General features: G+C 47.3%; 3 protein-coding genes and 1 pseudogene across 4 annotated transcripts; 3 read left to right on the top strand and 1 right to left on the bottom strand.

The window, feature by feature from the left end:
• Window positions 1-25,180: 25,180 nt before the first annotated feature.
• LOC142840881 (putative PWWP domain-containing DNA repair factor 4) lies at window positions 25,181-30,263 on the bottom strand. The gene is made up of 2 exons (XM_075957531.1): window positions 30,070-30,263; window positions 25,181-27,591 (listed from the first exon to the last, which is right to left on the bottom strand). The coding sequence occupies exon 2, from the start codon at window positions 27,407-27,409 to the stop codon at window positions 25,358-25,360; it is 2,052 nt and encodes a 683-aa protein (XP_075813646.1). The 5' UTR covers window positions 27,410-27,591; window positions 30,070-30,263; the 3' UTR covers window positions 25,181-25,357.
• Window positions 30,264-34,561: 4,298 nt separating this feature from the next.
• Window positions 34,562-45,782, top strand: LOC142840685 (X-linked lymphocyte-regulated protein 5C-like). 2 transcript variants are annotated; one of them, XM_075957261.1, is made up of 9 exons: window positions 34,562-34,649; window positions 37,694-37,815; window positions 38,330-38,399; window positions 39,280-39,314; window positions 40,420-40,537; window positions 41,280-41,379; window positions 42,688-42,786; window positions 45,197-45,301; window positions 45,395-45,782. In XM_075957261.1, exons 2-9 carry the CDS (start codon window positions 37,725-37,727, stop codon window positions 45,467-45,469), a joined length of 693 nt encoding a protein of 230 aa, XP_075813376.1. In that variant the 5' UTR covers window positions 34,562-34,649; window positions 37,694-37,724; the 3' UTR covers window positions 45,470-45,782. The 2 variants fall into 2 exon arrangements, with proteins under 2 accessions (XP_075813376.1, XP_075813375.1); XM_075957260.1 differs by having other exon boundaries at window positions 37,694-37,830.
• An 8,079-nt stretch (window positions 45,783-53,861) lies between these two features.
• On the top strand, window positions 53,862-62,094 carry LOC142840257 (X-linked lymphocyte-regulated protein 3C-like). Its single transcript, XM_075956862.1, has 8 exons — window positions 53,862-53,952; window positions 55,506-55,575; window positions 56,225-56,257; window positions 57,713-57,832; window positions 58,869-58,968; window positions 60,350-60,448; window positions 61,853-61,948; window positions 62,038-62,094. Exons 1-8 carry the CDS (start codon window positions 53,862-53,864, stop codon window positions 62,092-62,094), a joined length of 666 nt encoding a protein of 221 aa, XP_075812977.1.
• Window positions 62,095-66,317: 4,223 nt separating this feature from the next.
• Window positions 66,318-66,493, top strand: LOC142841871 (small nucleolar RNA SNORA70; annotated as a pseudogene).
• The last annotated feature ends 1,354 nt before the right edge of the window (window positions 66,494-67,847 follow it).

Below are 67,847 nucleotides of genomic sequence, written 5' to 3'. Positions count from 1 at the left end.
CCTTTTTTCTCTTCCACTCTCCGTGTTTTCCCAGGGCCACCCGGGAGTATTGCCATTTATTAAACTTGAGCGTCTTTTAATTTGGTCTGATTGGGATTATTTTCATTAGCAGAGACGTTTGTCAGCCAGAAAATATTTAACAGGCTCCACAGTCTTCCCCAGCCATATAACTGTCACCCACATCCAGAGGGCCTCGTTTGGTCCTATGCTAATTCTCTCGCTGTCAGGCCCGAGTTGGTGGGCTCCCATTAGTTCAGGTAAGCTGTTTCAGTGGTTATCCCAATCATGGTCTTTACCTCATGGTTCATCTGGACTTTGGGAACTCAGCCCAGTGCTCCACTGTGGATACCTGCATCTGCTTCCATCAGTTGCTAGATGAAGGTTCTATGATGACATTTAAGATAGTCATCAACCTACAGGGCAAGGCCAGTTCAGCCACCCTCTCCACTATAGCTTTGGATCTTAGCTGGAGTCATCCTTGTGGATTCCCGAGAATTTCTCTAGAACCAGGTTTCTTACTAGCCCCATAATAACTCCCACAATCAAGATATCTCCTTTCTCTTTGTCTCTGTTCTTCCCCCATCTCAACTATCCCATTCTCTCAAGTTCTCCTCCCCCTCTCTCTTTCCTCTCCTTCTCCCCTTCTGCTCTCCCTCCCACTCCCAATTTTCTCAGGAGATCTTGTCCATTTCTCCTTCCCAGGGGGATCTATGTATGTGTTTCTCTTAGGGTTCTCCTTGTTACTTAGCTTCTCTGGGGTTGTGGACTATAGGCTCACTGTCCTTTGCTTTACAGCTAGTGCCACTTATGAGTGAGTTACATACCATGTTTGTCTTTCTGGGTCTGGATTACCTCACTCAGGATGTTTTTCTTATAGCTCCATCCATTTGCATGCAAATTTCAAGATGTCATTGTTTTTTACAGCTGAGTAGTACTCTATTGTGTAAATGTACCACATTTTCTTTATCCATTTTTCTGTGGAGGGGCATCTAGGTTGTTTCCAGGCTCTGGCTGTTACAAATAATGCTGCTATGAACATAGTTGAACAAATGTCCTTGTTTGATCATCCTTTGGGTATATGTTCAAGGGTGGTATTGCTGGGTCCTGAGGTAGGTTGACTCCTAATTTTCTGAGAAACCGCCATACTGATTTCCAAAGTGGTAGTACAAGTTTGCATTCCCACCAGAAATAGAGGAGTGCTCCCCTTACTCCACATCCTCTCCAGCATAAGCTATCATTGGTGTTTTTGATCTTAGCCATTCTGACTGGTGTAAGGGTATCTTAGAGTCATTTTGATTGGCATTTCCCTGATGGGTAATGATGTTGAATATTTCCTTAAGTGTCTTTTAGCCGTTTGAGATTCTTCTATTGATAATTCTCTGTTTAGTTCTTGTAACACCCGATTTTGTGTTACACCCTCGGTACAGTTTGCGTGCTCCTGTACCGTACGCTAGTCGAGCAAGAGCCTGGAGATTGAAAGAACACACAGAGAGACCAGGGTCATTCGAAGGGAGACCAACCGAATGCCAGTTTATTCAGACTTGGGAAAATCCTTATGTATCTAACTGCTGCTCAAGGATCTCCGCCCAGGCAGGTGGGAAATTACCACATTAACAATGGAGTAAATGCCCTGCAGCTAACCACCAGGTGGGGCAGGGAGAGCACAGAAACACACAGGAAGCTTAGTTAGCTGATCATAAACTGTCCCTGCGAATGCACCCCAGGAATAAGGGAGACCAGGGCCCTACAAGTTCTGTACCCCACTTTTTAATTGGATTATTTGCTATTTTGATGTCTAATTTCTTGAGTTCTTTATATATTTTGGAGATCAATCCATTGTCTAATGTGGGGTTGGTGAAGATCTTTTCCCATTCAGTAGGCTGCCTTTTTGTCTTCTTGACTGTGTCCTTTGCTTTACAGAAGCTTCTCAGTTCCATGAGGTTCCATTTGTTTATTGTTGCTCTCAGTGTCTGTGGTACTGGTATTATAGTTAGGAAGTGGGGTCCCATGCCCATGTTTTGAAGGCTACTTCCCACTTTCTCTTCTATTAGGTTCAGTGTGGCCGGATTTATATTGAAGTCTTTAATCCCTTTGGAACCTTCATCAGGCGATGAAAGGAGACAGAGACAGAGACCCACACTGGAGCACCGGACAGAAATCTCAAGGTCCAAATCAGGAGCAGAAGGAGAGGGAGCACGAGCAAGGAACTCAGGACTGCGAGGGGTGCACCCACACACTGAGACAATGGGGATGTTCTATCAGGAACTCACCAAGGCCAGCTGGCCTGGGTCTGAAAAAGCATGGGATAAAACCGGACTTGCTGAACATAGCGGACAATGAGGACTACTGAGAACTCAAGAACAATAGCAATGGGTTTTTGATCCTGCTGCATGTACTGGCTTTGGGGGAGCCTAGGCAGTTTGGACGCTCACCTTACTAGACCTGGATGGAGGTGAGCGGTCCTTGGACTTCCCACAGGTCAGGGAACCCTGATTGCTCTTCGAGCTGATGAGGGAGGGGGACTTGATTGGGGGAGGGGGAGGGAAATGGGAGGCGGTGGCGGGAAGGAGGCAGAAATCCTTAATAAATAAATAAATTTTTTTAAAAAATTAATCCCTTTGGACTTGAGTTTGTGAATGGGGATAGATATGGATCTATTTGCATTTTTCTACAGGTTGACATCCAGTTATGCCAGTACTATTTGTTGAAGATGCTTTCTTTTCCCATTGTATAATTTTAGTTTCTTTGTCAAAAATCATGTGTTCATAGGTGTGTGGATTAATATCCGGGTCTTGGATTCGATTCCATTGGTTAACCTGTCTGTTTTTATGTAGATTGCTTTGGTAGGATTGCCATTTTTATTATGCTGATCCTACCTATCCAAGAGCATGGGAGATCTTTCCATTTTCTGATATCTTCTTCAATTTCTTTCATCAAAGACTTAAAGTTCTTGTCGAACGGGTCTTTCACTTCTTTGGTTAGTGTTACCCCAAGATATTTTATGTTATTTGTGGTTATTGTGAAGGGTGGTGTTTCTCTAATTTCTTTCTCAGCTTCTTTATTATTTGTATATAGGACGGTTACTGATTGTGATTTTTTTCTTAATTAAGTCATTTGAAGTGGAAAGAGCCACTTCTAATCCATATCATTGAGGTGGGAAGATCCACCTTTAATTGATGCCACACCTGCTGTCAGCCTATATAAAGGCCAGGAAAGAAAGAGGCTTTTGCTCTTTGCCTGCTTGCCATCACTTTGCTAGCACATCCATTCCTTCACTGGATTGGAGCCTACTTCTTCAGGATTCCAGCACATACCAAAGACCATCTTATCCAGTATCATGAACGGAACAACTGCTGGACTCTTGGACCTTCCATTGATAGACAGCCATTGTTGGGCTAGCTGGACTATAGCCTGTAAGCCATTCTGGCAGATTTCTTCTGTAAGTTCTGTTCCTTTAGAGAACTCTGACTAATACACTATCCAAGGGTGAGACTTGAGTTCATGATTCAGTACTTACATAAAAGCCTACCCAGTAGCATGAACATATGTAATCTCAGCATATCTAGGGGAAAGATGGGAAGCTGGAGAATTTCTGGAAGCTTGTGAACTAGTTAACCTGGCTGTCTTCTGTGGTCTAGAGAATGATGTTCAATTAGCATACTTTCAGTTTTTAATAAACGTATTTATTAAGTCTATAACAACTAAAATTAAAAAGGATAAATAGGTACTAGCAGATAGAAAGAAGCAGAAGTGTTGTAGGATGCCACTTGTTCATTTCCTGGCTTCCCAGACTCACGAAATCACCACACAGAAACTGTATTAATTAAATCACTGCTTGGCCAACTACCTAAGTGTACTGCTTACTAGCTCTTACATCTAGAATTAACCCATCTCCATTATTTTATATTTTACCGCAAGGCTCACGGCCTACCACCAAGGTTTCAGCATGTCTGTCTCTGGCAGTAGCTCCATGGCTTCTCTGTAACTCCACCCTTCTTTCTCCCAGCATTCAGCTAAGTTTTCCCTGCCTAGAAAAGGCCTGAAAACCTCCTGGACTGTGGTAGCATTCTGAGATCTTTTCCAGAGCCTTGAAGTCCCAGAGCAGACAATCTCCTGGTTGCTTTCACAGTATTATCAAAGTTAGAGAAAATGAGTGGATACCTGGGAACTTTGCTTAGGTGGGGACCCTAATAACTGAAGACAGGCTAGGATGAAATGAAGTCATTATAGGAGGGATTCTCAGCCCAAGGCCTGAGGAGAAGAGAGATGTGGGACACCAGATACAGGGATCTGTGTGAAGGTGTTCTGGTTGCAGAGCCACTGATGATTGGGGAGAATGAGGAGCTCCTCTTTGTGAAAGCTAGGATACTCTAGACTGGTGTGGGTGGACACACTCAGCTTGTGGAAATGATAATAAAGACAGTAAATATCCTGCTCCAGAAGAGAGAAGACGAGAGTTTTTGGAGAGCTTGTATGGAAGGATTCTGGATTTGGAGTTTAGCCCATTAGCTCTAGCTTCTTATTGGCTGACTCTTACATCTTAATTTAACCCATTTCTATTAATCTGTGTATCGCCATGTGGCCGGAGATTACCAGCTAAAGTTCTGGGCATCTGCCTCTGGTGGGGCTCCATGGCTTCTCCCTAACCCCACCTTCTTTCTCTCTTAGTTGTTCCCCACTTAGCTCTGTTCCCATATAGCTCTGCTATAGGCCCAAAGCAGTTCCTTTATTTATCGATGGTAATCACAGCAGACAGAGGGAAAGCACACATCATTTTGCTGCCATATCTGTAGGGCCCTAAGCATCCATGGGAGGTTGTATTCCTGTGGCCCAGCTCACATAACCTATTTCCTGTTCTTGCCTTACATCTGCTCCTGGACATCCCTGGTGGTGAGTGCTGTGCTGGCTTCCTTCTGTCCTCTGCAAGGCACTCACACAATTTCTCAGATGGGAGGTCTGACTCAAGTGTGGACCCCCTTTAACACTGAATGTTAATTAAGATGTCCAGCTTCTGCTGAAAATGGAGATAAAAAGAGAGGTGGAGATCCCATGTGTTCGGCTCAGCTGTCCTGATTCCTGTTCCTGAAATCCCACCATTCGGAAGGTACTATCTTTACATAACTGACCTTGGGGCACCCTATGATATCCTTAGCCCACGTTCTATATCATAGAGACTCATTCCCTTTGAGCTCAGCTTTTCAGTGGAGTCTGAGGAAGAAGCCAGAGGAGGCCCCACACAGTATTGTAGTTAGTAAGAGGATGTGGAGAGAAGACGTGAGATAAAGCTGCACAAGAAAGCAAAAACATCACTGCCCCATGAGGGGTCAGTGGAGTCCGACCTTGGCCCAGTATGGATCTGACCATATCCACCCAGAGTTTTCAGTATTCTCTTTTGGGCATGTATCTGGGGAATGTACCACAAAGTAGCAGAAAACCTCTCCAGGTGACTTTCATGTCCATGTGACCCTATCAGGCAGTGGTGTTCCACTACCCACTCTCAGTCAATAGCAACTATCTGCTCTGCTATATGGATCCCTTTCATCAGCTTCACTTGGTGTTCCAAGGATGATGATTCCTGGGCCCAAAGTCAACTTTCCCCTGCTACTGAAGGCCTTCAGCCTTTTTTGGGTGTTTGCCCCCAGCACATGCCTATGCTCCTCCTATGGCTCCTCCCTTTCCTGAAGCTCTAGCTTTATAGCTCCCACTGAGGCTCTGCAGTCCAGGCTCTCTTCTTTGAGGGACTTTGGGATTGAATAGCTGACCTATGACCCTTGCTTAGCTTTCATTGCCTGCTGGGTCATCCCTCTGCGCACTTTAGTGCTTCCTTTTCCCTTTGGTGGGGCAGGTATTAGGTACTTTAGAGTGCATGGACTAGGCCTGGGACAGTGTATTAGTTTGGTTTCTGTAGCTGTGATAAAACACACTTGGGGAGGAAAAGATTTATTTGACTTATAGGTTATAGTCCATCACGAAGGGAAGTCAGGGCAGGAAAACTAAATGAAAGAACCTTGAGACAGGAACTAAAGCAGAGGCCATGGAGGAGTGCTGCTTACTGGCTAACTCTTTATGATTCATTCAGCTTGACTTTTAAATACAACCCAGGACCATCTGCTCAGTGTGGCACCTCTCACAGTGGGCTGGGCCCTCCCACATCAAACAGTAACAAAATCCCCCACAGACTTGCCTACAGGTGAATTTGATGGTGACATTTTGCAATTCTGGTTCTTTCTTCCCAGATGACTTTAGCTTGTTTCAAGTTGATAAAAAAAAATAACCATCACAGGTGGGGATGGGCACTGGACCAGACTGAGAGCCACATTAATGGCACAAAACTCGGTTTAGAGGATCCAAAGGGTAATTGAGAAGACTGCTTTGAGGTTGGCCAAAACAGAGATTCAGCCAACCTGAAAGTGTGGATCAGGAGAGGAAACAAGTGGGGTGCAAAGAGGTAAAGAAAGCATGACAATGAGGCACCGGGCTGGAAATGTACACAGGCAAACAAGAGGGAAAGGTATTCCACGGCAGGCGAGGGGCTGCCTTTAAATATACTGTGCAAACACATTCAGTGGAAAAATACGCTAGAGTGGTCTGCATCAGAAAAGAGGTCACCAGCTCCAGCTGTTGCTAAGGGAACCGCTGCAATCATAAGCTGGATGAAATATGTAGTCTCCAGATAGGGACTTTCCAGAGACACAGCATTGCCTGCTGTTAAAGCCATGCATGGCAAAGTGGATTGGGCAGATGTAATGGAGGTTACCAGCTACCTTTAAACTATGGAGATGATCTTGGGTTTCCTGTTACATAGTAGGGCTGAGGAGGACACCATAGTGGGAGAAGACTCAGCTCCCAATTGCTGACTGAGAATGGGAAGAGACCCATGGAAAGTGTGGCACTTTCCATGAAATGAAGGCAACAGCTGACAAAGAAGTGGGGGCTGCAGATTCCCTACAAGGCCTTCAGATCAGAGTCCAGCCAGCAATTCCCTGACTGTAGTTTTGTGAGCTCAGAACACAAGGAACCATTTAAGCCAGGCTTGCCCTCCTGATTTGGGGCAAGTGGGAATTAATAACTAGGTGCTGTGTTAACCTTCAAAGTCTATAGTGATTGCTTACGCTAGACTGGATGAGGTAGGTGGCATGATGTTCCTTTAAAAGTGAGGCCTCTTCCAATGCATGTGATTTTTTTTTTCATTACTGCCAAGGTCATGAGTTATAGAATTTAGCTGGGTTCCTTGCTGAACTCTCTAGGATGGCTACAACAATGCAATTCCAGCAGTGTTTTTTGTCTTGCTTTGTCTTTCTGAATTTACAAACCAAACTCAGTTTTCCACAGCAACATTTCTTGTCACTGGACTAGAGTCATAGAAGATTTAAAAGTGTTAGAACCCCCTTTCATCCTCTCTCATAGGATTTCTAAATCTATAGCACAAAGATGTTTGACTGGTTCTAAAATTTTCAGGCCTACATTGTTCCCCGTATCCCATGTCCTGTGAGCAGAGCTATCTTCAAAGAACATGAAGTTCCTGCTCAGCACAGCACGCTTTATTCAGCCAGCCTTAAGCTAACCAAAGAGCTTCAGACCATGACGTGGGTCTCGGAATACTCTTATGCATCTACTGGAAAAACAGCACAGCATGCATTTGTAAGGTTTTCCTCTGGGAATCACCCTTGGTTCTTCATGATGGAAGTGTGAAATTAGCTTCCTCCATTCAAGCCCATAATTCTCTCCTTCTTTTTCCTTTATAAGCTCTATTATCCCATCCAATTTTCTTTTTTTTCCAAAAGAGATCTCTGAACCTACATAATTTCCCGCCAAGCCCCAACCCTATACCAGTTATAATCAGCCCTAATAGATGTCCTTAACCCTGAGGACAAACTTTGTTGGGAGAGGGGATGTCGTCTTCTAGAATTACTTCCAGCTGTCATGGGGGCAATGTTCTTTCTATGGGATTTTGTGAAAAACTAAAATGATGGTTAAGTTTTAAGATTACTGTCTGATATAACTGCAAATAGTCTCTGAGTATTCAGTAGGTTTTTTCTGAGCTTTCTATTTGGAGGTCTGGCAAGAATGTTGTAAAAAGGTGCACCATTTCAGCTAACCAAGTTGGAACCATCTTGTGCAGCTAGTACTCAAAACAGGTCTTATAGTAGTGCTATCGGCATCATGACATCATATCAACCAGGTAGAGTTATTGTGGGCCCCCATCTTCTTCCTGGAAACTTCAAAGATTACTGCAGGAAAATTCATTGTTTATTGTGGAAAACTTAAAGTTTATTTATTTATTTATTTTTTGACTTTTCGAGACAGGGTTTCTCCGTAGCTTTTGGTTCCTGTCCTGGAACTAGCTCTTGTAGACCAGGCTGGCCTCAAACTCACAGAGATCCGCCTGCCTCTGCCTCCCGAGTGCTGGGATTAAAGGCGTGCGCCACCACCACCCGGCCTAAAGTTTGTTTATGTAGACATATTTAATGAAAGGTATGATAGAGACAGAAACATGTATGGAGAGAAGTAAATTTTTTTAAAATTTTTTTGTCTCATACCAGATGGCTCCTGATATGAGACATAAAGTTTGAATTTTTTTAACAACATATTTGGATTTAGAAAAAGATAGCCATTGTTCAACTTCAAAGCCAGTTTTAATTTTTAAGTAAGTCTCAAATTTTACTATAGTGAGAAATATATATATATGTGTGTGTGTGTGTGTGTGTGTGTGTGTGTGTGTGTGTAATGAAATTTTACCCTGCAGATTTTTTTGTTGGTGATTTCTTTTGGATAGTTATTTTTTTAGGCATCTGGATATCCAAGGTTTTTGACTTTTTGAAGATGGGTACTCCCACAGCAGAATCCTTTTTCACTTTTTGCATGTGTATACATGTTTAATGTACATATGTGTGTGTTCACATGTATATGGACATATGTGTAGAAGGTGCCGGTCGAAGCCCATAGTTGCTATTTGGAGTCTTCGCCAATCCCTTTTAACCTTATTCACTGAGGCACATTCTCTCAGCTCTACCCTTTATATTTTTTGTGATTCCTTTCGATGTCTGAAAAGATAGTTGAATTTTCATTGCGATTTCTGACTTCAGACTACCATGATATCACATTGGATAACCTCCAGAACATTCTTTCATACTCTTGAGAAAGAAGGAGAAAGCAAAGGCAAACAATCTTAGTCTCACTATGAGGAGATAATTGATTTTCAGGACCCTCCCTCAAAAGGGCACAAGACTGCCCAGGACTCTCTCAAATCCCCTATGAAGCGCAGTGTTATTCCATTCTCCTAGGTTTTGTGCATATTGTACATTTGTGCATATTTGTCCCCTGTAGCCATTATCAGTAACTGCATGGTTTGCATTTGTGGATGCTCACTGCCCTATATGTCCTATATGATGCTGATTTGTGAACAGCAGGCAGGAGCATGTGGGAGACATCATAATGCTGAAGGCTCACAGTTAAGCAGGAATTAGTTCAAGGGTGTGGAGGAATATGGCATTTCTTCTACTTGTTATTGGACATAAAACAATAAATAGAACAAGGTCACTTCCCATGGAAATGTAAGAATCCAGCACAGAGACAGATAAAAAGAAAACTAAGTATTCACAAAAATGGAGATTATTGCCACTATAGTAGTAACAGAATGTCAAGGTTGCCAGGGAGGATAGACCATGGGAAGACTATCTTGTAGGAGGATATGTGGAGGGTGTCCCTTGGGTGATTAGGAAAAAGGGCATTACAGATAGGGAAAAATGGATATCCTTAAAATACACAGACAAGGGAAGACCTTCAGCAGCACAGCCCTGCTGAGCTGGTGTTGATGATTTGACCAGAGAGGAGTTACAGAGGTGGGGACAGCAGCCTCAAGATTGCCCTTCACTTTTCAGAAATGTAGAGTCTCTTCAAGTTGTTCTGCTATGCAGGAAGGCGTTAGAGCTGCTGCGGAGCACCGAGACTCCATGACTTGGTGGGCCTTGATTCTAAGCTCAACCTTCCTAGCCCACCTTACTAGACTTGTAACCCTGACCAATGCTCTCTAGTTAGTCTTCATTAACATCTCATTTTCACAGTCTATGGAATGACCATGATGAAGACATGTGGTGGGTATGTATGGACTGTAAGTGGGGCAGTGTGTGTCAAGTACTCAGGCTTGTCTTCCACATGGATGTTTGTGTTACCCCTCAGCCCCCGGTTGCATTAGGAAACATTGCCTTTGATCCCCACAAGACAACTCTCAATATGAAATTGAGAACCTCAATTACCCCTTACCACTCTCTGTACTTGCTTTTGTGTTATTGTGCACTTTATCTCAGTGAACACCATGCCCTCCTTTCCTCAGTTTCCTCATCTGTAGGATAGGGATTATAGAATGTACTCCTAGGGGCTAGAGGGATGGCTCAGCAGTTAGGGCAAGCATGAAAAACTGGAAGTTTAGATTCCCAGAACATGTACAAAGCCAGACTTGTTCGCATGTATCTGTAACACTAGTGACATCACAGCAAGATGGGAGGCAGGGGACAGGAGAACCTCCGGAAGCTTATGGACAGAACAAAATGGAAGAAAAGAGACCCTGTCTCAAACACGGTTGAAGGCAATGACTGATACTTGAGATAGTGTTCTCACTTCCACACTTATGCCTGTGAGCTCCTGTACTTAAACATATGAACACACACACACACATACACACACACACACACACACACACACACACACACACACACACACACACACAGAGAGAGAGAGAGAGAGAGAGAGAGAGAGAGAGAGAGAGAGAGAGAGAGAGAGAGAAAGTCCAGTGGGGAACAGAAACAAATTCAGCAACTGCCTAGTGTTTACAGAGGCTGTCCTCCTGTCCTCCCCTCCTTCCTTTTCGTAGCTGCTAGGATGGATGTTCATGTGGCCCAAAACTTCCTTTGGGACTGGGCATCATTCTCACTTCCCCTCTGCACTATCTATCATCCTCAGGGAATAATGCCACTATGGGAAGGAGCAGTGGGAAGATCTACTGTCATCCAGCCTATATGGCCTACCTCTGGCTGAGGGGCACTGTGAAATCTCCCATAAGCTCTGGAAAGCATGGAATTGTGACCAGGAATGGTCAATGGGACTCCCAGGATGCTGAGTGGTGCATGGTTATATAATCAATATTTTCCTTACCAGACTTGACTTCTGGAATTGTTTGCATTGGAGTCAAGCTGAAATATAAACAAGTTAACAAGTTCCATTACACCACTCCACTCCTTACTTACTGAATACTTATTCTGGTGCTCAGCACTGTGGTACATATAAGACTAATGGGTGGTGTAGTCTGTTCAACTTTTGCTTATCCACAAGCATTTCTGTATGAGCTCCTGCTGTGTGCCAGCTAGTGTCTGCCTCTGAGAAAATTAAAGCAAGTACAAAGCCACAGTCCTTTGCCTTGCAAAGGGGACAGGTTACTCAGAAAACCATATAAGGCAATTTGCAGCTCTAGCCATAAAACAGTGAGACTCTCAGGGCAGTGAGAGTGAGTGTACAAAGAGACCTGGCCCGTGTTTGCAGTCCTGAAAGCTTTGCCAAGCCGTATCTCTACACAGATGTACAGAGTGTGCTGTACAAAGCAAGGGCTCTACTTTCTACTTATCCATTCTCTGAATTCCTCCCAACTCCTAAACTCTCTACTATTGGCAAGCATCATAACTTACGCCAAAGAGGCACTAATAATGTCTTAGGGTTTCTGTTTTTGTGAAGAGACACTATGACAACAGCAACTCTTATAAAGGAAAGCATTTAATTGGGGTGTCTTACAGTCCTGAGGTTTTGTGTATTATCGTCATGACAGGACATGGTAGCATGCAGGCAGACATGGTACTGGGGAAGGCGCTGAGAATCATACATCTTGATCCTCAGGCAGTAGGGAAAGACTGTTGCACTGGACATGGCTTGAGCATATATGGGATCTCAAAGCCTGCCCCCATAGTTATACCCTTCTCCAACAAGGCCACACCTACTTCAACAAGGCTACACCTACATCAACAAGGCTATACCTCCTAATAGTCCAATCCCTATGGGTCAAGCATTCAAACAAATGATTTTATGGGGTGTCGGGGTCCGTGGCTCCAACATAAAAACTAGTTTTCCCTAACTCGACCTGTACGCAGGCGTGGGAAAAAATGAGACACAGTTCACACAACAATATCGAAGGGCATCTCAGGCTTCATTCAAATCCTGAAGATCACCCGCGTTTATTATTCAAACACCTTTTATCCCCCAGGTAAACCAAGGTGGAAACTCATTAATATTCTCTTTCCAGGGACGTGGGAATACTGGAAACACCTGCAACTTAAGTCACCAGCTTGGAATCCACACCTCTCCCCAGGCGATCTACATACTAACAAAAGAGAAGGAGCAGCTGTACATCCTGAGCCTTTGTTAGGTGGCTACCAGTGGTGTGGCAGGATTGCAGCTGCCTTGGAAATTAAGCATGGTCAGAGAACCTGGCTGCAAATATTTTGTATGAAATATGGGCCTACCATCCATTCTCTCTTATTAATTTTAATAACACCTGTGCTTCTGCAATAGGATAGATAGATCACACCTGGCTTGGGCAGTCTTCTTCCTTTACCCAAATTTTCCCGTCTTTGGAACAGGCATTGTCATATGCAAGCTCCTGTCTTAGGCATCTGGGGAGAAGAAGCTTCAAACCCATCATTGACTGCTGATCTCTGTAAAGAAAAGAGATTAGTGGAGAGAAATATACTTTCAGGCCCTGTGTCTCATAGCCATACCTTTTGTCAGGATAAGTCATAACGCTTTATGAACCTGGCTGCAAATATTTTGTATGAAATATGGTCCTACAATGGGGGCCAAACATATTCAAAGTACCACAACTACCTTTGTAGAAGGGGTAGAGGATATGTAAAAGTGAAGCAGGCAGCATGACTGGCTTGTGCAAACACAAAGGAAAAAAATCTTAGTTTAAGCATCTTTCAAGGGTGAGTTCTCACTGCAGTTACTATGGAAGAATATTGAGGTGGTATCACCTAGCACTCTCTGTTTGATTCCACCCCTTCTCATTTACTGGTTCTGTGAGGAAGATGGACTGGTGACATTGCTACATAAGGAAAACCCTTTTATTCTGTGGTGGTTTGAAATCTTGACCTTTTTCTTCAGGGGAAACGACGCCTGTCACAGAGTAGGTACTCAGCTGGACTCTGTAAAGTGAATGAGTAACACAAAGAAGAGTTTTAACACAGGTTTGGGGGTGGAACAGAACGGTGCTATCAGGAAGCAACAGGGCTTCTGGGGACAGCTTCAGAGAACCCAGATCATGGTGACCCTTAGGGATCTTCAAGATTTCAGGGTTGTACTCTGTAGGCAGAGGAAGTGTTTGAAATTTGAAAGGCTTTGGAGCAGTCATGCATGTCAACAAAATTCTTTTTTTTTTTAAATTGGGACTGTTATGCCCAAGGTTCTAGTCCCCAAATGTAATTCATGAGCCGAATTTCTGATGCAAATTAGATGAGGGTTTTTAATAATATTCAAACTCAAGTTTGGACCAACACCTTTCCAGCACCCCAGCATGATGGGTACAGAACGAATGGCGGGGAGCCCTGGGAGGGTAGAACTTTTAAAGGGGAAGTACCATAATCAGGGGAGTTCATGTCCTGTCTTCTTGGGGTTGGGTAAGAAGGGGATAGGATAAGGTCATTTTTGAAACCATTGGTAAGTTTTTGGGCGCAAAACCCTAACAAAGGACCATTAATAACTGACAAGGTATCTTCAAGGACAGGATGTCTCCTAGAAACATCTGAACCTTGACAAATTTTATGGTCCTGCTTCCTAGTTCCTTAATTGGCTATTTTCAGGGTAACTGTTCAAATTCTGCTATAGCAGCACATTTCTGGAGCTGAGATGGGCCCCTTGCTCAATATATGGCTTAAGATGAAACCTCTTCTTTAAATCAAAGTTTGCAAAGTCAGGTCCTCACAGGACAAAGAACCACTTAAGGGAAGAAGGGTTACTTTTGTCTTGCAGTTGAGAGGAATTCTGTTTATGGTGGTGGAGAAGTCATGGCTGCCAGTCACATTGTTGCAACAGTCAGGAAACAGAGATGAACACTGGTGGTCAGCTGGTTTCCTACTCGTTTCTGTCTTTTAGTCATTCTGGAACTCCAGCTCATGGGATGGTATGGCCACATTCAGGGAGAGTCTTCTCTCTTCAGTTAAACCTCTCTGGAAATACCCTCATAGACACATCTCCTAGATTATTCAAAATCCAATTATGTTGACAATGAAGAGTTTGGTGGTCAGACAGAAGACAGGATTGGTGTGGGAGAAAGATTCTGAGAAACCTTTGGGGTTTGCAAGAGATTAAATCGACATGCCTGTGGCTGTTCAAAACTTATGGGTCTGGGAACAGGTGGCTGTATACTATAGCTATTTAAGAGGTGAGGTGGACAGAAATTGGTCTGCTTCTCCCACGGTCTGAGTGGCTCCCCTGAGCCGGTCTGTGGCACTATTGGGCTACAGTTCAAGGTGTAAGAATTCTTTCTGGAGGCTCCGACTGAGAACCTGTTCCTTGTGCCTATTAGTTTCTAGTTTACTGCCATTTTCCTTGCCTTACAGCCTCATCACGCCAATCTCTACTTTTGTGCTTACATATTTTTCCCCTGATGTGGAACTTCCTGCCTTCTCCTTCACCACTTGAAGGCCCTAGTGATGACATTTGGTGACCAGGATACTCAAGAATAATCTCCCATCTCAAGATTGTGGAGTTGATTACAGTTGCAATGACCCTTCTGCTTTGTAAGGTAGTACACTGACAAGTTCCAGGGATTGGTAGACATATCTTTGAAGATATGCTGCAAGCATCATCCTACTGACCATGGAATACTTCCTGTAATGGAAACCAGAATGGTAAGCCTTTATATAGTAGGATTAAAGGTTTATTTTGGGTAAGGGTGATGCTTTTCTGAAAGTAACAAAACAAAAACCAGGATTTTTACCTTTACACCAGTTATGTTTGTCAGAAAATGTGATTTTGTATCAAACTTGACTCTTCTATTTGTCTGTTTCTTTTTCCCCTGATTTTTATCAGCACATTTATTGTACAAAGCAATGGGCATAATTATAACATTTTCACATGTATATCATATTTTTATCACATCCTGCACCCCCATTATCTATCTTCTGTTCCCACCGTCCCATACGTCACTATCTTTGTAAAGTAATGTCCAAAGCTTATATACCATTGACAAGGGAACAAAGCTTCTGAAGGCTGGGTAGGACTGAGCCCTGATGGAGATACTAAAAAAGTGTCCACCTTCCTGATCTGCCTGCTGAAGACAAGGAATGCTGAGTGAGTCAGGCTTACATTATCAGTTATGAAACTGCCATGGTAGAAGGATGGATGATGAGGAGGAAGGGATGTTCTCTAACCTTAGCGAAATAGTTTCAAGATTTCTGTTGCTTTGTAGGTATAAACAACTGTTACTTTTTCACCTAACTTATTCTCCATTCCTCTTGAAAAGCCAAACAAAAGCCCAGTTTTGAAACAAAATATCATCTATTCCCAGTGATTGCTAGTGTCCTGTGATAAAGCCTGAGTCACTCAAGGTCATTTCTTGCTGATGTTTGTTCCAGTTCCTTCCGCTTCTTTCTTTGACTTGTATTTTAATTTTTGATTTCACCATGTGCACATTGGTTCTCTGACTTCCTTTCCTCCAATGACCTTGTTACCACATTCCTTGTCCAGACAGTTATTCTAATGGTTGTAAAGTAGTCTTAGCACCACAGCTGACGGTCTCTCCATACTCCTCAAGCTTGTGATCACATCCCATAACCCCCAATACACTAACTAGGAGTTTTACTATCTTTTCACTGCACATTATTCCTCATATCCCCTCTGTAGTTCATTATGCAGGTTCTGATTATACACCCAGTCGTTGTCATTATATCCTTGCTCAGTCCCTTCAGCTCCCTGGCTTCTTCACTCATTGCCTCCCACTCATGTCTGCTCATCATCTGCTGCAGATTAGATTTACCCTTTCCACTTGCTTCCACAAACCCTAAGCTGTAAGGCTGATTAGCATCCTCTCTGCCTTGAGGTGAGCAGCCTCCCATGCCAAACACTCCTGCCTTCATGATGTTTCCTCCACACTACAGGCCCAACAATAACAGAGCCAAGAACTTAAACTGTAAACCACAACCACCCTTTGTTGTTTATCTCTGGCATTTTGTCACAAAGACAAAAGTCTGGTCAATAATAGTAATTCAAAGTGACCTTCGCTTAGTGGGTGAACTACGTCTATAGAAAGGCTCTGGGCCATATACAGTTTGCACGGCAAAGGGCTCTGCTATGCTCTGAGTATTTGCAGCCCCTCCACTCACTATTTGTTGTAATCTAGTTCCTTATGTTATAGTGTTAGAGGCTGTGGTCTTAAAAAGTGAGGAGCTTCTGAAGATGGAACCCTCATAAATGAGATTCTGAAGGGCAAACCTTACCTCATGAGGCCATAGGTATATGGTGTCATCTATGAGAAAGCAGACTGGCACCACTCTTGAGATCTACTGAAACCTTGATTTTGGCCTTCTCAAGTCTCCAGGCTGTGAAGAATACATTTCTGTTGTTTCCAGGCCATCTGATTCAATGGTATTTTGTTATGACAGTCCAAAGTGTCAGAAATTGCTACAAGTTAGATTTTTTCATTTATTTGCTAATTTTCCAAACAATGTGTAGATTTCTATCATCTAGTAACTTCCAAAGGTTCATTTTTTTTTTGTAGTGACATTTCATTTGTATTTTAATAAATCAAGCTTGCCTGAAGATCAGAAAGTAAAACAGGCCCACTGGTCAGCCTTACAGACCAGGCAGTGGTGACACACACCTTTAATCCCAGAAGCCACACTAGTTTGCCACAGAAGCTTGGCAACAGTGGTGCATGCCCTTAATCCCAGCACTAGAGAAGAATATAAAACAGGAGGAGACAGCTCTCAGATCAGTCTCACTCTGAGGATTTGTGGAGGCAGGATCACTATTTCAGACTGGTTGAGAGGTTTGCTTTTCTGGTCTTCAGGTTGAACCCAAATCTGTGTCTCTGGGTTTTTATTATTTGTGCTACAGTTTTACTATTTTGAACTTGAAGATTTACATGCATCTATATATTTAATTAATGACATTACAATTCTTATTTAGCTGAAATGGATCATGCATTGGTGTGGGAGGTTCTTCTGTCTGTGTGTTGCTTTCATTGGTTAATGAATAAAGAACTGCTTTGAGCCTATGGCAGGGAAGAACAGAACTAGGCAGGAAAAGCTAGGCTGTGTGCTGGGAGGAAGAAGGGCAGAGTCAGAGAGAAGTGATGGAGCCTCCATCAGAGTCAGACGTGCCGAAACTTTGCCGGTAAGCCACTGCCACTTGGCAATACACAGATTAATGGAGATGGGTTAAATTAATATGTAAGAAAGAGTTAGCCAATAAGAAGCTAGAGCAAATAGGCCAAGCAGTGATTTAATTAATACAGTTTCTGTGTGATTATTTCAGGGCTAAGCTAGCCGGGTGGCCAGGAACCAACAAGTGGTCTCCTACTACAATATATGAGGAAACTCCTTTAGGTTATTGCTCAAGACTTCAGAACAAAACTTAGCTATTGTTGGGAGATAGAGAGATAGCATAAACAGAGTATTGGTGCTCTTGCAGAGGACCTTAGTTTAGTTCCCAGCAGCCACATTGTGGCTTAACTGTAACTCCAGTTTTAGGGGATTCAATTCCCTTTCCTGACCTCTAAAGGTACCAGACACACACACACACACACACACACATATGCATGCACACACACATGAAGGTAAAACACTCATATTCACAAAATAGATAAATCTAAGAAAAAAAGAAGCTAGCCATTTTGGAGATTTTTTTGTCCTGTGGGATGACAAGATGTTTTATTTTTCTCAGGGAACTGTTGCTAAACCTTCTTTCAAAAACATTTTTTAAGTGGGTAATATAATTTCTAGAACAATCTGAGTGTTCCAGAGTCTCCCTACTTCTGTGTTCATCACTTGTTATAGACTTCTGTAATGTTCAGTTTTAGGAATCACATGCATACTGTGAAAGATTAAGCAGTTTTATAGACTACAGAGACGATTCCAATTCACATTCAAGACTACAGAGTAACTTTATATACTTTAAATACATGTGACAATTAGAATATAACTTACATAAAATTTGCAACAATAATAAAAATAACAAAGATAGCCTTCCATTACAGTGTTAAAGGATGGTGTGAATAGTGTTTGCATGCCTGGTAATTCCTTGATCTTTTTGCTGTATAGAGCTACTCTAAGGTGTGTACTATAAACTTTCTTGTTAGCCTGGAACTTCTTGATTCAAGGTACAATTAATTTCCCAATCTCCATCCAGTCATTTCATTCAGTTGAAGCTTATTCTTGTACAGATTCCTAAGAAGTGTCATGCTAACATCATTCTGCAAGTTGTTGCATGTCCGTGAGGCTTTGCTGAATTCACACTTTGAAGATGAACTTGCCTGGATTAAAAACCTTTGCTATGATTCTCTGTATCATGTATAATAAAAACCCAGAGATGGAAATTGGGGTTCAATCTGAAAAGAAAAGCAGCCAAGCCACTAGAGAAAGTGGCTTTCTACCAAGGCTGGGCAACCACAAAACTAAGCAGCCTAAACCTCTCTCTCCTCCCATTTTATATTCCCTCTAGTATTGGGATTAAAAGTGTATGACTCCTTAGGACTGGGATTAAAGTGTAGTGCACCACGACCTGGATTTGTTTCTGCTCTGATCTTGTGTAGCCCAGGGTGGCCTTCAACTCACAGAGATCCATCTGTTTCTGTCTCCCAAATCCTGGGATCAAAGGCGTGTATCACCATTCTCTGACCTCTAGTGGCAATACCTTTGCCTTTGGTCTTCAGGAAAGATTTGTTTATTAAAACACAAATACTATACCATTACAATTCCCTTCTTCCTTTTTTTTCTTAAATTCCATTCTGTCAGAGAGCATTGCTTTTAATTTTCTTTCCATTATACACTTACCCTTTTTGGCTACATAGCCAGACTTGTTTTCTTGAAAGTTCAATAATTTCCCTATAATACAGTTTGCTTTTGCTTGGTCTGCGCTAGTTCTCTCAGGTACATGGTGTTCTCTTTCTATTTGTGATTTTGAACCCCTCGGGGAACTTCACTGAATTAAACATTTTCGTGTTTGTCCTTTGCATTTACTTTACTTTTAATCTTGGGAATATATATTATATGAAGCATAGATTTTTTTTTGTCTACTGTTTTTGTCATCTCGTTCAAGTCTTCTTCCTCTCTTTGTCATTTTGTTTTACATACAATCTGGTTTCTTCATCTGTTTCAGTTTTTAGAAAGTATGTGTATAGGTGTTTCCTTGTGTGCATGCCTGATGCCTATGGAGGCCAGAAGAAGATGTTGGATCCCTCAGAACTAGAGTTACAGACGCTTTTGAGCTGCCATGTGGGTGCTAGAAATTAATCCTGGATCTTCTGCAAGAGTAACACATGCTCTTAGCCACTGAGCCATCTCTCCAGATTCCTTTCTTTTGAGTCATTATGTGTTGTGTTTAATCAGTTATGGGTCTTTTAAATTCAATCTTATTTTATGAAATAAAAATTCTTAAATTTCACCTATAAATTCACTTTATAAATCAATTATTCCATTCATGTGATTTTATAATTCTGATTTGTGTTGCTCGTTCATGAATTGGATTCTCCTCCCTTGGTACCAATAATTTAATCCAGAGCCTTTGGAGCATGGTAGGCAACTGCTCTACCTCTGAGCTCCATATGTAGCCCTTTCTTACCAATCATCTTATTTCCCCTGACAATTTTAGTTCTACTTTCCTTAGGAATTGTTATTCTCTCCCCACTGTCTACTATTTCCTTTTCTTTTTCTTCTCCCAAAGAACACAGATTAGCCAGGTTGGAGGATCTCAGTAGCTCAGTCTCTTGAAAGCTAAGAATGACAACATCATTTCGTTTTATAGCTTTTTCCTTTTCTGTCTCCCTTCAGTCAAGACTGCTTCACTGTTCCTTCCTTTGTCCCTACCATCCTCTGTTCTATGTATTTTCTTCCTCCATCTTTTTGCAGCTCACTCATCACAAAGTCTCCCTTAGGTTCTGTCTTCATGGTGTTTCTTTCTCCTGTTGGTGCAACACAAAATAACTAATATTTTGGTATATTGTCAACACCCCCTTTTCTTCCTAAGATAATTAATGCTTCAGAGGGGATTCTTCCCAAACATTTCCAAAGGCTTCAATGATGACTATGCTTTTTCTTTAGAAAAGATATTTCATCTGGCCAGTGGAATGAAGAGCTCTGTCCAGCGATCCATTTATAATGGAGGAAAAGGTCTGGTTTATCCACCTCTACTTATAGTCCCTGCCATGGGCATAAGACTTGCCAATCAGTTCTTCAGGCTTAAACCATACACTTGTCTCTTTGCCAGCACTTGTCACTGAATTGTTGCCAGCTTGAATGTAGAAATCCCCTTGAATGGTACCTGTCTCAGAATCAGCTGGATTGATCTCTCTCAGCATCATGCGGCCTGTCTTTACCACACTGAAGCCCTCCCATAGCTATCAGAGGCCCTGAATTCATGTACCTCACCAGCCCCAGGAAGAAAGGACAGTCTTTCAGGTCAATGTAGTGTTGCTTCTGGTGCTCATTAAAAGCCCAAAGAAACTTTATAGCTATCATGAGGAATCCCTTCTGCTTAAAGCTCTTGATGATCTCTCCCACCAGCCCGAATTTTGTGGTTCTCTTGACTGAGCCTCCAGAATATCTGAGATTATGTGTGAGATTAACCTCACACAATTTAGGTTATTCTCTTAATGACTTTACCGTGGTTTAAAATGAGGAGTCTATGAGGGTGTTATTCTGCTCTTATTCCTCTTCTCTGTTAGTGCGTTGCATGATATTTACCTTTGATCATCTTCTGTTAGTTCATTTCCATGTGAAATGAAATTTGTTTTCCTGCTCTTGGAGAAGCACAGCATTGGCTGATTGTCTCTGTTTACATATGTAGAGCGCCCTCTTCCGTTGACGTTGAGAACTCAGCCATACTGATAGCTTGCTTTGTGTTTCCTAAGTAGTTGTCCCTTCTCTGTCGTGAAGATGTTCTTATTTCTCTGACACTATTCTCATCACTCTGCATCTTTATTCTATCCCTTGTATTCTCCTCAGTAAAATATCCCCCATTCCTTCTGAAAAGAAGTTGAGATCTATTGAGCTAAGTTCTTCCCAGCCTCCACCTACAGTGCATTGGCAAGCCCCTAGGTTATTTGGAGTGTGGGATGTTGTTAGCTGCTGCTTCTCTGTGTCTGAGGCTCTGAGGTCTGAGGTCTCCAGAGCCATATTCTATTCCTCATGAGTCCTAGGCTTGCCACTGAATATTAACACATAGAAATCAGAGTTTCTAATCTAATTTCATTAGAAAACAGATTTGTGGTGTCTAAGAACTGATTCTTTATTTGTGTTGTTTTAGTCCCTGCCTCAGTTCTGCCGCCCCTAGCCATCCCTGATCACATCGTACCAGATGTGGGTCAACTTCCTTGATGGCTAGATCTAGTGTGAAGACTCTTTGGAGCCTGGTTGAACTCAACTGAAAATTGTCCATGCTTCCATACGGTTCCTGGTAAGTGGGGACTTCCAGGTGCATCATTTCGGATTGTGAGTTAGAGAAACAGTGAGGGCAGGCTGAGGAGTGGCAGGGTAGCAGCATCATGCAGGAGGTAAAGTTCCAACCATTTGATGAGTGATATAAGAATGTGACTGGCCTGTAGAGCTACTGTGAATGAGGTGGACGCTAAAAAAAAAAGTCAAATTGCTTTAGGTAAGAGGCAGCCCCACATTTTTGATTCCCTCAGCCAAGAGAGAATTGGGACAATGGAGATGTAACTATTGTGTACACAATTAAATTAGACATTCCACCGGGCAGCACTTGTTGACTGTGTTTCTGCTAGGTCTCCAACATGCAGATGAAGGAGTAAATGCCTCTGCTCTGATGAACAATGGACAATAAATAAACAACAGGAAATTTATAGCAACTCCAATTTCAGTGGTATTGAATGCCTTGACAAGAACAGAATTGGATGTTATGATGAGGCACAGAAGAGTTAGGCGGTCTTTATGTGGAATAGTTAAAGAAGCGTTATTCATGAGTTTGCTATTGCTGGCAGCCAAGTGCAATTGCAAGTGACTGTATCTACAGCCAAGAAATTGACTAAGATGGTCTAGTACAAAAATTATTAAATCTGATAGTCCATCAGAAAGACAAAAGGGATTGTGAAAATTTAAGCTGCTGGGCATCACCATCAAGGATTGTTTCAGTCAAGATTTTGCTTTCCCATAAAGTTACCAGGTAATGTTGAGGCTCCAGGTTCTGCGACACTGTGTCTGAATGTAGCTGGGAACAGAAGCCAGATTAAGTTCATATTTCAAGGTTAGGAGCATGAAAAGGGGCAGTTTGAGGTAGACAGAAAATCTAGAGGAGGGATTGTCCCTGAAGCCAGGTGAAGGCAGTTTGAGAAAAGTAAGAATGATTGGTTGCATTTGCTGTCAGCTGAAGAGTTTGGGAGCTGAGACCTGTGAAATAATATTGAATTTAATGACAGAAGGGTCATTGATAATTTGAGAAAGAGCCAACAAAGTGGTGGGTATATATGGAATTTTTAATACAATGGGTTTAAAAATTTCATCCAAGAAAAATTTGTATTCAAGGGAGACCCAGCGAGTGATGAGTGGGAAATGGGAGTCAAAAGAGGCTCCTACTTCCTGGAGGTGGATGATAGCAGCATACATTGAAATTATCTGCTGAGATGAGGCAAAGAAAAGAGCGTGGTAAGTTTGCAGAGAGGAGACCACGAAGGGGTAAGTGGAGCAGAAGGCAGTAAGAACTTAATGGTCAGTTCCAAGGAGTGAGTGACTTGATATGATTGGGGATATATCTAAAAAACTAGCCAAATGGTTTTGTTGGAATCTGATCACGGTGGTGTGAAGACACAGAAAAAGGGACTGGTGAAAGATTTGGTGGGACTTAGAAACTATCTGGAAATCAAATGTGTATAGAAAGGAGAGAAGGGGTAGTCAGAGGGCAAGATTCTTAGCATCAGTTGTTCATAATGGGAAGTGAAAATGGGACCAAGATGGTAAGTGACAGACATTGCAGATCTGGAAAAATCTTCAGGAGCTGAGAAAAAGAGGGTGTGGAGAGTAGGTTATGTTCATGTGTTCTCTTGTCCCATGGCTGGTATACAAAGTGAGCAGTAAAAATAAGACCAAGTTAACTTGCAAGGTATGAAAAAAATAATTGGCTTCTACCTCTGGAAGAGGATAGTGTAGGCAAGGAAAACGGCATTACTGGGACATATAGCCCCATGAATGGTAGGTGAGGAGACAGGGTTTTGTTCTCAGAACTTAACGTACAGGGGCAGTGGCAGTTAAAGTCAGAGGAGAGGCTGAATATGCAGGTAAGAATATTTCTGACATGCAGGCTCTGAGCATTGCACTGCCATGTGCATGGCTAAGTAGAACACAATGACCTTAGACATGATCTTCCCTTAGAAAAGAAATGAACACATTGAAATTGTCATTTCCTCCTCTAGATGGAGTCAAAAGCAGGAAGAAGGGAGGTCCAGAGATTTTTCCATTCTTAAAGGTAAGAAGGATTGAGTTACACTGTTGATGGCTTTTACAGAGAAACAGCTCATAACACAGAGGGAAAATGTGGGTCCATTTAAAAATCTTCTGTACATGCTCATTGTTGTGACCTTCTGAGTGTGGAATCCAGAAGCTGACAAGACGTGTCTGCCTCATCTATTCTTCATGTTAGTTTTTTAGACAGGGTCTCCTCATAGAACACAGTACTTGCAAATCCAGCCATACTGGCTGGTCAGCAAGCACCAGGGTTCTTATCTTTGCAGTCCCATTACTGAAAATATAAGCACGCACACTATGTGTGATCTTCTTAACCTGGGTAAGAGCCCACTGTGTGCAGAAAGGAAATCCAGGAATTAGCAGCAAGGACTAATGCTGAGCATTCTCCCGTACAAGGCAAACGGTACTGTGAATCTAGAAGCACAGGCTGGAGGACACAAGGACATTTCACAGAGATTCAGACAAGAACAGAGACTGGGAAAGAAGACCGGGCTTGTGTAAGGTTGCACTTGAGAGCCCACTGAGGCACCAATTCGGTGCACAGTCACAAAAATATGTCATGGACTGTGATTCCAGACAAGAAAACAGGAGCTTCAGGGAGGTATGGCAGGGCTGCCCCTCATCAGTACATCACAGATGTCAGTGACTCCAAGGGATGACAGGTCCCCTCCTTTCCTGCAAACAGCAGAAGTCTCTGATCTCTGAAATGTGAGAAAAGCTGGGATACTGATGTTTTCTGCAAAAAGTCAGCCCACAAGTAGCAAATGTCTCATTTACAGTAAGAAGTCTCCGGGGATGGGAAGATGGCTGAGAATGGAAAGTGCTTTCTGCATGAGGTGAAAACCCGACTTCATCATCCAGTACTCATTTGACAAAAAGGTATGTGGACAGGTATGTTTAATCTCAGCACCAGGAGACAGAGACAGGAGGATCAAAAGGAGAGCACACACACACACTCACAAACATGCACGCGTGCAAGCGTGCTCACACACAGAGAGATAGAGAGAGAGAGAGAGAGAGACAGAGAGAGACACATGCAGAGAGACACACACACACAAAGAGAGAGGGGGCTGTCCTTTGAAATCAGGCTATCCCTAGGGTCACAACATTTCCAACCCCTTCTTTGGCTTCAAAGCACAGCCTCAAAGCACACATGTGTTCCTCTCCTTCAACGTGAGTGAGCAAAGAGGGAGGTAATGGAGAAAGCAATGGGACCTGCCCCTTCCAAGGCACCCTAGAGAGGACAGGGAGTATGGGGAAGAGTCAGAGACACACAGAGAGACACAGTGTCATCAGGAACCTGGTGTGCTGTCTGGGTGCCTGGGGTCCATGAAGAGAGGGCAAGTCTGCGCATAGCTAGCTAATACTCCACCCATGGCTGGTGACGGTCCAGACAGGAGACCCCACGGGACTTCTCCACGCTTGGGCATAGGCCACAGAGGGCTAGGCCCGGCCTGAAGCTAACAGGAATTGCCGAATCCACGTAGACAATCTGCAACGACAAGCACGTTCGTGAACGTTTATTTCGGGGGTAGGGGGGTAGGGGGATAGGGGTGGGGTCTGTGTGTGGAGAAACACGTATGCAGTGAGGAGCGGTCATAGCAAGCCCCACAGTCTCCCAGATGGTTCTCTTTTGGAGGTGGAGCTGCAGGGGGTGATGGCAGAAAGGAGGAAGCTCCCTTCTAAGGAGTGGGCCCAGGAGTGTCCCTGCCAGCCCCAATCCTGGCTGCTGACCTCTTCCGGGCCGCCTTTAGGATGGTCTTCTCAAAGAGCTCTTTTTCACGATAGTGCACAGGTGGGCCACGCAGGTACTTCTCTTCTGCCTCCTTGTAGCTGAGCTCATCCAGGGCAGCGATGGAGCAGATGATTGCCTCTGGAAGAAGAACCTCCATGGTGAGCCGGACTTGGTCTCCTCTTGCCAGCGAGAGCAGGGCCTGGTCTGCCTCCTTGGATATTTCTTGCAAATGTCTGGCCACGAGGTGCAACTGGTCTTCATCCTCCAGGTAGGTCTCAATGCAGAAGACTTCCCTCTTTGACTTCCAGAGGTCGTCCAGCCACCGGGACGGTTTCCTGCCCTTCACGATGTCCAGCAGGTGCTGGTCGGCCCCCTTTCTCTTCACGATGAAGTCTACGAGCTTCTGGTTGGCTCTGTCCCAAGCGGCTCTCATGCGGTCAGGCAGGAGTTTCTTGCGTGGCTTCTTCCCACAGGGGGCGGTCTCCTCCTCCCAGTCTTCCAAGTCGGCATAGCTCACCTTGGGGAAATCAATGCGCAGGTCGCCCTCTTGAATGGCTCTCCTCAGCGGGTAACTGGCTCGGGCGGTGTAGTAGTCCATAAAGGAGCCCCGGAAGGAGCCACAGGCGAGGTCCTCTCTGTAGCGGTCGATCACCGAGAGGCACCAGTTGATGCCCTGGCTGTACACTTTGCTGGCTCTCCGCAGGAGGGAGAATCTCTCCCCACAGTCCAGGAGCTTCAGCTTGCGGAGAGGGACGCGGACACCCCTGCGCTCAAACTGCATGTTGCCCTCGATCAGCAGCACCCTGGCCGTCTTGTCGTTCTTGCTGACACTCTTGACCACCGCCGGCCAGAAAGGATGGTCCTGGAATTTGAACCAGACCAGCATCCCTCGTTCGATGGTATTCGTCTCCTGGGCAGAAGCCACACTGGTGGCTTGGCAGTCTTCCTGAACTCCAGGGGCTCTCCTCTTGACCGGGGCCTTAGTCACCTTCGAGTGCACTCGAGTTTCCAGTCCCGAGAGCCCGCAATGTGCACACAGCACATGGATCTTCCTTTTCCTGCCAGCAATGCGGACTGATCTTCGCAGGCTCGGGACTGGAGGCGCGCAGGCTGCCGATGCCCCCTCTGAGTCTGGCCTTGGGGTCGGCGGGCCGGGATCCTCCTTGTTCTCTGGGAGGGTGGTCTTCCTCTGGGCTCCAATGGCACGGATCTCTAGGCCGCCACACCGTACTTGCTGCTTGAGAGCTTTGGGTGAGGTAGAGGCATGCCTCCTCGGTGGCCCAGAGGCAGGTCTATGCTCATTGTTAGCGCGGGCACCCTCCCTAGAGGCCCGGGTGCTCAACTTTCTCTTGCCAGGATCATCACCAGCATTTCCTGCTGGCGTCTTGCAGGAACTTGGCCGCGCTCTGGTGCCCCTTAACGTGTTCCCTTGCATCTCAGAGTAAGGGGACTCTACAGAGGCGTGGGCCTGGGCTTCCCCCCCTTGCACTGCAGGCTCATTCCCTGAGACCATCAACACAGGTCCTGGGCGGCCTTGCTTCCCAGGACTCCTGTGGGAGAGCCCTTGGACTTTCTGGTTGCGCCCTTGGGGGTGCGGGCGCTGGCTTGGGCTGCAGCTGGTCTCCTCTTTTGGAACCTTGGGAGCCGCTGTGCTGGTTCTTCGGCCACCTGCCCTTTCTCCTTGATACAAGCGGGTTGCCTCGCCCAGAACATCCAGGGCCACCTTGAGGGCTCTTCTGTATGCCCCGGTCTGCCCTGGCGGGCCACTACCCTGTGACTCCTTTCTGGCCAAGGAGGCTATGGTTACAATTTCAGACTTGGTTAGGGGCCTCGCCTCTGTGCTCCTCACTCTGGTCTTCTCACCAACAGAGAGAATTTGGACCTCCAGGAAAGAGGCCCCTCTCCTCTTACTATGGGCCGAGGTTCTGGGTCTGGTCAACACCCTTGCAGGCCACAGCTGGCCCTTCCAGCCACAGAGCACATACTCTGCAGAGTCCATGGCGATGGAACCCTGGGGCTGTTCTGATCAGGGCAGGGTGACCCCCTGCGTTGTGGTGGGCACTGCTCCCTGCTGGTCGTCTCTGTCTGGCCTGGCTGCCCTGCCTGCGGTGCTGTCCTCCCTCCAGAATCTGGTAGACAAGCTCAACCTGAGGGCCTCTCTCAGGGTGATGTGGGCCTGCCCTGTAAGTGTGGGAGAGGGAAGCAGAGCTGCGTTAGGACAGAATTAGCCTTTAGTGGATACTGAAGCCACAGCTCAGTGAGGTGAGGAGAGAGAAAGCAAGGGGGTGCCTAAAGTCTGTCGTTCCACAGGGATGAGGGTGTGTGCCTGAGAAGATATGGAAGGATCCAGAGCAGATGTGTGACACATGGTCACACACCCTGAGGCTAGGGTGGTGAACTTCCTCCCAGAGAGGTGAGTTTCTTTACTTGGCTTGTGTATTTTCCTGCCCATCCAATGCCTTGGGGGCTCCCTGGGTTTCTGTCCCGGTGGGGGGAGCCTCATTGCTTTCTTTCCTAGGGAGCTAACCCCCCCTGTGCCCCACCCCAGGAAGCCTGTGCACACCTAGTGCACCTTGCCTTCTGCACCAGTATGATACCAGGTTGAGGAACGGGGTGTGTGTGTGTGTGTGTGTGTAGAAATCTTCATGGCGATTTGCATAACATGGCAGGTAAGGATGGTTGCTGTCACTGTCATAGCTTCTGGCCTCCCTCCCCTTCCCCCGCCCCCTCATAGTTTGGTTCTGACCACTTGCTCCCAACTCCGTGCTGGACCTTGCTATGGGATCAAGTGAACACGTGGCACAAAGGAGACCCCCCCCCCAAGGAAAACACTTCACCGTGGAGAAATGCTTTCTAATTGGCAGACTCAGTAGTGTCAGATGAGAGCAACAGGGTAAGTGTCGCCATTGGTATTGCCCACTCTCCTGCTGCTGCCTCAAGTCCATGGGCCCTGCACACCCATATCTGCTGGTGATGGGCACTGTTCTACCATCAGATCCCAGGCCACAGAACTCTCCTGCCCACAACCTCTGTTAATCCACAGGGTCGTCTTAGACAGACAGGAAATCAAAGCGGCTGTTTGATGCCCTGGATGGTCACTTGCCCATCCCTAAGTCCAGAAGGCATGCTTTGAATCTTAAGTGGTGTCCAATCTCATCTGTATAAGGCGTAGCTCTCCTGTTCACGTCCCTCCATTCTCTGCCTCTTCACACAGGGCCTCCCCCGTGCTTCTCAGTGGAGTCTCGTCCCTTTCTGCTCACCGTGAGTGGGTGTGTGTCAGGGGTCTACTCCTTTCCTGACTGCTTTGCCTTGGGCCCGCGCTTTCCTATCAGCAGTGAGCATGCCGTGCGTGTCGTGCATGCACTCTGGAAACAAAGCCCACATCTGTCTGATCCTCAGGAGAGGCCCACTGAGGGTGCAGATGACCACACAGGGAAGAACTACGGAGGGCTCACAAGCCACAGTCGCTCCCTGTTCCTGCCATGACGCAGGCGGCTTCTGTCATTACCGGGCCAGCACCAGGCACAGCACCTCAGAGCGCTGTGGACCCGGGGCTCCTGATGCAGTTCCCTGAGGACCCTGGTCATTTGGGGGACTCCTGTTAGCCCACGACCCCTTCGGGGAGTGCGGGCACCCCGACCTCTCCCTTAGGGACTCCAGGCCTTGCCTTACCCATGGGAATTCCCAACCGGACAGAAATATGGGAGGCAAATGATATTCGCTTCAGTCCCTCAGCCCTCCCCATCCCACCTTCTGTATCCATAAACACCCGTCGGTAATTCTAGCACCAGATCCCTATTCACTGCTCAAATGTACAGTGTCCCCTCTGCCGTATTCCCGTTCAAGTCTTACCGACTTCCAATCTGATCTCAGTGCATAAAGTGGCTCTCAACATGCAGGAGTCTAGGTCTGGCCCAGGCCACACCTGCTGGGTGATGCAATAGTAAATGTGGACTGTGCAATCTGGGGCTCAATTTAGGGATCACCCGCAGTGGTTCTTCCTCCAAGAAATCTGTGTGATCTCACAGGGTTGGCCTGCTCTGATCCAGCCTCCTTTGAGTACTAGGCCACAGGTATCTATCTGCTGAGGACACAGAGGAAAACATAGGCACCTCAGTTACTTCCGGCTGCCCTCTGCTGGACCTTCCGAGCACATGCTCACCAGCAAGGCTGACTGAGCACCATCTAGCCCAAGCAACCATGCCCCCATCCATATGCGGGTACCACACCTCGGGCACGAGAGAGCCCACCGCTCACTCGGTGCCCTTAGCAATCACGGAGGCCTGCGTTATAGTTATAGAATGCAAGCTTTCCACCCCAGGCAGGGGTGCCTGCAGGAGCTTCTGCTTCCCTCAGGCGTGATGTTCTCAGCCTCACACACTTCCTGAGTTAGAAAACATACCCGGGAATATCAAGTTTGAGTTCAAGCCCACATGCCAGGACATCCAGGCAGCATCTGTAACTCAGTCACAGAGAAAAGCGTCTGCACCCATATCAGGCCACGCTCTCCCCGGCGTGTGTATTCCATCTGTGCAGGCCTACAGCGCCATGCCTTAGAAAAGCCCTCCTTCTTCTACAGCCTGCTTAAATATTGTCAGTTTTGCCATGCGGCTCCATCGATTCAGGCATCACCTCTAGTGCACTACCTTCAACAGTTACCTTTCCGATGAAAGCAGCAAAGTCTTCCCCAGAGGTGCACGGAGAAGGGTGCAAGATGGAATCCTGAAATCCCTGTCTCAACACATGCTTTGGCCCCGTGCCCGAGGCCTTCTGTCAAGAACTCTCACACGGTCTCCATGTGCGACGACCATTCACGTTTTGTCCAGATGGGAATTTCCAGATGGCTCCCTTCCCTGTGGTGAAACAAACAGACAGGGCCCAGTCTGACGAGAGGGTGCGAGAAGGGCACAGAGCTTATTGTTCACATGCAGGGGCAGAGATATAGGGAGAGATGCCGGTGATGGGCTGCTGGGTCAGAGGGAAACCCCAGCTGCACACCCTGTAACACAGCCCAGCTGATGCTTAACCCATCAGTGAGCAGAGCAAAGACTCTGACCTGGGCACAAACTAACACCCGTCGAGGGAACAGACGCTGCCCCTTCTTCAGGTGCTCTCATACCGCACTGACTTTTTTTTGCCTCAGTCTGCCTAGCTGCGATTAGGGGCCACTTTAGAGGCGGCTGTCTTTTGGAGGCATTTCTTCCCTTCTTGTGTCAGGTCTCCAGGCCAAGAGATCTGGAGACCTCGGCTTCTATCCTCCAAGGGAACTGCCAGTCCTCATCCACGTTTACCTCCTCCTCAAATGCCTTCCAGCTTCTCTCTCTCAGACAACACAAGCTACAACTCTCTCGGGTAAGGTGCCATCGCACCAACACGGCCATTCTGTCAAGAGCACGTGTGACAATCATTGCCAAACAGCGATGAGGCAGCCATTTACTTAGGTTGGCGAGCTATCCTTTCAGGCCCTGAAAGGATAAAGCTGGCACCAACGCGGTGAGGTGTCACCCGAGGACAAAGAGACAGGGCTGGCTGAGCACCAGTCCTTAGGGCTTCGCGTCAAACAGTAATAGCCACAACCTTTCCTGTCCCACGAAAGAGCCAGCACGTACCCACGGCACACTCACGGGCCCAGCTCACATTCACTCAGGATGGCTGCAGGCACCTACCTGTGTGCTTCGCGTGTCTGTCTAGTGATCCCACGTCTCCACTCTGTGAGTATCTTTCGCTAATGTATCTGTAACCAGGAAAGAATGGCTTGTCCCCATTGTCATGGCAACCACAGTGTCATAGGAAAAACGTTCTCCCCTAGTAAGAGGCCAGTTCTCTGTAGAAATCAGGAAGGAGGCTGCCTGACTGTTCACTTACATCTCTGTCACCTAGTTCCCCCACCATCCCCTGCAGCTGCACGCATGAAACAGAGTAAGCATGCACACAACGACAGAAGACGATGCTGCCTGCCATTCCTGGGTGCAGGGGCCTTGGTGCTGGGCTTTGACACGGGGCCGGGACAAGGCAAGACAAGAGCTGACAGGCTCCGTTCTACCTTCTACTATAATAAGATCAGGCAGGGGCCGGGTCTGAGAAGGACACCTTTTCACCTGACAGAATTTGGAAGGCAGGCACTTTGTCTCCTCAGCTGGAAATAAGTGTTCTAGGTCACTTTGCAACAAATATGGAGGACCGTGAACCTCCAGGAAATCAGGTGGCAGCATCATTCCCCCCACCCCTGTCCTCACAAAAAAATTACATGGTGAATCTCAAGCAGAAAGGAGAGAGAACCCACTTCAAATGGCAGGAAGCTTTGGAAACCTCAAAGCCATGCACAGTGACATATTTCCTGCAGCAGTGCAACACCCCAAAACAAACCCAAACAGCAGCCATGTAGGAGAAAAGAAGTATTCAATATCCCCCGGCGGTGGAGGCTATCCCATTTAAATCAACACACCACACACACTCTCACACACACACCACACTCATACAAAGACACTCTCACACAGACACCAAACAATACACACACACACACACAAACACACTCATACACAGATACACTCTCACACAAACACCAAACAATACACACACACACACACACACACCACACAAACACACTCATACACAGACACACTCACACAGACACCAAACAATACACACACACACACACCACACAAACACACTCATACACAGACACACTCTCACACAAACACCAAACAATACACACACACACACCACACAAACACACTCATACAAAGACACTCTCACACAGACACCAAACAATACACACACACCACACACACCACACAAACACACTCATACACAGACACACTCTCACACAGACACCAAACAATACACACACACACACCACACAAACACACTCATACACAGACACACTCTCACACAGACACCAAACAATACACACACACACACACACACACACACACACACACACACACACACACACACAAACACAGACCTCTTACACCTGCTTAAGGTAATGGCAGAACAGAGGACAAAGTTAAGTTTAGGGGAAAAAAATTAGGACCAGGGCATTGAAGGGGGTGTTTCTGTTTTTTCCTGGAACTCACAAGAATTCTTAGGGCTTGTGAAAAAAGAAGTTTCAGACATACACATTGTATAAACAGTAGCATATTTATGTCAGAATGGCTGTGACAGATATTATTGCACAATGAAATGTGTTACGACTATGGAAGACAGCGTGTGAGGGAAATTTGATAACTTGTGTTTATAACCTGTGTTTATAAAAGCTCACACCTCTATAACCTGCAGGTCTTGTATTTGTATTTTACTGAAATTTGTTTGGTGAGGTTGTCCTTTTAAACTGACAAAACCTCTCAGCTGTCAAACTGCATCAGAGATCTTTGAGAAGGTTGAAATTTTACTTGAATTACTGATTAAAAAACGACAGAGAACTTACTTGTTTGGCACCTAGACCTCAGGGTTCTCCGTGGTCACTGAAGGTCGCATTTGCCTTTTGATGTTTAGAGCAGGGCCTGCCAGGCTCCAGAAGATCCTGTGGGCTACGAAATCTGTAGGCAGACAAGCCTACCTTGACCTGAGCAGCTAGGCTGTCGATTCCAGAGATTCTTTTCGTGTCTGGAGATCCTCAGTTCAGATGAAAGGCAGTTTTTCTCGGTGGTCAGCGCTTGGCAGTCGAAGCAAAGTGTGGATGGACGTTGTTCTGTGCCCATTTGCTTTCTGTCTTCTTTGAAGGAAGTAGAGTGCTGCTGCTAGGAGCCAACCTGTCTCTTTTTGTTATGAAAAGTTTATTAATAATTAAATATTTAAATGCCATGTCTCCCAGATCTCAGAGCAGTTGTGGGCCGTTTATCAGGTGGAACTACAGTTTAGAATCTGCCTGGAGAGCCGGGCCTGAGCTTGAGTGTACCGGCTCTTAATTTATCAGGCAAGATTTACATTTGTAAAATGACAGAAGGAAAAAAAAATGCTTGCAATAGAAGGTTAACGGCCGAACTGTCAATAGTAGAGAACATCTTACTACATTTTAAATGAGGTTTGGATCAAATATAAAGTGTTTTTGTAAGAAACTTAAAAGTACATGCCAGCATAAAACATAAGACTTATTGTGTCTGCAGTCTGAAATGAGATGCAATGCACAGACAATTATAACATTTAATGGTAAACATAGGTGCACCTAAGTTACATGTATGAACATACACACAGAGGGAACAGGATTTGGGCAAAGTGGATGTTCTTGGTGCGGCCAACCTAAGGCGTGCCACTGCACAAAACACACAAGCAACAGAGTCAGCACTGGGGGAGCAGACAGGGAAAACTTCAGTAAAGGTGACAGGCATGTGCAGGACCGCTTGTATGCCCCTGCAGAGACTCGGGGCCTTCCACATGGCTCGTTCAGTACCCTTTGAGCATTCCCGCCATTCCGCACAGGTCCTTACTTCCACATGTGTGAGCAGTCCAAACAGGGAGCAGAGGTGTTCCCGGCACTTTCAGCCCTTCCTAGGTGAGTTTCCAGTTTGTGCATGCACAACCGAAAGCTCCAAGTTAAGTATGCTTCATTGCAGGGTCGGTCTCAAGACGGACCAGCGCCAGCCTGGCTCACATATGCTGACATGGATCTCTATAGAGGTAGAACACTTCCCCATAGTGAGGCCGACCTGGGATGCCGCCCCCTCCCGCGCCCACCCGGAGGACAAAGAGCTAAGGGAGTCAGTCTGAGGATTGTGGAGAGCTGAGTCCCTCTGGGTGAGTGAGTAGTTACTGAAACCCAGGTTAGTCTCTGAGATGACGTCCTGAGCCCAAATTCCCCAGTGGAGTGGAGGAGGCCTGGAAGGGCTGTGTGGAAAGTAGGGACTGAGAAGAGTGGGCGGGACGATATGTGTGCTCACAAAGGACCAGGGACCTGCCACATGGCCCTTTCTGATGTCTGGGCCAGTGAGACATTCATCCGGGTCCACAGGTCCACAGCTGTGCTGAGTCAAAACACGAGTGTGGGTGTTTAAGGTCCTCCCGAGCCTTAAAGGGAAATTTCCCCTCCAGGCGTGCATACGTGCGTGCATGCCTGCGTGCATACGTGGTTGTGCGTGGTTGTGGGCGGGCCTAAAGACATTGGACAGGAGCACGCATGCTCACGCGCCCACGCTCTTCCACAGAGGCCGACGACTTACCGGAAGTGAGAACTAACTGGCTGTGACCGCTGCCGAGGGGAAGCCGGGTTTCGGGTCGCCCTCCTGAGGCCATTCCTCTAGGTGAGTAACCAGGAGTTAGGACCCAGGATCTTCCCTGAGGTGGTTGATGCCTGGCTCCTGAATTCCACACCACATCTCCTGTCCTCATGGCCCAGGTTCCCGGAGCAAAGTCTAGGAATGCTTTGTGAGGGACGCGGGACTGAGAAGAGCGGACCAGAAACACGGGTGCTTGGGGAAAGACTTAGGGACCTCCCCATGGCCCGTTCCGAGGGCCCTGGGCACTTCCGATGTCCTCCAGGACATCCGTGGAGGGCGGGCCTAGATGAAAGGGGCGGTGGGTGTTCAGGTCCTCACAAGCCTTAATCCTCTCTATTCTGGGACACGCGTGTGCCACCCCAACACTCAAGTCACGTATGTGTCATTGCCCCCTGGGCCTAGCTAGGTGTGACGCACCTTCTTGGTAAGGAGGATCTGTGGGGATCAACGTGAATCCTGACCTCCTAGGTTTGTGACGAGGTATGGGGCCCCAGGAGAGCCCGTGATGTCCAGAGCCTCGCTTGAATGTGACTGGAGGACGCCAGATTGAGCAGTCTGAGAAAGCTGTGCTGGGGCCCCACGGCCTGCGGGCACTGGGCAGGGCAGTTTTGCCTGCTGCTGGAGGGACTAGGGACCTTCCAGGAGGCACCTTTTGTACCTCTTGGGCATTTTCCAGATTGGTCCAGGGCAGAGAGCTAGACGGGCGGGCACACCGAGAAGAGGAGGTGCTCTGGGCCTTTCCCACCCTCGATAGTGGGGTCCCGATTCAGCCATGTGTGACTGCAAGCCCAGAGTCCCTAGACATGATTTCTAGGTGAACCTTACCATGGAAGTGGAAGAGCCTTGGTTAGACCCTTGCCTACCCTCCTTTCCGCTCTTCCAGAATCAGGGATTCTTAGGTTCAGGGACTGAGGACGAACTAGGTGTGATCCCCCTCGAGTGGAAGGACAGTCTCAGAGGATGGTGGTGAAGCAGGTCCACCTTAGTGACTGGTCACTAGGGCCCGCCATGGTGGCCCTTGAGGTGATGTCTGGAGCCTCCCTTCTGCATCAGACTGCAATCAAGGACAGAGGGGAGATCTGAGAAAGCTCTGTCAGGACCGCAGGGCCCTGAAGGAGTGGGCAGGACAGCATGTGTTCTGGTGAAGGAAGTCCTGTCCCTTCGAGCCCCCGTTACTGCAGTTCCCGGACCAGTCGTGTGCACCTTCAAGTCCAGGTCAACACACAAGCTTCCTTACTTGCATGGGTCTAGTCCTTTAGCTCCTTGCAGCAGGCTCATCCATGCATGCCTGCATGCTTCTCCACATGATCACACATCATCCCATTCGGGGATGTGGGGCCCAATCAGGTGGGACAAGCTTCCCAAGGGAAGAGAACTCTCAGGGAACTGTGGCTGAAGTGTGGTCACGTTATCTGGGTGGGTCCCCCTTCTGAAGATCTGGTGGTTCCAAAATCAGAGTCAGCCTGGATCCACAGTACTTGGTGCTGTATCACCTACCACACACGCCAGGCACTACCCCACCCCCACTCTGCCACACACACATACTCAAACACACATGCACACACACAGACAAACACACACACTCTCCTCGTGTCTGTGCACCAGCTGGGCCCACATGCGAGGCATTTCTCATGCACAGGAGTTGTTCCAGCCAGTAGAAAAGCATGCTTGTGGAGGCAGGCAATGTCTAGGTGTTACCTTCCTCTAAAGAGAAAGAGGTTTCTGAAGGAAAGGTCTTGTAGTAGGCTCCTCTTGGTGGGTGATTGCTTATTCAAAGAGAAACTGTGTGAGAGTGTGTGGAGGTGATCAGGCTTGTGCCTGGAAGATCCAAACTTGGTCTGTGAGGTGACTTGTCGAGGGGCAAATAGAAGGGCCCCCGGGGGCTGCACTTCATCACAGAGGGTGTGGATCATCATGGGGCTCCCTACAAATGCCACGGTGAAAAGAGTAACGATCCCCACGAGATCAAAATGAAATATGTCTGCAGATACCTTAGTTATTTAGCGGATGTTGGTTCAAACTTCTAGAGACTGACTCCACCGGGTTGTTTTTGACACGATTAAATAAAGCACAATTTGGGGGAAAAAATTTCTGGTAATGATGATCTCAGTAACATGTGCAGGATGAATATGGAGGCCTGACTACATAGAAACTCTCTTGCAACGTACATGTGACCTCTACCACGAAGATGGGTTCTATAGCTTAGGGACCTGGGGTCTGGTGTGGCTCAGTCACGCAGATAGCGTTGAGGTCACCAGGCCATAACGTCCATGGGCCGTCTCCCCTAAGGATGGGCTCTGTTGATCGAGAAACCAAACTAAAGGTGAAGGTCTAGGGAGGGAGAGTCAAACATAATAACCTGTGAGATCCGGGTGTGGTCTGGCTCTGCAGGCAGCACAGATCACCAGGCTGTTAACAGCATCCTCTCCAGGTCTTCTGGTGGGAACAGACGTAGGCATCCCTGCTGTTGACAAGACAAGCCTGGGTGCTTACCATTCCTAGTTCCCATAGTGCTTGTCTGTGAGCACAGGGGCCTCATGCCCGCTTACAGGCTGTGTGTCACTCACTGTGCGTGGGTATATTGGCAAACCTCTGCATTTGCCTCCATTGGGTCCTTCAAGGATGTTGGAGTCCATGTGTTGCTTCTGAGACATGCAGACTCAGAGTGGGTAGGGATTTGAGCTGAGTGTTCAGCAGGACTCGAGCGTGAAGTGCAGGGACTTGGCTCCAGTGACCCCATTGGCCGTCAGTGGGCTGGTGTCTGGGTTAATGGCCACTTGGTTTGGGGGCCAGCCCAAGCAGTCCTATCCTGGGGGCAAGAAGTCAGCAGAAAGGGCCGAGACTGAGGGCCACAGGGCTGTGGAGAGCTCTGTATCCAGACAGAAAATTGGGACAGAATGTGATTGGATGTTGCGGGATATCGATGTCATCCTCCTACTTCCTCTTGGCTGCAGCACGGAGAGTGCCAGGACTCATGGCCACAGCCTGTGCAGTCCGGGTCCCTGTTTCCATTGCGACCACGACATTCTTCTCGGTGTCTTTACTGTCTGTGTGCACCAACATTTCAGGAGTCGTCCCCAGCCCCGCAGAGCCCCAGCCATGTCAAGCAAGGAGCAGAAACATACAGAGAGAAGTGCCAAGCGCCCTAGGGTTGATCAGAATCTCCCACCAGATGACTTGCAGAACCCAGGTGGAGTCACCCCCGGTAACAACTGATATGGGGCTTATGGGTGGGGGGGATCCTAACCGAGGGGGACCTTCTGCTACTCCTTGACGGGTGGAGCACCGGGGTGGCCTAGTACTCACCGGGTCTTTCCATGGAGTTCCAGGTGTTGGTGTGGGGATTCGCGTGCTGAGAAGTGATTCTCAAGCACGCTCTGGGTTTCTGTCCCCACCCGATGTTCTTCCCCGTGGCTGGGGTGCAAGGGAGTTGGCCTTGGCCAACAGGCCTCTGAAGAACCCGTGGGCCATGGTGGTTTTCCTTGCAAGGCTTGTACAAACACAAGTACCTGCTGTCCCCAGACTCAGGCCTAGTTGAATTTCACCTGGGTGGGACTGGGGTGGGTCATGAGTTCCTGGAAGAGTACTTTCAAACTGCCCTCTGCGATGGACTCTGTGGACCCCAGACTGAAGCTGTTTCCCACGTGGGACCATGAGAACAGCACACTTCATTCACAAAGGGTTTTCCTTTCTTCTCGGTGCAGCAAACAATCCGGAGGCTGATACCAGTGAGATGGGCAGCTGTTCCTCAGGATCAAACGTGCAGGAGGCCAGGTGATGTCTTAAAGCAACTTTGGCCTGACCCAGGAGGTAGTTTCAGTGTGGTTTTGTGCAGAAACTTCTGCCCTTTTCTGGGAGACGGCTACAAACGGAGAGTTTGGTGTTTCGTGAAATAAGCCAGCACCAGAGACGACAGTCAGCTGTTTTCTCTCATTTGAGGATCCCAGATTATAAATAGGTCCATAAAATGATATCACCCGAACTCAGAAGGGAGACTGGGGAGAGGCAGGCAATGACCAATAGAGGGGAAGGTTTGAGGAGTGGAGGCCGACTCTGGAGGTGTTGTGTGGTCACGTGGCATGAAGGTTGAAGAGACACTGCTGGGTACTAGAGGAGGAGTAAGTAACGGGAGGGGATTGAGGAAGGAGAAGAGTGAATATGGCTGTAGTTCAGGAAAGACGGCTGGGCACACCTTTATGAAACCCGTCAGTGCTGTACAGTCAATGGGCTCTGGTCAACATGTAGTATACAAACCCCTAGGCTGTCACAACGTAACACAAAGCCGCTGCTTGCTGAGAGGAGACTCTTTGTGGAGCCCAGTGCAGTTGGGCTGGGAATGCCAGGGATGCAGTTTTCATGAGTCATCCAGCACCCAGCCTGAGGTTGGTTTCCTGGGGATATGGCTGACTTTGAGTCACCCACGCTCCAGTAAGTAACCCTTAACCGTGTGCCCATATGTATCTGCAGTGAGCTCTTTGGTTCACTGTGAAAACCTGAATAAAGGAATAAGACCAATGACCAGGGAGAGGCAAATCCGACTTTGCCTCACATGAGCGCTGGTTTCTATGAAATCGCGTGACTCGCCTGCCTTTCCTTCAGAGCGAAGTTAGGATGTTTGTCCTCAGTTAAGGATTCTTGTGTGCATTTTCCACAGGGAGCCTGTTCAGAAGAGGATACGGGATTTCAAAGGTGTGTTTGAGCAGGTCTTGCTAGTCCAGGAGCTTTCTTTCCGACCCTACAACTCAAGCGTGGTGAGAACGTGGTTGCCTGTCAGCAGGACAACAGGAGACTGTTAACAGTTCTGTCGCTCAGGGTTGGATTTTTATCATCATTATTATTAATTTTTGGAAGAGTAAATTGCCATTGTCATCTAGGGGCTACCTTTAGCTTAACTTTTCACTAGCTGCTCTGAACAGGGTGATGTTGCAGCTGTCACCGAGGCGGGGAGGGGGGGGTGTCCTGCTTCCTGCATTGCAATGGAGATGATGGGCAAGCAGGTGATCTCTGCTTTTTATCTTACTGCACGAATGGTATGTGGCATTTCAGCAGCTGTTTTTCACGTTGTGAAATAAGTCACTTTTCTGGCTTTCCAAGGTTGCCCTCCTCCAGGAACCCCTGCCCAAGAAGGGCTTGGAGAGCAGCATTTAGGCCATACACACCCATGAGCCTGTCAGGGATGGTGAAGGCAGCCAGGCCGTGGCCCGGCAAGAAGAGTGTCATGGCGTGTGAACGAACATCAGCATCACGCATGCACACTAGCTTGTGGTCTGTCGTCCACGGTAACCAAGTCTGAGTACCACACGCCCCTCAAGCTGAGACAGCTTTTTTTATTACTTGTGTAGGTGACCCTAAAACAGCATTACAAGAGAGACATCCTCAATTCTTTGCTGGTGTAAACAGTCAGTTCATGCAAGCAAGGATGTCCGACAGCATTCCTTCTTTGTGGTGCAAATGAACTGCTTGGTTTTTGAGGTTTCCAGAAAACGGTTTGTCAGTGGTGGTCACTCGTCAAAGCACAATGCCCCCATTTCTGTATTGCTAGCACAGAGGAGGTAGAGGCGGGAGAATCCAGAACCGGAGGTCGTGCTCGCTACCTCTCAGGTTTGAGACCGGCCTGGGCTACGCAAGAGGCGATCTAAAATTTAAGAAAAGAAAAATAGAGCAAAGAACAAAATGAACACCAGATCTGTACATACTCCTTCCTGTTACCGTGTAGGTGGTATGTCAGGGATGAAAGAGCGCCTCTTCCTGTGGATATTTGATTTAAAGTGATACCATTTCCTTTGTCGACTAGGGGACATTACCCGATCCTTCCTGGCAAAGAGGAAGCAGTTTGAAAAGGATATACATGCCTCTTTCAGAATCCTGAATGCAAACCTCTACAGTATTTTCAAAGTGCAGCAGAAGTCAAGGTAAAGTTGTGACTGACCCTCTGTAAAGGAAACCTGTACAGGTTTTGCTCTTCCTTCCAAAGTCACTCCCGCCTGCCATTGTGACACTGCTGAGTGGAGTCGCTAATGGGACCTAGGTAGTACTGCATTTTCTCTGTGAGCTAGTCCTGTCCATAGCTGGAGGACCGCCCCCCTCGTTTATGCCGCTCAGGTGTGTTAGCTGCAGCAGGACTGGTAAGAGAACAGTTCCTCACTTCTCAGATGACAATACAGATAATGTCCTGTGAGGAAGGCCAGGCCTCTGTGGTCCTCAAAACTGTACCATCGGCGCTCTCTTTGGTAAATCGTCGTCCCAGTGTGGGGAAATGGTTCTGTGCACTCTTTGTGTATGTGACTCCGAGAAGATGAAGGGTACTTTGCCTTCAGTACACGGACTTGGGCTCTCAGGATCTCTAGGTTACTCCATAAGGGGAAGGGAAGATGAATCTAATTTTAAGCCGGAAATGCAATCTTGGGAAACGTATGCCTCCGAGCATCCTCGGCGTGCGAGAGGGAAGACGCACAAAGTGATGACACCGGTGGTAGCAAATTAAGACAAGTTCTTCTGGGACGAGAGTGATATTTCCGCCTCTCAGGAGACAGTTTAATTCATGTCCCCTTTCTCTTTGCGCCTGGCTCTTGTCTCAAAATGTGAAGTGTGTGCATCCTTGCCGTAGCCTCACACAGCGTGACAGCGCTCAGTAATTGTGACTGTGTTTCACAGGCAAGAGCTTCACTCCATGCACTCCCAGATATTTGAGTCGCTGCATCAGGGGTGGCTGGACGATGTGGAGAGTTCAAGGGAGCAAGAAGATTACCTCGCTGTGAGTGTCGCTCTTAGCTTGGAATAGAGCCACCTTGTCTGTTTCCGAAGTGGCAGGGCATTGAAGCTTCGATGCTGCTGCATATCGCCACGGAAAGGAACCCGACAGGACAGGACGGGACATGAGCATAGGGAGACAGGGAGGGTGGTGCTTGTGTCCCCGAGAGACTGGCAGTCCTCTCCAGCTTGCTTCTTTTTCTGTGAAGGGGTGGTGTGGTCATGGCTTAGGAGCCAGCATAGGAGGGAGGCGGAGTAGGCACTGCTTGGAGAGCACAGGAGAAGGGATGGGCTTGGGTGCTCAGAGGGAAAGCTATACCATCCCTGCAGTGCAGATGCCAAAGGTGCAGGACAGGGTGAGGGTGCGGTCCCAGGTAGACTTCTGACACAGTGACGAGGGAGGCAGAGTGAGAGCAGTCCCTGTGGCTGTGGCAGAGCAGGTGGAGGCTTAGCGTTCAGAGGTAGCTAAGTGTTCATGGACACAGAGTAGTGCTGTCTTTGAGGAGTCTTTCATCCTGATGGAGGACAGGGCGGTACTCCCAAAGATGCTGACTTCCAAAAGTAGGGAAGCAGAGCCTGGAATCTGAGGGAGATGGAGACAGATTCCAGTCTGGCGGTGAGGAGCATGTTCTCCGGACCCCACTGATTGCCATGCATCCATAGTCCTGCTGCTTGCTCCTCATGAAAGCTCAGAAATTAAGTCACCTCCCTGCCTCAGTTTCCTAGGAGGGTGAAAGCAGAGCCGTTAAGAATCCCTGCCTTTCTAGACTTTGTGTATGGAGTGCTTGCAGTTTTTGACAAGTTGCTGTGGAATGTTTGACCACAGGAGCTGTAGTATGTTTGCTATTCGACATCCCTGCCCTTCTTACTAGGTCGATAATACAGTTGATGGGATGATGTCACACTCCGGGGAATGACTGATTGATGAAGAACTTTTGGGGGGGGTGGGAGAAGGGATTCCTTGGAAGCTAGTCTGTGCCCTCGGTGTCTTAAAAATACTTTATGAATAAACAAAGGAACGTTTTGTGCTTAATTTTGGTGAGTGAGGTGGGAATCCACAGATGAGGTGGGGCTTATGTTAATTTCAATCTGAATAATGATTTTATAGTATTTTTGCACCAGCTCGACGGACTATCTCCCTCTGTGACAGGTCAGGTCTTGTTATGTTGCTTTTGGCACTGAAGGGCATGTCTTCAAACGCGTTATTGAAATGTCAGCACACAAAACATCACGGGAAGCGATTTCTGTGACTGGCAGCAGGGTTGGATGTTCAGTTGTACTGACATTTTGTCATTATTCTCCTACGTTTCAGCTTATAACTTGGAAGCAGATGAAGATTTTACAGAAAGCTATAGGGGATCACGAAACCATGATTGGAAACGCTAAAGATTTACGCGACACATTTTTGAAGGTCTGGTAGATTGCACTTGTCAACAGAACACACCCCTATGCCATGCCACGTGTCTATAAAAGGAGAAGACAGATTGGCCCTTTCTCAGCTTGTGGGAGAAGTAATTAGTTTTGCAGAGCATGATCACACTCTCTTGGGAAAGTTTTCCCCACACCTAGGAGCGATGCTAAGGTTTGTTTGACCTGGGAAGCCGATGACAGTGTCGGAGGCAGCTTTCTAGCACAGGAGCTGGTGATGAGAGCTCTGCTTAGAGAGGATCGCAGTGCATCGCAGTGATGAGTTATGGACCTCCGGTGACATTGCGATGGAGATTGGCACGTCTGGGGATCCTTCTGGTTTTCTCTGACTGTTTGGATTGGACAGATCAGTGAAATACACAATGGGCAAGGGTAGCTTTTATTTTCTTTCATACATTTATAGTCTTCCGACATTAGCATTGTTCTCCAGTGTTGGTGGTCATGCGTTTCAGCATCTCCCCAAGAGATGTGGGAAATGAAAAAACTGGTAGAGGGTTAATCCTCTTTGAACTGCGAGCTGGCAGTTCTACCCTTGCTGAAGCTCCAGGTCCTAAGTGACCTCTGTATATCCAGGGATTGAAGCAGCCCTTCAATGGGAATTCTTTTTGATGCTCTCTTTAAAATGCTCTGTGAAAGATCTCTCCCCAGACCCGACTCAGATGCCCTATCTAAAGTGCTCCATGTGTCATAGTAAATTGAATGTTTTCAGGATGCTGGCGAGAAGCTAGGTCTGTCTTCTCTGAGCAAGTGTGAGTACCCCTGTTGGTACCCTAGTGAATATTCCTAGCACCCCCGTGTACTCCAGGAATGTGCCTATAAGCCCAGAGTGGTGAGGGTAGAGACAAAAGCATCCCTGTGGCTTGTGGGACCACCAGAACAGTCAAACTGTAAAGCCTCGTGTTTCGTGAGAGACCCTGCCTCAAAACTTGGTCGGTGAGGGGTTCTGGAAGGCGAAGCTATTCCCGAGTACACACGTATGCTTGCAGACATGTACGCGTGAAGGAAATCACTTTGAATTTTTTATGACCTCTGGTCGCCATACTCAAACACACGTGCATGCACACTCTCCTGCACCCCCATGCACGCAGAAATACAAGTTAGTATTCAAGACCTTGAGAGCCACCTACATATATCTAGGCCTTTAGGAAGAGCTTAAGAAAGGGAACATGCAGCTCTAATGCAGCTGCGTACTGCCTGGGAGCCTGTTGGAAGAGCCACCCAGAAAGGCTCACTTCTAACTGTGGGTGCTCAGTGTGTGCAGCAGCAGTAGCTCAGAGGGAGCCTTGTGACTGGGTTTCTCTGGCTTCCCAGGTGGTCCCTTCTGCCCTGTGCTCTTCCTTCTGCCTCTCTCACTCTCCCTCTGCTTCTCCACCCAGGCTTCCCTACTTTCCTAGTCCTCAGCTCTGCCTCTGAGAGACTGTTGTCCTGAAACACGGCCTTTCTGTCTCCCAGATTTCCCGGTGGCCTTCTTGCTTTTTTCTCTGTGTTTCCTGTGTCCCCCGCACAACACCCTCTACCAAACACACACACACCACACCACACCACACCACACCCCCACACCTTCTTGAAAGCTTCACTGGCTGCTTGCTTCTGTCTCTCCGTCTTCCCTCCCAGAGTACCAGCTTCTCCTGAAGTGACTCCCATTCCCTGCCCATGCTTTGCTTCTGTTTTGTGCCCAGAAAGCACCATGTGCGCTGTCTTCCCTAATGTTTCTACTGCTTGCAGTCGCCATCTGTCCTCTTCAGCCGCCAGCCCAGCAAGCTCCCCTTCCTTACCTGTGTTCAGCTAGTGTGCAGGTCATCTGTTCCTAAGCTGCTCTGGACCCTGGGATTAGGGCAGGGACTGGACTGGCGTTTTGCCCTTTTCTGGACAGAGGGCGACACACTTCTTTCTCCTCTGTGTCCACCCCTGCAGTGTCCTTTGAGAGCACAGAGGGAGTTGAGTCCTGGCTTGAGCTTTCCTTAGACCCAAGGGTCGTGGGATTGCACACTGTGTGTTCTTTAGAGAAAATCACATTCTATGGGCATGGCAAATGGCTCCTTCCTCTGGGCAGCCTTGGGGGTGTCCAGTGTGGGAATCCTTGGGGAGTCTCCAATGTGGGCCCATGCCTGGCCTCCCAGGTCTGCCCCACGTGAGGCCTTTAACATAACTCCACCCATTTTTCAGATAAGTCCCTTTGCTCTTCTTGTCCCACAATGATACCACCTTAAAATGGGGGACTGGAAGGTTTCCTGAAGTGGAGTACCTCTTTAGATGTGCTCAAGTAGCCACTGTTCTTACTCTGAATTCCTAACAAGCATCCTTTGGATATGCAAAGTCGGTTCTTTTAAAATTACATGAGGTGAGGTGTCAAGCCATACTCGAGTGGAGATTTGTTCCTTTGTTTGTTTCAGAAAGCCAAGGACTTGCATGAACATGGCAAAACTCTCATTGGTGGCGAAGAAAGTGAAGTGAAAAAACAAATCTCCAAGGCACAGGACAGAGTTATCATGGAAAGTGTAAGTCATGGGTCTGTAATGTTGTGTGCCTCAGGATGGCTTTCTTAGGGCAGAGATGGAACAATGACCCCCTAACTCTCCGTTTTCCCACAGCAAGAGCAGGATGTGTCGGGAGTTGAGACGTACCTTCAGTCCCTGGTCCTTGACAGCTGTGAAGAAACCTTCTGAAGCTCACCTGGAGGAGGCACAGGGAGCAATAGCCCTGCCCAGAGGGTCTTAGTAGTAGTCAGTGCAGCTCCTTTCTCTTTACTTTGTCGGTTAGAAATAAGACTGAGACTCTGTTGACCATGAAGTGAACCCCAACAGTTCTGTGAGTAGCAACATTTAAGGGTGGACCCTCCTGACCCTGACATTCTCCACAGCAGGGCCAGTTACATTCAGGAAGCCAATGTCATTTGATTCTACCACAGGCTGCTTTGGTTCTCTGTCACCTGCCCAAAGTGAATGTTACCTTGCTTATTTCAGGAAGAAATAAATAACGGTGGGATCCGCCTTTCCGTGCTTGCTTTCATTCATTCATGAGGTCACAGAGCCAACTGCATTGCAAATGGGCCTTTACAGGAAAACCTGCCCCACCTGCTCACTCAGACGTACAGTTGAACACAACTCGTACTTTCGTGCTCAGATGCGCTAGACTGTTAACACGGTTCCCGAGGCAGAGCCAGATCTAACCTGTTGGCTTAGAGCTTGCAGTGGGGCTCTGGCTTTTCCCAAAGACATCCAGACTCATTTCTGGCATTATTCAACACTGGCTGGAAGAGCCCTGCCCTTCCATTTGGTCAAAAATATTTTATCTGTGAGTGTGTGCATAGGCACTTACAGTTTGAGTATTTTAGGTGGGTGTTTCCACGAGCATTTCCTAGTGTTCTCTTTAGAGTTTAATTTTACTCACGTAGTTCTGCGTGTGTGTTTGTCTGACTCTTGTGTCATTCTCTTACTCTTGTCCTGTGCTGTATCTTTTGAAGGAATCCCGAGAATCTGTGTTCAGTACATTTGACATTTATCTTCCTGGGTGTCTCCTTGTTGAGTCTTTGCGAGCATATTCCCAGTGTGTGTAGGTACAAGGAAGGTCAGGCTTTAGACTCAGTTCCCCTAGGGCTTGAGTTACAGGGGGTTGTGAGGTACCCAAAGTCTGGGGTGGCTAGCTGAATCCCAGTCTTCTGGAACCACAGCAGGAGCTCTCAACCATGGAGCCATCTCTCCAGCCCTGTTCAGCACACTTGAAATTGCTTGATCTTTTACCCGGAATTTGTGAGCTAAGCCTATTCTTTGTGTAGATTTCAGAAATGAATCTATGATGGAGAACAAAAGCCTTCTGGGAGGGGAGAGAGGAAGGATGATCACAATCTCCTGTCCTTCCCATCCTGTGGATCTGCCTACCACTCTTTGTCCCAAATTTTCATGGTGAATTTTTTCTAGTCTTACTTTGAAGGCCAACCTGATGGATTTTTTTTTACAAAAATGTTACGTGTGTGTGTACACACGCATGCACATGTACACAGATAAGACAGAAGATAGACCTTGGGAGTGAGTCCTGAAGTTGTCGGACCTGGAGATTGGACCCAACTCATCAGGCCTGGTGGACCGTGCCTGTTCAGCCATCTTACTAGCCCATTGACTTTGCTACCACATACATCCCTCCTCCCGCCCTCCCTCCATCCCTCCTCCCTCACTCCATCCCTCCTCTCCCTCCCTAGTATTCCCTTCCTCCTCTTGTGTTTCACCCTCACCCCTGCTGTGTGTGTGACTGTGTAGGGCAAAGGTTGACACTGTGTATCATCTGTAACCCATCAGAGAGGACGGTTTTCCAGGAGAGTAACAGGAAGGTCTCTCCCTGGGTGTGGATTTTCCATGCAGTAGTCTGGGAGCCCAGGCAGAATTAAAGAAGAGAAAGCCTGCCAGGGCAGCCTAGCTCCATCCTTCCTGAGCTAGAGCATGTAGTACCGTCACCATCACTCATGGCCACAAGACTCCAGAGCCTCCAGCCATCTAACGGAGATGCACAGCAGCTACAGTCCAGGGAGCTTCCAGGCCTGGATTGTGGCTACATCATTTGTTCTCCTTGAGCCGAGGCTTCCAGCTTGTCAGTTTAGCTGATACTGAATTATCCCACTGTCTGGCATGCAGAAGGCCATTTGTGGACAATCCCGCACCCAATTGGGTAAGGCATTCAAAGAATTCCAGCCACCCCGTGAATGTGTGTGTGTGTCTGTGTGTATGTCTGTGTCTGTGTGTGTACATTTCTCTATTGGTTCTATTCACCTAGACAACCCTGACTTATACCGGATTCTCTCCTATGTGTGTATTAGGATGAGGGGTTTAAGTTTAATTGGCCATGTTCATTAGGTGAAGCAAAGGGGGCTTCTGATTGCTGGACTTTGGTAGTCAACCTCAGGAAGAGGAAGTGACCACATGAGTGAATGGACCTTGGTGGCTAGCTTTAGGAATGTCATCTAACAGTCTTCAGCAAGGCAGAGGGAATGGGAGAGAAGGGCAAAGCCTGCCAGAGCCATGCACACCAATTTCAAGCTAGCCAGAGTCCCTTCAGCCATTCACGTTGGTGCCAGGACTAGAGAGAGCAAACTCGACATGGCACCTTTTGAGATTCCTTAAACCCGTGGATTGCACCCTGAGGGCTGCAGACCCTCGGGGGTGGGGTGTCAAATGATCCTCTCACAGGGGTCTCCCGAGGCCATCGGAAAATGCAGATATTTCCATTTCTGTTCATAACAGTAGCAAAATTAGAGTTATGCAGTAGCAATGAAAACGACGTTTTGGTTGGGGTCACCACAACACGAGGGACTGTATTAAAGGGTTGCAGCATTAGGAAGGTTGAGAACCACTGCTTTACACTCTCAAAGCCCACCTCCAGTGACACACCTCTGCCCACAAGGCCACCCTTCCTGAGCCTCCCCAAAAGCAACACCAACTCGGGAACAAGAATTGAAATATCTGAGACTATGGAGGTGCATCCCCTTCTGACTACCATAGCCCTAATGCGGCTGAAGGCATTGCAGCCATGAATCAAGCCTCACGATAAGGTCCCTTATGGGGGGACACGCCCTGGAAAGCCTCCTCGAATCTAATACATGGGCCCTGTTGGTCCCTGCTTCATGCATGCGTCTATGTGCTGGACAGCCTCCCTCGTGAGCACACATTCTCCTGGTCTGCCTCATGCAGGCACGCCTCTGAGGCCTCTCTCGGGCATGGCTCACGCATGAGCCTGCCGTGCTCACCTTTATGCCTGCTAAGCCCGCCACTCACGTGGGCATGTGCTAGGCCCCACCTGCTGGAACACCCTCTCCCAGCCAATCATAGAGATGCAATCTTGGGGAGGAGAGGGACTGGTTCCATATGTCCTCTTTCTGAGGAAAAAGGCACTGGGGTGATAATGGCTAGGTGGGTGATCGGATATTGGGGGATGCTGTGCTGAGGTTTTGTGGGTAATGAGAGAAATGAAAAACCGGTCAGACTGATCTAATTGCTTTCCACCACGCTGTTTAGGCTAGGCTAAAACATTTCATATGTGACAAGGGCCATCTAGTAGGAGACAGTAGCATATTGGAGAGCATTGCCTCAAGGATAGCCTAGAACTGGCCAATTAAAAATATGTCCAAAGTATGCTTCATCTACATACCCCAAGGACAGATAGGAACCGGCCAACCAAGGACATACGTATGTCCATACTTCATTTGTGTAATGATACGCTTATTGAATATCGCACCCTTTTGTCTCGATCCCTAGACTGGGTTAGGGGTCCAGGAGGGACCCCTGAGAGATTCTACCTGAGGTCTGACTGTTCGCTTTCAGAAGCTTCTGGACGGAATTGGGGAGGGAGAGGATAGGGAGCCACCTGTGGAATTTATACCTTTGACTTGGAGTGTCTTTGGGCATCTCCCACTTTGGAGGAAGGATAGTCTTCCCCTGGAGTTCCAGGAAACCTTGAGAGTCTGGTCGTCTTAATTTGTCTTGTGATTATTCTCGTTCGCTTCCTTTGTGGGATATTTCCCTATCTTCCCAGACCCGGAACTAACATAACCAACAACATGGGAGTGACTTGCTCTGCTCCTTTGGATTTAACCCTTGCACACTGGCAGGACGTGCAGGACACCGCGAACAACAATAGCTAGCGTGACTGTGAAGTAGCGTAAGTGGGTAACATTTTGCTCTGTTGAATGGCCTACTTTCAATGTTGGCTGGCCGGCAGAGGGGTAGAGGAAATAGATTGTCGTCCCCAAACTGGTCACCCAGACCAGGTTCTTTACATTGTGACTTAGCAGGGATTGATAGATCCGGTGGAGAGTCCCTGTCCTTGGGTTAAACAGAGTCAGGCTTACCTGTTGATGCCAGACTGTGGTCTCCTTCCTGCCTTTAGTTTCCTTCCTCTCTGAAATCCAATGGTGGCTGGTGGCTGTTTGGAGAGGCTAAGGAGATGAGGCCTTGCTGAGGGAAGGAAGTATGTCGCTGGGGTGTGTGTGGGGGGGGGTGGCCTTCAGGTTTCAAAAGCCTCGTTTTTCACTTGACTTCCTGGGTTGCAGTTTGAGATGGGAGCCCTCAGCTCCAGCTTCCAGCGGGAGGTGCCCTGTGTGCCACCTGCTTTCCCTGCCATTATGGACCCTACCACTCTGGAAGCATAAGCCCCTAGTAAACTCTTTCCTCTCTGTTGTTGCCTTGGTTATGGATTGTATCACAGCAATAGAAGCCCTAACTAAGACAGCCTGAGAGAAGACCTGAAGGGCTGGTGTGGGAGTCCCCTCTGTGTGCTGTGATTACCATTAATGAATAAAGAAACTGCTTTGGACCTATGGCAGGGCAGAACTTAGCTAGGTGGGGAAAACTGAACTGAATGCTGGGAGAAAGAAGGGTGGAGTCAAAAAGATGCCATGGAGCCACCACCAGAGACAGATGCTGGGAACTTTACCCGGTAAGCTACAGCCACGTGGCAATACACAGATTAATACAAATGGGTTAAATTGAGATGTAAGAGTCAGCCAATGAGAAGCTAGAGCTAATGGGCCAAGCACTGATTTAATTAATACAGTTTCTGTGTGATTGTTTTGGGACTAAGCCTGCCGGGCAGGCAGGAAGAACGAGCGGCCCCCTTCCTACTACAAAGGTTCGGTCGCATGCATGGGTGCTATGTCAGCAAACCTAAATGTATCCTCTGGAAGGTGGCCTTTATCTGCATGAGACCCTCATGTCTATAAAAATAGAAATAAGTATCTGAGATTACTCTGTTGGATCAGGGTGGTGAAGGTGACTGACCATTAAGGGACTCCACGGTGAGGCTCCAGCCGTGGCAATCAGAGACTACCTTCCTCTACAGCCCTTGGGGAGCAGAGTGTGCATCGTGAGACGTGCCTGATGGCCATCCGTCAGGCATGCATGCACGCCTGGATAGGCCACCGTACTCATCAGACCATGCTGTGCCTGCCTCGCATGTGAGCACGCCCTTCCAGCCAGAAAGGGGTGCATGTCCATCGGAAAGGCTGGGACTAACTATCTGTGGCTGGTTTCTGAAGGGAAGGAAGCTCTCGAAGGTGTGGTTGGGTTAGGATCACCTAGTGAATAACTGGGTGAAAGGGCATCTTCTGGTGAGGTTTTAGGCAAGTAATGCTTGAACCACAGCCCCTGGGGTTGGATGGTGGGGATCCCGGGGAGGCTTGCTCAAGAGGGCCTGTGATGTGATGTGCCTGAGTCTGGCCTTAGCCTCGAACTGGACTAGACACCTCTGGAGCGTCAGAGGAGAGGTTCGAGAAATAGAGGGCCTGGGAGGTCTTAGCCGGACAGGGTGTTAGAGGAGGGACGTGCGGTATCCAACAGCTGGCCCCTGTGTACTATTCGGGGACAGGATGAACACCTGAGACCTCTGAGATACAGCCACGGGCCATCAGCAACCAGAGCGCCATTTGGAGAGAAAAGCACAGTGGACCTCTCAGGTTGCTCAACTGCTGTGCCCCAGGGTAAACGCCTGGCTCTGACTGATAGGTCAGCCCAGCCCTGGAGTCTCGCCTGACCTCTCCGTGTAAGTGCTTATGTTTCATGTCCCGAGAGCAGCCCATCGGACCCACTGGCCCCCATGGCACATATACGCCCCTTCCAGTGGCATCCAATCAGAGACAGACATATACACAGGAAGATTGGCTTAACTGTGTGACCAGGGCCCAATGAAATGAGGCCGTGGGCCATGCCTCAAGGGGAGGGCGTGACTGGTCGAGCTAGGCATGCTGAACCCCTTGGCGCAGGCGCATCATGTTGGCCCGCCCCTGCGCATGCGCGAAGGCGTATCAGGACACCCAATCAGAGAGTGTTATATTGGGAGGTGGGGCCAAACTAAACGTGGCCAACCTCTGAGTGGAGGGAGGCTGTCTAGCGGAGCCGAGGCTCGTAGGTGAGTGGCAGGGGTTTTTTGTTTCTTTGTTTTGGGGGTTTCGGGGTACCGTGCCAGTGCTCCTGGGGTGGTTTAGAGGGATCAGGAAGACAAAAGCTCTTGACGCAGGACAGAGGGACCACAGAGCAAGAGGGGTCAGGGTGGCCTGTGAGGTGACTTCGGGAGCCTTACTTCCACTTCAGGCTGCAAGAGGCGCCAGAGGCTAGAATGAAAAGAGGAGATGAAGGCAACTGAGCCCTAGAACACTGGTTGGGGCAGAGTCAGGGGCCTGAGAGAGGCGGTAGGGACTCTCCACGTCTGCCGTTTTGTGTTCCTTTCTTTCCTGGGGTCTGTGGGTCCTGACGGGACAAGTGGGTCGTCCTGCGATGCTTCCACTGGCAAGAGTTTGACAGGCTCACCGGTCTGAAAGGGAACTCTGGGCCCTTTAATCAAGCACATAGGCAACTGTAGGGCCCGAGTCGGGAATGGGCGACTGATGGACAGCGTCACACCTGTGCGAGGGCCTGCAGGCAGCCTCGGGAGTGCCAGAGGTGGGGCCTCTGTCTGACGGGGGCGGGAAAGGAGCCTCTCAGAGGGGCCTTCTCAAGTGTGGTCACCGAGGTGAGTGGACAGGGTAAATAGCAGACTCGATCGCGAGCCCAGGTCAGCAGGGATGCACAGCCCTTTGGGGGAGGAGAGCGGGATCTTGAGGAGGAAGGGCCAAGGTTTATCTGTGAGGTGAAGTTTGAAAGACCCACTTTTGCCTGGTAGTGAAATAGGACGCTGAAGGCAGTAGAGGAAGGGGTTCTGAGGGTGGCAGGTTTGAAGAGAGCTGGGTGTGGCAGTGAGGTACAGAAGGGGAAGTAGTGACTGTCCATGTTTTCGTCCTTGTGTCCAGCTGGAGTCCTCAAGGGACATCTGGAGCCACTGACATGCACCCAAGGGCCTTGCCTCGACAGAAATGCCTGTCTGCAGGGGGTGGGGCAGGACTGGGCCCCTTCTGCATCCGACGTCTGGGCAACTTCTGCATCCAGATCTCACAAGTGCCACTTCAGGCCACTTAATCCTGGGCGTGTATGCCTTTGCAGCCCGTCAGAGAGATGTCATTGGGAGGTGGGGCCTAGATAGGCACGACCACTCGCTGAGGAGAAGGAGGCTCCCAGGGTGGGAGAATACCTGCATGGATGATTTGCCATTGAGTAACTCTGTTATGAGTCTCCCCAGTTGTGATAGGGATCCGAGAGGAACCTTACTTAGCTCATGCACCAGGACAGTGGGATCTCAAAGAGGCAGGACCGAGGGAAACCTGTGGGGTGATCTCAGGAGCTTTGCTTCTAAATGGGACTGAGCAAGGCCCCAGAGTGCAAGGTTGGGGAGGGGTCAAGAGGGCTACAGGGATTGGGCAGGTTGAGTGGGACACCTTATGAGCTGGGAGACGTGGCCCAGGTGACTGAGTAGGTCCTCAATGCGTTGGCGTTCCCAACCAGACACGGGCATTTGGTGCCTTGTTTTACAGGCGGGAGGCAGTGTGTAGTGATGAGGCAAGCTGGCCTGCTTTTCGTCCCTCCCGGCTCCCGCACGGCTAGCTTTACACCCGAAATAACAACACACAAATCGTATTCATTTAAACACGGCCTGTCCCATTAGTTCCAGCCTCTTATTGGCTAATTCTCACTTCTTGATTAACCCATTTCTAATAATCTGTGTATCACCACGAGGTGGTGGCTTACCGGGAAGATTCTAACCTACGTCCATCTCGGGCCGGAGCTTCATGGCATCTGCCTGACTCTGCTTTCTTTCTCCCAGCATTCTGTTCTGTCTACTCCACCCACCTAAGGGCTGGCCTATCAAAAGGCCAAGGCAGTTTCTTTATTAACCAATGAAAGTAACACATAGACAGATGACCCTCCTACACCGGCAGTGCCCAGGATTTTCCTACCCAAGGGTCGGGAACGCAGCAGAGGAGCAATCTTGAGAGGTAGTGGGTCTGAGAGCTCCACGTTCAGATAGAGATATGGTGCAGAACTGAACTGTGGTGACATCCTCTTGCCCTCTCCTTGCTGCAGTACAAGTGCCAGGACATCTGGCCACATCCTGTGGAGTCCAAGTCCCTGTTCCCATTGCCATCCTGTAATTCCTCCTGGTATCTGTAGTGACCGGAGTCCTGTCTAGCCCAAGAAGATTCTAGCCATGTCAAGTGGGGAGAAGAAAGCCCGTGAGAGTGCTGGTGCACATCCGAGGCTGGATCCGAATCCCACGTGGGATGACACCAAGAACCCAGATGCAGTCACCCCAGGTAAAAAAACAAAACCAGAAACAATAACAACAAGAACAACAACAAGCCAGATAGGCCCTTGTAGGGCTCTGTCCACCTGGGTAACATCCTAAGGTCTTTTGGTGGGTGGGAAAGCCCCTGAGAGTTCTGAAACGCATCCGAGGCAGGTCTGATTCTCAGGTCAGATGACACCCGGAACCCCGATTCAATCATTCCAGGTTTGAAGAAACAAGATGGACTGCCATATGGCTGTGTCCACCACAGGGGAGATCCTAAAATCGCTTGGTGGGTGGGAAAGTTCCTGACAGTGCTGGCATGCATCCAAGGCTCATGCATATCACATTGCATGACACCAAGACCCCAGATTTCATCACCCAAGGTTAAAAAAAATCAAACAACAACAACAAAAACAGAAGGGCCCTGTATGGCTGTGTCCACCCCGGGGGACATCCTAAAATCTCTTGGTGGGTGGAGCACTGAGTGGATTATGTGCATGAACTTTTATTGGAATAGCAGGAGGTTTCAGATGCTAATAACTCTCGTTCAAGCTTCTTGGGGCCTTTAGGTTCCCCCACCTGAAATTTCTGTCACACAGGAAACCTGCCACATGCCTAGTCAACATGCCTCTCCAGGAGCACATGGGTCACAGTGACTCTCTGGAAGGCCTGTAGAGGTCTGAGAGTCAAGCCTAAAGTGGTGTGTGTGTGTGTGTGTGTGTGTGTGTGTGTGTGTGTCTCTGTGTCTGTGTCTGTGTCTCTGTGTGTCTGTGTCTCTGTGTGTGATGTATATGTGATATGTATGTGTGTGTCTGTGTGGTGTCTGTATGTCTGTGTCTCTGTGTGTGATGTATATGTGATATGTATGTGTCTGTGTCCCTGTCTGTGATGTATATGTGATATGTATGTGTGTGTCTGTGTCTCTGTGTGTGATGTATATGTGATATGTATGTGTGTGTCTGTATGTCTGTGTCTCTGTGTGTGATGTATATGTGATATGTATGTGTGTCTGTGTCCCTGTCTGTGATGTATATGTGATATGTATGTGTGTGTCTGTATGTCTGTGTCTCTGTGTGTCATGTATATGTGATATGTATGTGTGTCTGTGTCTCTGTGTGTGATGTATATGTGATATGTATGTGTGTCTGTGTCTCTGTGTGTCATGTATATGTGATATGTATGTGTGTGTCTGTGTCTCTGTGTGTCATGTATATGTGATATGTATGTGTGTCTGTGTCTCTGTGTGTGATGTATATGTGATATGTATGTGTGTCTGTGTCTCTGTGTGTCATGTATATGTGATATCTATGTGTGTCTGTGTCTCTGTGTGTCATGTATATGTGATATGTATGTGTGTGTCTGTATGTCTGGGTCTCTGTTTGTGATGTATATGTGACATGTATGTGTGTGTGTTCATGATTTCACGGATGACTATTGAAAAAGTGTAAGGAACAGATGCTGGCTAGGGAATCTAGAAACACTATAATGACACTGCTTTCCGTGGAGATGATGAGAACAGCACACTTTGTTTCAAAATATTTTTCCTCTTTCGTTTTAATACACCAGGAAGAGAAGTCATTGATGTCAGTGGTGAGGATGGTACTTCCTCTGGAACAGAAGGGCAAGAGGCCAGGTGATACGCTTCATGTTTTCACCAAATAAATTTAGAAAAGTCTGGCTGGAGAGAGGGCTCAGTGGAAGAGTGCTTAAGGTGCAAACACAGGAGCCTGAGTTCAGGCCCTCAGCACCCACAGATAAAGCCATGCGTGGCCACGCCCAGCTTTTAAGCCCAGAAGTGAGGGCTGAGGCATGGCAGAACCCGGGGGATATTGCGGGTCCTTGCTGATTGCCAGACTAACAGAATAAACCGAGATAGAAAGTAAGTAAGTAAGTAAATGCAGCAACTAAGGCGCATGCACCACGTGGATGTACTTGGGTGCATTGAGCTTAAGGATCTCAAAGCAGCATCCTGCAGTAGATCAGATGTTCAATGTGGTAAGGAATGAAAATCTCATGCCTCCAACAAAGTACGGGTCCTGTCATAGAGCCTGTCTGACAGGAATAAGGCGGCCATGGAGAGAGGAGGACACCTCACTTCTGCATCCTAGGTCGGCACAGGGGCACCCACAGCTGCCCTTCCTCTGAACACATAAATCTAGAAAACTCAACACCTGTTCTGGAAATGTGAATTGTATGTAGGCTGTGTGGCACCCCCACTTCTTCCACTCACTACAAGAATGGCCTTTTATGTACATCGAAGTAAAAAGGTGATTTCTTTGCAGGAAGAAAATACAGAATTTATTTGAAGAATTTGAAGGGACATTCTAGGAGATATCAGGAATTTGAGAAAATTGTTTCAACCAAAGAAGTGCAAGGCGAGGGAGGTATCGCTTGGCAGACAAGAGAGTGTGTTTACTGCCTTGTTCTCAAACAGTGTCAAATAGTATTTATTAGATTACCAACTCTCTACTTCACGTTAATTGCCGATATTGAGAACATAGCACCTGTGGTGTGGATGCTGTTATTTACTAACAGTGGGATCTTTGAAAATTAGATGTAATTATCTGTCTTCAAGGTTTTGATTCGCACAAGTGATATGTCTGTTTCTAATATCACATTTGAAGCCATGCCTTTAATTCCAGCACTTGGGAGGCAGATCTCAGTGAATTCGAGGCCAGCCTGGTCTACAAGAGCTAGTTCCACGACAGGCACCAAAGATACACAGAGAAATCCTGTCTCGAAAAACAATCTAAACAAAATACCACATATTACTTTACTTGTTTGTATTTTAGTCCAGCTCTCTGTCTTCTCTCTCTCTCTCTCTCTCTCTCTCTCTCTCTCTCTCTTTCTCTCTCTCCCTCTCTCTCTCTCTCTCTCCCTGTGTGTTTGTGCGTATGTGCGTGTGCGTTGCGTGTGTGTGAGTAGGGGTGATGGCCAGCCTCCCTTAAATACCTGACCACTGTTTAATGTGTAAAGAACAGCACATGCAGTGGGGAGCTGAAGTCAGCACTGTGACCATTGTATGCGCAGACTGAGTCCTGCTTTAAGTTTCTCTGTCAGACGTCAGTCACACAAACAGTTAAAAAAAACATTACAATCTGAGAATGTTCTAGGAGCTCTGTAGAGGTTTCTGACAGAGAATCGATTCTGGAAACTTCAGGAATCAGGATAGGGAGGTAGGTAAGTGGGAGAGCACTTGCCTTCTAATCTTAAGGCTCTGGGTTCCATCCCCAATACCACAGACTTATCGATCAGTGTGGTTCCCCCGTTAGAATATTCAGGGTGTCTACCCTGTCAAATTTGCCTAAAAGCTCCAATGGCTACAATAGTTACAGTATTTTCATCTGACTGTGCAATAATCTCTGAGCCTTTGGAGATCTTTGTAAACGGACTACTGTTGTGTTTTGCACAAAGCGGCCCAACAGTCCCTCAGAATGTGTCCTTGAACTGGAGCATAATGTGTACATTGATTGAATTTTACCTTTTAATGATGCCCCATGAGGAAATTACACAGCGATTTGAAACCCTTTCTTGCCAGTTTTGCTAAGTTCCCTTCCCTGTGTTTTGTCTGTAATATGTAGACACTGAAGTCCAGCTCTCCAATCTCACATCAAGGTCATAACCACTGAAATTCTTGACGGAAAGAAAGGAGGCAGATATTCTTGCCATTGACAGATTGTTTCCCTCTATTAATAGCAAGTGGTTTTCTAAGTAGAAAACTAAAGCTGGCGGAACTTTACAGTAATGGTTTCAAGAATGTGTTTCGATACAGAGCCCAATAAGAACTTTCTTCAGGGCAACAGCGAAAGATTCACAGCGATCATCACGGAGTCTTTCGAAACCTTGGAGCTGAAATTTGGGGATGTTCTAAAAATCCAGGGCCAGCAAAGGTACGGTTGTTGCTTCTTGGTGCTGTTATCCCAGACGCCTTGACATTTGGTTAGTAAGCACGATGACCAGAGGTTGAGGAATAGCCGTGACCCCCACGGGCCAGAAGTTCAGTTGGATAACATGTTCGGCTTGGCATTTCTGTATAGGGTAGACTTCTTTAGTCATGTTATAGCCTCACATCATCACCGAAGTCAGCTGCGTTTCCTAGCCATGAATTACGATGACCATGGGGTTTTTTTTTTGTTTTTGTTTTTTTTTTTGGTTTTTTTCGAGACAGGGTTTCTCTGTGGTTTTTTTTTTTTTTTGGAGCCTGTCCTGGAAGTAGCTTTTGTAGACCAGGCTGGTCTCAAACTCAGAGATCCGCCTGCCTCTGCCTCCCACGTGCTGGGATTTAAGGCGTGCACCACCACCGCCCAGCTATGATGACCGTTTTGACACATTGCTGTTGAGTCAGTGGAACAGTATGCATCACGTGAACGTGCTGGGCACCTGGAGCTTGAAATCCTCAAAGCATTCATCCCACAGTCAGTCGAGCCTCTGTTCGGTGCCATAGAAATGAAAATCCCATGCCTCCAAAGCCCTATAGCTGTCAGGAGCAGTGTTCACTGTGCTACTGTACCGAGATCCACTCTGGCACAACGTGAGGAAGAGCAAGCAGGTAGGCCACGGCAGAATTCTCTGATGGGAGCGGATGTGCATGCTCCTTGGACCTGTTCTTCAGAAAGAGAGAATTAACCACAAGTTGTGTCTGTCAGACAGATGAATATTTGTGGAATGATAGTAAAACAATAGTTCTTCCTGAGCTTTCCGGCACAAAGGCGTGGGAAGGTACTTCTCTCTCAGCAGGAAGGAGCAAATGCTGTGATGTAAAATGAAATAATCCAATCAGCTTCCTTTTCCCTGTCTGCATAGTTTAGAGGCCATTTCCCCATCCTCCACCAATAGCGTTAGTGAGGGCAAGTCAGTCGTGCTTCGAATGTACTTTCTTCCTATTGGGATGGAGTATCGCACTGTTCCTTGCTATATCATTCACAGGCAGAAACTGTATCAAGAATATTCTCTTCAGATGAAGGTTTTGAAAAGAAAGTTATCCGAGGATGCAGCTGAAGTCAAGAAACATGCAAAAAAACTCGCTGTGAGTGTCAAGCAGCTTAGCTCTCAAGGAATCCATTGTGTCAGCATCAGAAGTAGCAGGGCTTCCTGCAGCAAGTCTGGAGGGAAGGGACGAGACAAGAACTTAGGGAGGCAAGCAGGGTGGTGGATGTGGTGACAAGAGCCTGGCCACTGACCCTTTCCCCTGGTTTGTTCCTCCCCCTCCCCCCCGCAGAGAGATGACAATGTCAGTGATGGTTAGCAGCCATCATGGGGGGGTGGGGCAGGTGAGCAGGCACTGCCTGGAGAGTGCAGGAGAAGGTGTGGGATTGTATCTTAAGAGGGAGCCCTTTCTGATCCACCCAAGAAGTGCAGACACCAGGAGCAGGAGGCCCACCAGAGCCTTCTGACACAGTGAAGAGGCAGGCAGGGTGAGAGCAGTCCCTGTGGCTGTGGCAGAGCAGGTGGAGGCTTAGCCTTCAGTGCTTGGAGTTCAGACCAGCCCACTCCCAGAGGTGAGGAAGGCAAGGCTTCAATCCGTGATAGCCATGGGATGACTGACTCTCCTTTAACCTGGAGATTTGAGTGAGGATTTTATGAGTTTTGGGGCACAAATAAATGCCTGACACCGGACAGTGCCATCTTTGAGGGAATCTTCCTTCCTGGTGTAGGATGGAGCTGCCCTCCTGGAGATTCTGACTTCCAAAGGTGGGGAGGCCGAGGCTGGAATGTGGAGGGAGATGGAGGCGACCCCCCACCCCCGTCCAGTCCAGTGGGCAGGAGTATGGCCCCTGCATTCTGCAATCCCACCAGTTGGAACGCAGTCACGGTTCAGTCCCTTGCTAGTCGCGCTCACTGGGAAAAATAATTTACCTCTGTGTCTCAGATTGCTAGGTGTGAGAGGAGAGATACTTAAGGTCCCCATCTAATGGAATTGGTTTCAAAAGACTCTTAGATGTGCATTCTTATATTGGTCCAGGACAGTATCCGACGTAAGTCTTACAGAATCCTTGCCTGTTAATCAGGCCAGCTGTGGACTCTACTCTTACTGGCAAGAACAAAAGGGAGTGGATTCCTATGTAGGGAGTGAGAGACACTGGGGCCATCTCAGGGTAATTTCTGTAAACACAGAGGGTTCACCAGCTATGACAGTCTCTATTGGATGGGTTTTCAAGTCTTCAGAAACGAACAGTAATGTTTTAGATACTGTTATGTAGGAAAACGTTCCATTAAATGAATGAGATTTTCATCACTACGGTAATTTGTTAGTATTAGATAACATGTGTGAAGTGGTCATCGTGCTTGAAAAATTGCTAGTGATTTCCTTGTATATGTTTTGCATAAATATGATACAGAGTCGTGGTTTTGTAATATTTCTGAGTTTCCCTGTATTGTTCTTACATCTTTTACTGTCTGTGTCTCAGAATATCTTCAAGGAGCAGCAAAAATTTATTCATCAGTCTCTGGGTATTCAGAAGAAGAGAATGGAAGAATTTAAAGATCTGTGTGAACAGTACTTGGAGGTCTGTTGTACATTCTGAAAGCAACCCACACACAGGGACATTGAATACTCTGGCATTCCTTCCATGCTTTGGCTTATTCCTTCGGAAAGTTACCTGTAAACATCTTCCTGTCGACAGAAGTTTCTGTCCCGCCCAGTCCCGCAGTCATTCAGTCCCAAAGAAGCACACAGAGGCCTACATTTTATTTATAAACTGGTTGGTCTATTGGCTCAGTCTTCTCATTAACTCTCATATCTTACATCTCAACCCGCAGTTCTTGTCTGTGTTAGCCACATGGCTTGGGACTTTTATCAGCGAGGCATTCTCATCTTGTTTCCTTTTGGACTGGGTCACAACTGAAGACTGACCCTTTCCTCTTCCTGGAATTCTCCTGTTCTCTTGGCCCCGCCTCTGCTTCCTGCCTGGCTACTGGCCAGTCAGGGTTTTACTGAAACATTGCAAGACCATTGTACCAGAGCATCTTCCAGCATTTTCCTCATGGTGTTATGGTTCCATGTAAACCTAAGTACAAAATGAGTTTTTACTTTTAGAGTTCACATACGGTGGGTAGAGTCCTTTGAAGCAGGAATTGCTGCCTTGGTGATTTCATCCAGAGTTGTTTGTATTGTACAGGGCATTGATGCCTTTCAGACCGTCTGTTCTTGCTTCACAGTGCATTTTCCCTTGGGTGTGTGTGTGCACTGAGGCACACGCACGTGTACATTCCTCTGAGTGTGTGTGTGAAGGTCAGAAGCCAGCTGTGGGTATCTTCAGTCACTCTCCTTCCTATCTTTTTGAGACAGGATGGCTCACTGAACCTGCAACTCGCTTGCCCCTGTGGCTTGGCTGGCTGTTCACCAGGTCACGGGGGTGGCGTGCCCAAGGGAAGAGGTCTTGCGAAGTTTTATAAGCTTCCCCCCACAGCATTTCACACAAGCAGTTAAATGTGGCATGTGCTATTTCACACACTACTGAAGGCACTGTGGGGGTGGAAACCTTGAGTTTTAATTTCATTGTGTTCAGTGGTACACGACAAGCTACTCCAGCTCCCAAAGAAATGAGTGAGTGGCAGTCAATGAGCTCATGCCTCATGCTCTCTGTTTTCATTGGGTTTCATTCTTGATTTGCAGGGAGAGGGATCCTGGGCTCTCCCACATGCTAGGTAGGCAAAGCACCCTTCCCCCGAACCCTCCTGTCCCCCCCCTGCTAATGCCACAAGGTTGAACTTTCAGCAGTGGGTGTGGAGTGGTTACGTCTGTGTCTCTTTGGTGGGTGATGGATCTCCATGTTGCCCATGCTGTATGCTTGCTTTGGAATAATGAAACCATGTCTTTTCACCACATCTACTCCCTTTTAAATATTGCTGTTCGCATTTGTAAACAAAATGACCAGGGCTGATTTCTGCCCATGTCTCTTTCACTTTAGAAACTTGTAATACTGAGGGATTCTCGGGAAGATTCCCTCATTGAAGAGCTGAGACGTCTAATAGCCACCTTGGAAATAAAACTTCTGATGCTGAATGTAAGTACTGAGCCTTTCAGGGCAAACTGAAGCTTGACGAGCACTGTTTATTTTAATATGTCCGTTTAATATGTCCTTGTGCTTCACAGCGCCAGCAAGAGAATGCTGCTGGTCAACTGTCTCTCATGGATCTGTTATTCTCATAATACTCTGAAGAAATGAAAGTCGATACGAGGGGAGCAATTCTCTCATGGAAATTCTCTGGGAGAAGCTGCTTGTGGTTTGCGGCTTCAGCGACTACATCTTCTTGTGTTCTCCTGTTCCTAAAGATACCCCTTTCTGCTAAACCCAAGTAAACCGAAGGATTTGTGTGACAGCAGTCCAGAGATGTCTATAGCATCCTCCAGCCCACGGGTCGTAATGGCAAGTTTTTCTTGGTAGCGTCGTAATTAATGGTTAGCAGTGCATTGGTGTCCATACAGTGGGGTCTTGTACCTCAGTATCACTTGACCAAATTAGAAGGCACAAGAGTGGTCCATCCTTGTCATCTTCAGAGAAATAGTTAAAGGAGGCACACTCTTGCCATTGCATATTTCTGTTACATTTGTTCAGTCATGGAGCCTATGGGAATGACGATAACCCTGCAAAGGGAATGCGTCCTGTAGACTTGAAAAGACTGTGCCCCAGAAGTAGTGAAATTGGTAGAATTCATTAAAACTCCAGAAGAAAAAAAGATGTAAGTATTGTGACGATGTGAAAATGTCACTTCCCGACAAAATTTATAAGGTCTTTCAATGCAATGTGGTCTGCTACCTGATGTCAACTGCCTGTCACATTAAGAGTTGATCCTTAGTATGCCTATAGCTCACTTCCTCGTGGTTTATGTATTTCCTCCTTTGTATGGATAGCGGTAACTGAGAATGCTTTGTGTTTCAAATTTATTGTGCACGTAGTATGTGAACATCAGTGATAGACGAGGTCTTCTGTACACTTAAGACTCTTATCCTGTGGTTTCCTTCATATATATATGTGTGTGTGTGTGTATACATTCATACATATATATATATATATATATATATATATATATATATATATATATTCCATGGGAAATCATTACTTGGAATCATTTGGTTTAATAAATATGGAATTGTTTCAGAGTTTCTGGTATGAGTCATGTAATTGCACTCCCTTCCCAACGTTTCATGCCTTTTTAAACAAAAATGGTCCCATGCTAACTCACGTTTCTACATGGGGCCTCTCCTCGTCCTGACCACTTGTCTCATTGTGTCCTGTGATGGCAGAAGCATTAAAAACAAGTGTGTGTTCGGCATCTCTCATTTTCTACAAGCAGAATTCATTTCTCCACAGTCAATGAGAGAACTTCCCCTCTGGCCAGAATCATGGTACTTCCTAAACTGTGAATCATCTAGGGGAACTTCCCCCTTTGTTCAAAATATCTGTGATTGTATGGACCTTCAGTAGTGCTTCCAGCACTGAATATCTCCTACTTGAGATATTCTATCAGTAGTAGATGAAAAATACATTACCCTATCTTTTTTTTTTTTTTTTGCTTCTTCGAGACAGGGTTTCTCTGTGGCTTTGGAGCCTGTTCTGGAACTAGCTCTGTGGACCAGGCTGGTCCCGAACTCACAGAGATCCACCTGCCTCTGCCTCCCGAGTTCTGGGATTAAAGGCGTGCGCCACCATCGCCCAGCCCTATCATTGAATCTTGTATTATTGGAGTGTGTACTCCTGCGTGTATGAGAGAAAGAGAGAGACAGAGAAACAGAAAGAGACAGAGAGGGATGGAGAGAGGGAGAGAGAGAATATTTTGGCATGTGGTACATGTGTAAATGTGTTCCTATGTGTAGTACATGTGTGTGTGAATACACGTGTATGGAGTATGCAGGTTTATGCATAAATCTTTTAGTATGCAGTACATGTGTAAATGTGTTCCTATGTGTAGCACATGTGTGTGTGAATACATGTGTATGGAGTATGCAGGTTTATGCATAAATCTTTTAGTATGCAGTACATGTGTAAATGTTCATATGTGTGGCACACGTGTGTGTGAATACACGTGTATGGAGTATGCAGGTTTATGCATAAATCTTTTAGTATGCAGTACATGTGTAAATGTTCATATGTGTGGCACACGTGTGTGTGAGTGCATGTGTGCATCTCTGCATTTTTGCAGATGTGTGTAAATCATTTTGTATGTGCTTCATATAGATGTGTTCTATGTGTAGACACACTTGTTTTTGAATGCATGTGTCCACCTCTGTGTATGTTTGCAAGTGTAAATCTTGATATGTGGTTCATATATATGTGTTCATATGTGTAGCACACATATGTGGATATTTGTGTGTGTGAGAGTGTGCAGATTTTTGGTATGTGGTATGTATGTTTATGTGATCATATGTGTAAGTGGAGACTTCATGTTCATTTCCTGGTCAACCAGACCCAAATAGTCACAACAAAAACTTTATTAATTACAACACAGTTTTGCCAACGGCCCAGGCATATTCCTAGCTATGTCTTTCATCCTAAATTAACCCATTTCTATTCATCTGTGTATCACCACGAGCCTGTGGCTTACCGGTAATTTTCCAGTGTCTTGTCTCTCTTGGCAGGTGCATGGCATCTGCCTGACTCTGCCGTCTTTCTCCCTGCTTTCATTTTAAACTTCCCACCTAACTTTGTACTGCCCTGCCATTGACCAAAGAAGCTTCTTTATTAACCAACGGTAGTAAAACCTCTTCATAGCATACAGAGGGGAATCCCACATCACATGTGTGTAGAACTCATGTGCGTGAATGCATGTGCACGCATGCGTGCGTGTGTTCACAACTGCATGTCCATATGCCGGCAGATGTGATTTTGCATGTAGAAGCCAGACACACTCCAGACACCTAACTTATTTTGACACAGGGTAACGCTGTGACCGTGGGGCTCATTGATTGGTCTAGAGCATTAGGCCCTTGAGTGCCAGGATTCTACCCTGTCTCTCTTCTTCAGTGCTGGTGTTACAGACACTCACCGTTGGTCTTAGATGTGGTATGTATATGTATCTGTGCATGTGTATATGTATGTATGTACAAATATGTTCGTTCAGGTTCCCAAGGAGGGTGTCAGACCCCCCAGAGGGGGAGTTATCAGTCACCTGACAGGGTTCCTGGGATTTGAATTCGGGTCTTCTGGAAGAGCAACAAATGCTCTTAAACACCGAGCCGCCTCTACAGCACCTTGTGCTGAGGTTTTCAAAGGTTCTGGGGATCTGAACTCATCTGGGCTATTTGGTATCTCTGGTCCTGGTTGTAGGAGCCTGATATGGCCTGGTCCAACAGATAGTGACGATCACCAGGCTATTAATCACCTCCAATCCCCAGCCTTCTGGATGGAAGAACAGGTCTCACAACTTTTCCATTGAGAAGACATTACTGCATGCTTAACGTTCCTGGTTTCCCAGGAGATCTGTGGGCACAAGGATCTTCCTGCTCCCCACAGACTGGGACACTGTGATTGGAGCTGAGATGTGACCAGGAGGCAGACACACATTTGCAAAGTGTAGATGCCACACAGTGAAATAATGAGAACTGTCACAGAATGTGTTCTGTATGCATCATCAGTGTGGACAAGGAACGGATAAAATTTCTGAGTTCAAAGCCTATGAAACGAATATGTACATGGAACTGGGGAGATGGATCAGCAGGTAAAATTCTAGCTGAATTAGCATGAAGACCTGAGTTCAGATCCCCAGAACCATTGAAAACCTCGGCACAGGGTGCTGTAGAGACGGCTCGGTGTTTAAGAGCACTTGTTGCTCTTCCAGAGGACCCGAGTTCAAACCCAGGAACCCTGTCAGGTGTTTCAAGACTGACTGATAACTCCCCTTCTGGGGGTTCCGACACTCTCCATGGGAACCTGAACGAACACATTTGCACATACATACACATACACACACGCTCAGTTACATACACATACCACATCTCAGGCTAACGGTGAGTGTCTGTAATACCAGCACTTGAGAAGAGAGAGAGGTTTGTGTGATATAGCATCTGAGAGCAGGGAGAAGGTAGCAGTGTGGCGAGGCTGCACACCATCCATGCACATGTGTACGTGGGACGAAATGGCACCGCAGATGTCATTCATTTCTAACACTAATGTTACTGACCATAAAATTAAACATGGGCAAGGATCATGGCTCAGTGGGTTAGGTTTTCCCATGCAAACATGAGAACCTGAGTTCAGATCACCAGCGCCCACAGAAAATCCAGGCACAGCAATACTCTTAAACCCTAGAGCCAGCATGTCTGGCGTGGAGGACAGAGTCCTGGATCCATCCGCAAAGCTCTCTGGCCACTCCGCCTGACAAAATCAGCGAGTTTCATGTTCACTGAGAGACTGTGTCTTAAAAGATAAGGTAAATCTGCAGCCAACTAAGCTTCACGGGAGGTCCCCTTTATCAGCGGAGCCCGCTGTGCAATGGTTGCCAGCAGCGTCTCACTGGGGCCTGGTGTGCAATGGTTGCCAACAACACACTCATTCAGAGTGACCTCACCCTGTTGCCTGTATGGGCTCCCCGAAGGGACCTTGGAGACAATCTTCTGAATGCTCTTCGAGCTCTGACCTCAATGTCGCCTCCAATCTAGGCCCCAGACAGGTATTCGCTGTGCCCTAGGGAAGCCTCAGGTCACCACGGCCAGGGGTCTCACTGTCCAGGCCATCACGTCCACCTGAATCATGCCTCAGAATAAGGAACATCGGATGGAGGCCCTACGTAAAGCCAAGTTCAAGCTCTCCGTGCTGCCAGAGGCAAGTGGTGTTATTAAGCCCCTTCCTCCCACTTTCTTGCCCTGGTCCTCCTCACTGAGTTCTTCTTTTTCTATCTCTCTCAAAGAGGTGAGGCTTCACTAAACTGAATGTAGATTGTTCTGAAGGACACAGTCGCTGAGAAGTGACTCGTTCCTGATGGCCGAGGGGTCAGCTGCATCACCAATCCTGGTCCCACGGGCATTGGCGGGTCCCGCACTCCTCGGGGCTTCTACTGTGGTGCTACCCTCTACCCTACTAAATCATGTTCAGTAATAAATATCACATCCTGTCTGGGAAAAGAGGGGTTACAGATGATACGCAGTGTCAACCTTTGCCCTACACAGTCACACACACGGCAGGGGTGAGGGTGAAACACGAGAGGAGGAAGGGAATACTAGGGAGGGAAGAGGGATGGAGGGAGGGAAGAGGGATGGAGGGAGGGAGGGAGGGCGGAGGGATCGAGGAGGGAGGGAGGGATGGAGGAGTGATGGAGGGAGGGAGGGAGGGAGGGAGGGAGGGAGGCGGGATGGAGAGAGGGAGCAGGAATGGTAGGAGGGAGGAAGGAGGGATGGAGGGAGGGAGGAGAGATGGAGAGATGTATGTGGTAGTAAATTCAATGGGGTAGTAAGATGGCTGAACAGGCACGGTCCACTAGGCCTGATGAGTTGGGTCCAATCTCCAGGTCCGACAACTTCAGGACTCACTCCCAAGGTCTATCCTCTGTCCTATTTGTGTACATGTGCGTACACACACACACACGTAACATTTTTGTAAAAAAAAATCCTTCAGGTTGGCCTTCAAAGGAAGACTAGAAAAGAATTCACCATGAAAATTTGGGACAAAGAGTGGTAGGCAGACCCACAGGACGGGAAGGACAGGAGATTGTGATCATCCTTCCTCTCTCCCCTCCCAGAAGGCTTTTGTTCTCCATCATAGATTCATTTCTGAAATCTACACAAAGAATAGGCTTAGCTCACAAACTCCGGGTAAAAGGTCAAGCAATTTCAAGTGTGCTGAACAGGGCTGGAGAGATGGCTCCATGGTTGAGAGCTCCAGCTGTGGTTCCAGAAGACTGGGATTCAGCTAGCCACCCCAGACTTTGGGTACCTCACAACCCCCTGTAACTCAAGCCCTAGGGGAACTG

The sequence above is a fragment of the Microtus pennsylvanicus genome, chromosome X (genome assembly GCF_037038515.1).
Source record: "Microtus pennsylvanicus isolate mMicPen1 chromosome X, mMicPen1.hap1, whole genome shotgun sequence".
Classification (NCBI taxonomy): Eukaryota; Metazoa; Chordata; class Mammalia; order Rodentia; family Cricetidae; genus Microtus; species Microtus pennsylvanicus.
Note: the sequence above shows the minus strand (reverse complement) of the source record. Positions and strands in the feature narration are given on the sequence as shown.

Coding starts and splice junctions, on each gene's coding strand:
- LOC142840881 (XM_075957531.1), bottom strand. CDS start 27,409: ATGGACTCTGCAGAGTATGTGCTCTGTGGCTGGAAGGGCCAGCTGTGG.
- LOC142840685 (XM_075957260.1), top strand. CDS start 37,725: ATGTCAAGCAAGGAGCAGAAACATACAGAGAGAAGTGCCAAGCGCCCT. Junction 38,400..39,279: donor TCAAACGTGCAGGAGGCCAG/GTGATGTCTTAA, acceptor CATTTTCCACAG/GGAGCCTGTTCAGAAGAGGA. Junction 42,787..45,196: donor TACGCGACACATTTTTGAAG/GTCTGGTAGATT, acceptor TGTTTGTTTCAG/AAAGCCAAGGACTTGCATGA.
- LOC142840257 (XM_075956862.1), top strand. CDS start 53,862: ATGTCAAGTGGGGAGAAGAAAGCCCGTGAGAGTGCTGGTGCACATCCG. Junction 60,449..61,852: donor TGTGTGAACAGTACTTGGAG/GTCTGTTGTACA, acceptor CTTTCACTTTAG/AAACTTGTAATACTGAGGGA. Junction 61,949..62,037: donor TAAAACTTCTGATGCTGAAT/GTAAGTACTGAG, acceptor TGTGCTTCACAG/CGCCAGCAAGAGAATGCTGC.